The sequence below is a fragment of the Pinus tabuliformis genome, chromosome 3_1 (genome assembly GCF_031772625.1).
Source record: "Pinus tabuliformis cultivar Carrire ecotype Pingquan chromosome 3_1, CPIR1, whole genome shotgun sequence".
NCBI classification, from domain to species: Eukaryota; Viridiplantae; Streptophyta; class Pinopsida; order Pinales; family Pinaceae; genus Pinus; species Pinus tabuliformis.
The window spans coordinates 289,908,759-289,980,847 of NC_142301.1; the positions used below are offsets into that span (position 1 = coordinate 289,908,759).

A 72,089-nucleotide genomic window follows, 5' to 3' on the forward strand; every position below is an offset into this window, starting at 1 on the left:
GTTACAATTACAACAATTTTGAGATTATATGACACTTAGTTAATACATATGCAACCACATACCCACAAGAAAATTGTTTTAGTAGACATACATAAATAGACTTCATTATGCCTCTTTGCCTATGTGTGTATGTGTTGTAATCTTCAACATGAGAATCCTCTTGAGAATTGATAACAAATCTCATAACCAGAGATATATGACAACTTAACATATGTACCACACTATGTTCCATATGAGGAAAGACATAATTTTTTCATATACAATTTTAACAAAAAAATTCAAAGAGAAAATATACAATAACCCTATGATCCAGACTTACACATGAATGCAACAAAATATAGATACAAACATAAACACAAAGATGCAACATAAATAAAACCTCATTTCATTAATATCAAAGAACTGAAATATGCTTACATATAGAATGGAAATAAACTAGCTTGAGCGATGGTAGCTTGTCTCTGAGAAGAGATGTGGTGGCTACATGCCTTTAAACTGTGTTACAATGAGGCTCAAGGGCCTTTTTATTATTGAAAAACAAGGGGAAACCCTAAACAACCAAAACCCTAACCCCAAGAGATGGAACACCAAGCGTTTGTGGGCCCCAAGGTTAGTTAGGCAAACAACTTCTTGTAACTTGGTCATATGACCTTCGTTTGGTGCGTATGATACCATAATGGAAATATATCTCCAAGTACTACATGATTTGCAGTAGACCTATGTTTATGGCTATGGGTCCGTTGCGGACCTAAAGAAAACGTCATTTATGGGGTCAAAACAACTCTTGAAGTTCAGGACCTGAAAAACTGCTAAAAATAGTAAATGCTGCTATAATCAAGGAAACGGATGAAACCAAATGGAGGTCTAGGTGGAACAGGAAGGTGGCCACCAATATCCACCTGGATCATCCTAGGAATCAGAGGCAACACTTATCTGAAATTTCAAGCTAGCAACCAATTTGGGAAGGAGCCTTTTCCAACCAATTGTAGGCTAGGTTGTGCAAATACTCTCTACGGTTGAGCACTCCCTAGCTTAGCCATGATACCATAAAGGGGAAACTGTCCACATTAAAAAAAATGGGATAGATGAAGGAAACTCTCCTTCATAGGAATAAAAACATCAGAGAATTCCTTTACCCGTTGAGCGTAAGGTCTCAACAAATCTCATATGCATCTTAGCTAGCAAACACAACAATATGAAAATCTTTTCACTTCTCTATAGTCCCTCCATGATTTCCTTACCCATTGCTTATCATATTGACCCAACACACATCAACTCACAACCCCCATTGTGCAACTAAGTTCCAAAGCTCTTTGTGAGTAATGAACATGCAAAATTCATTTTTAGAGAACCTAAAACACATCAACAATGTTCACATCCACAATTGACACATATGGATATATTTGAGTAGCCAAAACTCTAAATAAACACTCTACATAGTCCTAAGAAATTCTCACTTGAAAACGGAAACTCTCTACTAACCAAATCACTGCTCCAGGAACCTGTGTGTCTCTGGCCTTTTTGGGTATGGTTTGTATGAACTCGAGGATGTCTAATCCACATATTTTTCCCCATTTGCTCACACCATTCATGGGTCAACTCTTAAATCCAAAGATGGTTACTTTCCCATGCTACTGAATGAATTCTATAAGTACTCCATAACTACCACTAAGCCCCCATAAATTTGGAAAGTGGTTGTTTCAGCTAACCATTGCTTCATGTAATGAATTATGGACTGTTGGGAAAAAAAGGACAAAATTAGAAGTCAAATTTTAGAATAGATCACGGCATAAGGTTTTTCAATAATAGAAACCATGGTTAATTTCCTATAACACCTTCAGTAGTTCCCACTCGTGGTATCCTAGTCTGTATTGATGCTTGTACTCTCAATTGACTGCTCGACAATTTTAATTATCAAAAAAATATTTGCATATACATTTTTCTTAAATCGTTTAGCTTGGTCTTCTGCCACAATAACATTTAAACATCACTATAAACAATAGTAACATAATTAATTACAATAATCATAGAGTTCAAAATAAGATTTTTACATAAAAGATCCACCCAACCCACACACATAAATAGTGCACCTAATCCCACACATAAATGATGGACATAAACAAATAAATCCATACCTATAAACAACATCGTGTAAACATAAATAACATGCATAAGAAGCTCAAATATCTGACATACATAAACCACGCACCTAATTCATAAATATAAATGGTACACTTACACCACACATAAATAGTACAACTAACCCACACCTATAAAATAACACATCTAAACCACACTTTAAGCAACAAAAGTAAATGGTGTATGTAACCCAACACAGAGCAACATAAGGTTGACCCAAGTAGATAAAAAAAAATTCTAGGAAATTCTAGAAGGTTAAATATATACGTAATGAGTCATCCTAGTAAGAAGCATGTGTATAAGTCGAATCTTATTAGTCCCTGCCAGGCAATGGCATAGGACTATAGTAATCAGTTTTTAGTCCTTTGACATTAGTTTGGTGGTGTGTTTTCGAATGTTTTTAATTTCATGTTACGTTATTTATTTTATTTACCTTCTCCTTCAATTGATGATCTTATTTGGCCTCTTCCCGAGGCGGAAGAGGTTGGACCATAGGTTGTTCTCGTTTTAGGCTTGTTCATTATTAGTTAATGTTTGGAGTACCGAACAAATGCTAACATTAGTTTGCCATTATTTTGAGTTGCTTGCAGGTTGGCATATTGGTTTATTTTCAGGTCAGGTTATTCAGGTTGTTACTTGTATGTGTGCATGTAGATACAAGTGTAGGTGTACATGCAGATGCAGGTGGATGGACTTCCTCTTCCTCGTATTTCTCCTACCCTTCCTGGATTCCAAGGATTCCTGGATGCTCTGGTCAGAAGGGTCCTCTGAAGGGTCTTCCTGAAGTGCTTGGCTCAGATCCTGAAACTTCCTTTGCAGCAGGTTGTGGGTGTAGCGTTCTGAACTGCACTATGGAAGAGATAGAAGCAGAGGGGACAGGGAAGAGCAAATGCCAACATCAAGCAGCAAGACCCATAGAACAAAGTTCATAAGTTGAAAATGATATAAGGCCGGTGTTCAGGTTGGAAGGCCGGGCAGAATCAACTTGGATTCTTTTTTAGCTATTGATTGGTCATTGCCAGCTATTTGTGGAAAGCGCTTTCGGACTCGTTCCTCCATTCACTTTAATGGCTTTAATCCTGAACTACACTCTGGAAGAGATAGAAGCGGAGGGGACAGGGAAGAGAAGATGCCAACATTGAGTAGCAAGACCCAAAGAACAGAGTCCATAAGCTAGCTCTCTTCTCCCAATCCAACGGACAATGCTTCTGCAGGCGAAGCCCGAGAACTTTTGTAGGTGAATGTTGTGCATGGATGTATTCGACCTTAACTGCTAGGGTCTTGCAGAGTCCTTCCAACTTTTTCTTTTACTTCTCCCCAAAGCTCGACTTCCCAATACCTAATATTGCATTGATGTGATTCTTTTTCTGGTTCTCTTGTCACCCCTTGAGTCTGTGAACTCTTTCAGCATAAGGGATGTAGAAGATTTACCCTCTATAGCTTCATTGTCGCCCCTTTACATGCATGTGAAGATCCTCCTTGGATGTGTTAGCCCTCTCTGTGTTGTTTGTTTGGTCCTTCCTTGTAACCTCACTAACCCCCTCCACCTCCCCTTTCGGGCGGCAGATTCTTGCGAACTCCTAGTGGTTTTTCTGGGAGTAGGCCACCTGTTGATGTGACAATGTATTAATGAGACATGTTGTGAGATGATGGGATGGCTCTTCCTCTTGGAAATAGAGGTCCTGGTACCCAATTCTTATCAATTCAATAAAAACTTGGATGAAATTTAATTGGAACAATATGCTCAAATATCTACTTAGTAAGTAACTTGCGAGGTGGTGATATGACTCATATCTTTTTGAAATAGATGTTCATAATTCTTTCCAACATAATTAAAACTTTTGGATGCACTTTAATTGAAATAGTATGCTCAAATATCTAATTAGAGAATTCAATACAACACGCAGAACCTTACCAGCCCTTGACATATGAACAAGTGTGCCTATCCTTAACGGGGTGGTGCGAAAATTCAAACAGGTGTTGCATGGTTGTCGTTAGGTCGTGTCATGAGATGTTTGGTTGAGTCCTATAACGAGCGAAACCCTCTGGTTTTAATTTTTGATTTGCCAATTGAAACTTGATTAGCATTAGTACACGATTCAATTGGATTGGACACTCTGAAAATAATGTTTAGAAGAAAAACATGTTTCAAATATTTCACAAGGTATTCGGTTTGATCAGACCATTTGTACACACACATTTTGATGGAATGTTCGTGTGTTTGAATTATGGAATGGCTCTTTTGTTACATTGTACATATGTCATATAAAGTGTTTGGTATGCTCACTGTGCATATTAATCTCGGTTGATTACACTACAAGAGGACTCGGTGTGCACTCAAAATATGTTCTCTGCTTGCCTTCAAAACAAGTTGAGTCTGTCAAAACTAAGCAAATTTTGCATGTTTAGAAAAAAACATGTTTCAAATATTTCACAATGTATTTGGTCTGATCAGACCATTTGTACACACACATTTGATGGAACGTTCATGTGTTTGAATTATGGAATGGCTGAACCATTCTCTAATTATATCTTTTGTTACATTGTACATATGTCATACAAAGTGTTTGGTATGCACACTATGCATATTAATCTCAGTTGATTACACTGCAAGAGGACTCGGTGTGCACTCAAAATATGCTCTCGTCTTGCCTTCAAAACAAGCTGAGTTTGTGAAAACTAAGCAAATTTTCCAAGATTTGGTGATTACTTGGTGGGCGTACTTAGTGAGTCCATATGAGAAGCTTGGAACATCTATTCAAAAAATAGCTCAATATTGATTACTTGGTGGGTGTACTTGGTGAGTCCATATGAGAAGCTTGGCACCTCTGTTTAAAAACGATTTAATATTTATGGAATTTTTAGAATTTTGAGTTTATTTTGTGAAGGTTTTTGAAGCTGAGCTGTAATTCCACTCCTTGGTTTTTCCATGTCATTATTCAGTCCAAGGTGTGTAACTTTGGTTTATTATCAAATAAGGTTAGTTGATCCTCCCATATAGCTAAATGCACCTGTCTTCAATCTATTTGGGTGAAGGAGTGCCTAGATGCCGGAACAAAATTTTTATTCAATGACCTGCAAATTAGGAGCGTTTCTGATCTAGGAAGTGTTTCTCATGCTTGATAGACCATTGAAATTTGGAGCCCTATATCAACATATGTAGCTTAAGGGGCATGGGTTGGGCATGAAATGCTACTGCTTAGGTTTTGCTTAAACAACTACCCCACTCAATGCAAAGACTTGCTGCCTCGCAACTTATCTTGTTACATATACATTTAATAAAAGACATCAAAGACATCCTATACATATGCTCTTTTTATTATGTTCACTCATTATATATACATTTAGCCATATACATGGTTCACTCATTATATATATATTTAACCATATACATCCTTCTTAAGGTCATGTCACTGCGTAGACATCATGTAATGAAAGACATCCTATACATATGTTTTTTATTAGGTTCCCTCATTATATATATATTTAACCCTATACATTGTTCACTCATTATTATTATATATATTTAACCCTATACATATGTTTTTTATTATGTTCACTCATTATATATATATAACCATATACATGCCTCTTAAGGTCATGTCACCGCGTAGACATCATGTTAGGTATAATTAAAATGATTATCCCTTGAACCTTCTACCATTATCCCTTATATTAAATATAATTTCTACTTGCAATTCAAATTAAATTCTAAATTTTATGATTATTTAAATTTTGAAATGCACATGTAGTATAGATGTTAAGATCACAAACGGAAAAATTAAATAATAAAATAAAATCTTAAAAAATAAGCGGGAGAGTGGAAAGATGATAGTAATTGAAAATAAACAAATCTGTCATAACTTTTCACTGCTCTTTACGTACAATTAATTAAAAACACGCATTTCAATGAAAAATTTAACAGTTTTACAGTTGTGTTATTTATGGGATGTTTTTTATTTTTATTTTGTTTTTTTATTATATATGGGTGTCAATTAACTTTTTATTGTTGTTACTTATAATAATTTTGTGAACTTTAGAAAGCGTTCATGGGAAATTAGTTTAGTTTTTATCAAAAATTTAATTAAGTAATTTGTAAAATCTACATTATAAAATAAAAATAATTTATTTTTTAAATATTTTAATTTATTTTTTATATTTTAATTTTATTTTTTATATTTTGATCTCTGTATTGTAGTTTTAATTCACAATTGTTAGATTGTGCATCTGCAATTACTATGAGCATTGAGAATTACACTTCCCTATCCCAAATCTTATGTTTTATGCTTGTGAGCTTTATGGGAAAATATGTCACGTTGTATTTTGCATATGGACTATTGCATCAAACTCTTTTCTTAAAATATTATAATCTTTCATTATGATTATATTTGAATAAAAAATATTCAAACAAATAAAATGAAATATATTATTTTTAAAACCTATTTTAAATATTACTTTTAAAACTTATTTTAAAATTTATTTTTTATTATTTGCAAAATTAATATTATAGAATAATATATATATATTCTATTTGTTTATATTTGTATTTATTTCTTTATACTCTGATTAGTTCATCGAGCTCGAGTCTTATTCACAATGATGGTTTTTGTTGTTGGATTGTGCATCTGCAATTAAAATGAGCACTGAGAAGTAGACTCCCCTATCCTTACGAAGCAAGTTTCTACTTGTGAACTTCATGGGAAAACATGTCAGGTCGCACTTTTCAGGTGGACTATTGCATAAAACTCCTTTCTTAAAATCCTATAATCTTTCATCATGATTACATTTAAATAAAAAATATCCAAACAAATAAAATAAAATAAAATTACTTTTAATACATATTTTAAATATTACTTTTAAATATTATTTTTTATTATTTGCAAAATGGACATTATAAAACAAAAATAATTTATTTTTTAAATATTTTAATTCTATTTCTTTACAGGGATAGAGTCTTATTATGGGAAAACATGTCACGTCACACTTTCCATGTGGACTATTGCATCGAACCCTTTTCTTAAAATCCTATAATCTTTCATCATTATTACATTTGAATAAAAAATATTCAAACAAATAAAATAAAATATATTACTTTTAAATATTTTTATTATTCTTTAAAAGTGTTACAACTTGAAAAGAAATCCTCTTTTATTTTATTGTCTTTATTTTTATTTTGTTTTTTTATTAACATTACATAGACAACTCCCAAAGGAGCCTTACAAACTTAACATACAAAGGAGCATCATACATCATGTGTGGACTATTGCATCAAACTCTTTTCTTAAAATCCTATAATCTTTCATCATGATTACATTTGAATAAAAAATAATTCAAACAAATAAAATAAAATATATCGTTTTAAATAATTTTATTATTCTTTAAAAGTGTTACAACTTGAAAAGAAATCCTCTTTTATTTTATTCTCTTTATTTTTATTTTGTTTTTTTATTAACATTACATAGGCAACTCCCAATGGAGCATTACAAACTTAACATACAAAGGAGCATCATACATCATGTCAATGAGACTTGAACCTTAGTGGACAGGGTATCATTAAACTCTCCGAACCACTTTGTTTATTCAAATAGGCATGTATGTTTTGTTATTAGCTAGTTTATTATTAGGTCAAATAATATTACCTCTAATTTTTTTTATACTCATATTGCCCTTGGAAAACCAGCATAGTTAACATGAACTTTATCTGTATATCTGTATATGTTGTTGTTATATTTGTTTTTGGACTCTCTTATTTTCTTTATAGTTTCTCCTATAGCACGAAAATATATATCTAATTACGTAATTAAAAAAAATATTACTATAAAAAAAAACAACAACAACAAAATTTAAACACAATCCTAATAAATAATTTAAAACATAATAATAATATAAAAAAATCATTCTTCTATATTTTATCTACAAATTTATCACTTAAAAATAAGTTTTTTTAAAACATACTCCATTATATTTCTAAAAATACACCATGGTACTCTCTTTTAACTATTTAACAAATCTTATAAGTGAACACAAAAATATTTACATATATGCCATTAACAATTTTTTCTTGGATCATTATAAAATCTTGTCCTTTAAACCAAGTTCATTCCAATATCTTATCCCTTTAAATCTAGCTAATTTATTGAAATGTATTTCTTTAATTTTCTTTTCTCTAATTAAATCTTTAAAGAATATATAAATAGTAATATTCTTATAAATTGCATTTACGTTTACATTCACAATGGAAAAGATTATTTTTATTATATTTAATGAAATGGTTGAAAACAAGAATAGTTATAATTTAGTTGACAACTAATTTGAATCAAATAAATAAATGATAACTCGTCGAAAACAAGAAAGTTCTATAGGTTTTTAAAACTTATTTGTAAACTGGAAAAATGATTTTCATCTTCATCAACTGGAGTTTTCATCATGTGAAGTCTTAAGGCATTTATCATCACAACTTTGGTGAGGAATGTTGTGGCTTCAACGAAAGCTATTCCTGAACATGCACATCGGACTTCATGGTCATTGGACGCAAAAAATAAGTAACCTTGACTTCTTTGGAAAGAAATTGCATGTGTTGTGCAAAGAATGATAGGTTATTTATTAATTGGAAATATTGTTCTAGACTCTTGAAAGTTGCAGGGATTTTTGTGTAAAGGAATTAATTATTTCATTGCAAGGTTTTGCTTGGTTTCTATGCAATAATTTTCTAAAAACATGCATGAGAACTTTACATATTAAAAACAAAGAAACCATGTTGTTTTATTTAAGAATTCATACTACTTTTCGTAAAGAATGCATGTGAAATTTCATTGCAATATAAAATATGTTTTTGCATGTAGATAGAGAGTTATTATGTAAATATTCTTGAAAAGAATAATCTCTTGAAAAGATTGTTGAATTGTGTTGATTTTTTTATTTAGGTGCATAAAAGGGTTTTATGCATAAAATATGGTTAGTTGTGGTAATTTATTAAAAGGGAAGCATGAGAAACTTGCATATAGAAAGATAGAGAAATGACGTTATATTAACTTCTTTTTGAAAAAGAAGTATGTATTTATTTACATGAAAATAATAGTTAATGATGGTAGAATTCTAGAAAAGGGAATATGTGTTGCATACATTAAAGAAGAGTTATTATGATAAGCTCTTGCATACACAAAGAATAGTCATTGTGTTATAGAGATATCTTCTTTGCATGGATAGAAGAACTATTGAGCTATATTTCTTTAGAAAAAAATTATATGTGATTACTTTTATGCTATCATAAATATTATGTTAGTTTCTTTTGGAATAAGATCATGTATATGCATGCAAGATTTGTATTAGCTTTTGTTAGAAAGAATATACATTTGTATGTGGGAAATGATAGCATGTTGTGTTAGCCTACATTGGAAAATATTCTTTGGGAAAGAAGATGAATTACATGCACAAAAACCATAGTACTGTGTTGGTTTCCTTGGAATATATATATGGGTAATGTTGGTATGCTTTATTGCATTAGTTTTATGGATAAGAAAACATGTTTTTAAATGCCATGTTGTGCTAGATTTCCTAAAAAAGAAACATGTGTTTGCATGCTCTATTGTGTTAAGCATTATTTTGGAAAGTGTATGCATTCGCATAGGAACAACATTCGTTGTGTTAGCTTTCTTTATGCATTTGCATGCACCAAAAGAAATAGTTGAAGGGCTAGTTCTCTTGATAAAATTTATGTAATTCGCATGCACGAAGATCATAACTGATGTGTTAGTTTCCTTTAAAGGAATTGTCTGGACAGTTGTAGTGATAACTAGTGCATATGTAGTGTTGTTAAACGAAGCATGTCACGATATTTTGTTTACATTTTATGAATGTAAATGAATAGATGGTGGGACATCATCTAGTATAGATTTATGAATTGGTTGATTAATACTTTATGGAATCATCATATCAACATATGCTGACGAAAAGAATAACAAGAAAGGTTATGCTTAACATGGTGGCAGGTAAATAATTAATGGTCCATGTAGATGAGTGCAAGTTGCAGGATGGTCCACTGAAAGAACAACCAGGCCACAAAGATATGAAGATTGGAGATTTGTGGGTAAATGATGTCATGATGATTGTAATTTCTTATAGCAAGTTATGTTGTTTTTGAGATGATATTCTTTGTAATATTTTATAACAATGGTAAAGGGATGGACTCCCTTATAACGATTGAGTGAGGGGTGAACAACCTCACGAGTTTTTAATAATAAAATTAAACGTTTGTTGGTTTTTCACCCTACTAGGTTTCTAGGGTATATCGGTGTCTAATGATGTGGTTGCATGTTGTGTCATTTTTATGACGTTGATTCTTTGCATGATGTGATGTTTATATTGTTATGAATATGATTAACTAATAGAGTTAAAATAATCATGGAATTGATGCAAGGCTACATCATAAAGTTTATGTTAATATGCTACAACAGTGGTTGTTAATGATTATGTAATTTATTATTCTCTTACTAAAGTTACTCTATGTAATGATGAAGATTCTATCTAATGGTTAATAAAGAATATGAAATAGTAATTTAGATAACTATATGTGGATAAATTATAACTCTCAATTTTGTCATGGATAGAGTTCCCACAGAAAATAATACTTACATCCAAAAGAACTTAATATTTGATAGAAATAAAAATGATCTCTTTCTAAACGAATTAAAAACTAATTTGCTTCCTTTATCTAGTATAGACAACATAGAAGACCTCTATCATAATTTTACTACAACCCTCTCATATTCTATTAACAAGTTCTCAATTGAAGTTTCAAATAATAAAAGAAATAGCAAAACCAATCCATGGTATGACAAAGATTTTAAAAGTGCGAGGAGAGCAATTAAGGAAGCTATTGATGAATATCTTAAAATGGACAAGATAAAAATATACAAAGTCCTAAATAAAAGAAAAAAGAGGCAATACATTTGTCAAAGACAGGAGAATCTCTTACACCTCTCTAAGGTAGCTCCTGAGAAATTTTGGAGGCAGATTCTAACTAGGAAGACTAAAGATAATAATAAAATTGCTCTTCACGATTGGAATTCCTATCTTAAAAAGCTTTATGAATCTCCAAATGTCATGGATAATTTGGAAACCCTGCTTACAACGAAAGAAGTTTTCTCTTTAGAAGACATTAAGTTTGGGGTTAATCGCCTCACTAATGGGAAAGCTAAGGACATTGAAGGTTACCAGGTGGAAATCTCAAAAATTGGAGGTCCTGTCCTCATCCCCCACATTCACAAGCTTTTCAATCAAGCAGTCAAGCAAGGGTTCCCTAAACCTTGGACTGAGAGCCTCATTATCCCTATTTTTAAAAGTGGGGATACAAATAACCCCTCTAATTATCGGACAATTATGATCAGCCCTCTCTTAGCCAAGTTATATGGTAGTATATTGGAAAAGAAGTTAAGCATATGGCTTGAAAGTGAAGGTAAGTGGGCTAAAGGCCCAACAGGTTTCAAAAGGCATCACTCAACAACAAACCACCTCGTTACGCTTAGGATCATTGCGGAGGAATGTCGTAATGATAAATCCAATTTATTTTGTTGCTTTGTGGACTTTAGAAAGGCTTTCGATACGGTTCCTAGATACAACCTTTGGAATAGATTAGAAGAGCTAAAGGTTCCTCTCGAGTTAAGAGTTGCTGCTATAAGGTTATACGAGAATGTAATTGCCAAGCTAAAGAGCAATGAGGGGTGGTCAAAAGATATTAAGTGTAATATCGGAGTTAAACAAGGTTGCCCCCTCTCCCCTACCCTATTTGGCATTTACATCGATAAGCTTGAAAGCTACTTAGAGGAAGCAAGATGTGATAGCACGATCTTAGCTGGGATAGTCGTCATCCTTCTTCTCTATGCTGATGATATTGTTCTTTTGGCAAGGTGCCCATCTGATCTTGATAAGCAACTCAGGCTTCTTAAGGATTTCTGCTCTACCATGGGTATGACTGTTAACATTGACAAAATAAAAGTTATGATTATCAAATCCAAGAAGGACACTTACGCTAATTTTATGTATGACAATAATAACTTGGAGGAAGTGTATTCTTACAAGTACCTAGGAATTGATATTCATCACAAGCTCAACTGGAACCATAGCATTGAGAAAAGGATTAATGGGGGGTGGAAAGATTATTTTGGTCTTGAAAATAATTGTAAAACAACAAACCTCGTAATGTGGGATAAAAAGAAGTTCCTCTTTGAAACTTTAGTCACTCCTATTATCTTATATGGCTGTGAGGTTTGGGGTTGCAGCATCTCCAGAGAATCATGGAGAAAGATTGAGCAAATCCAGAAGTGTTTTATAACTTATAACCTGAAAATTAAAAGTAATACACCCTATCCTATTCTCCTTATAGAAGCGGGTCTTTCCCCTATTGAGAGCCTAGCTATGATTAGGTTTCTGCTGTACAAGCACAAACTCAATAACATAGACGATCATAGACTTCTTAAGCTAGCTTTAAATTCCAGCCAAAACCACCTAAGGCTCAATCGGGGGTGGCATAAAGACACAAGGGCTTGGTTAAACTATTGGGAGATCAACGAGAATGATGCATTGCAAGACATAAATAACATTAAAGATATTGTTATTTCTTAGTTCAAAGAAAAAATGTGGTGTGAGAAAGATTTAGCGGCTAAAAGAAAATTAAGTTATTATAAGAAGGTCATCAACCCCACCCTAGAAGATCAAAAGTATCTCTCTATTTTAACTAACTCAAAGAAGAAAATTAATATAGCAAAGATTAGAACGAATTCTCATGAGCTCCATAGTGAAACAGGTCGTTGGGCAGTTCCTAAAACGCCATGGATGGAAAGGATCTGCCATATATGTGAGAATAGGAACATCGAGGATGAGAACCACTTCCTCTTAGAGTGCCCCGTGTACAACCACATTAGATCTCAGTTTCACAATCTTTGTTACGATACTAACCTTCCTAGCCTTTTACAATGTCAAAATTATAGTGAGCTCGGAAGGCTTCTCTCCAAGCCTTTTGAGCATAGGAATAAAATCTTAAATCAAATTAAATAATTTGTTTTTAGGTCCGATAGACCAATGTTTGATCTCAAGGGACGTTAACCATCATCATCATCATCATAAAAAATTCTAATTCCATACATTTTCATGCTATAATGTTACATAAACACATAGTGTAAAATATAAAATCGTCCATTATAATTAAATAATAATAATCTCATGCAAATTTTTAATTATATATATTTATAAGTACAATTTTACTAAATAAATTATTAACGCTATGTCCCTATTTCAAAAATTTAAACTTATTTATATATATTTATAAGTACAATTTTACTAAATAAATTATTAACGCTATGTCCCTATTTCAAAAATTTAAACTTATTGCTTTTATATATATATATGAATGATTCTCTTAGCTCATTGCACTTTACCCTACATTTTATTTCCCATTTCAAATTCTGCAAATATGAAACCCATTTAGCATGTCTATGAGATAATGTAGGTTAGGAATCATTCTAGTGAATAATGCCTTTATGCCTCTACGATTTATAAAAAATTAGATTTAAAATATAAAAGATATTTTAAAAAATAATTTGCTTATTGCAATGAGATTTGTTGTGGAAATTTTCCATGTTATGAAAGTATAAATATAAATTCATAATATTTAGTCATTTAGTAGTTTAGTAGTTAGTGGACTATTTTATCATTTAGTATTTGTATGACTATTTTAACCTTAATTTCTTAATAATTTTAGGGTGTAGATTATTTTTATATGTAAATATATATTTTTTTAGAAGTTATATATTTTTGTTACCGTCATAGGAATTTTGGTGAATTTTCATCATTTTAAAATATTTTATTGTAAATATGTGATAAATATATATATATATAATACTAATATATGTATAATTATGTATTTCAAATTTTCATAAATTTCATTGTTATTAATAGGAGGTAATTAGGGAAAGTCGTCAATGCGTTAATGAGCGATAACTAGGGTAAATTCTCGATGTAGATTATAGTAGTCTAATTGACAAAGATATCAAGTATTAACAAATCACATAGAGTCGACCAAGGGACTTTGACCTCAAGGTCCTTTATTTCAATTCATGACACTTAATGCATGGGCTAACCCACTAATTTCAAGGACATGGGAGTGGGGATTGATCCACTTATGTGTGTTTGAGTTATAAGATTTAGTATAATCCCTCTACGTGCAATGATATGTTCAACCATTACCTCAAGGTGATCACATGGCTCCAAAATAGCCATCCTGAGAATTGAACCTTGCCAATGATGTATTCCCACTCTCTCATTCTCTTGATAGTTTACATAGACCATTGGATGCACTTACTTACCTCTAATAACTTCAAAACAGGTGGTTAACTTTAGTAAGACTAAACTAGTTGTGATATTTAGTACTTCTGGGGATGCTTTGTCTAATTTTCATTTGTCCTATAAGGGAGTTCCAATTGAGATCATGACCTCCTATACTTAATTAGGGGGTACATTTACTACCCCATCCCTCAACCTAAAGCCTACCTTCAAGTCGTGCCTCTATAAGGGATATGCTTCCTTTCTATATTAGGGCACTAGTTTATTAATACATTTTCCATATATTCCTTCAAAGGAGAACCTTGACACTATCATTAAACATGTAATGCTTTATAAGTATAGGGTTTTGGGCCCCACTTTATGCTCTGTGGACTAGATACATAGTGAGAGGATTTAAAATATCATACTTCAACACATGATCTAGTGTAAATAAATGATTCTTCAACATATTGTCTCAAGTAAGTTTGATGCCTAGACTCCGAGCTCACATTATATTCATATTTTAAGGTCCCTAAGTGATTCAATTTCAGTTAATGATTGATACCCATCTATGGTATTGTGTTATTCAAAGAGGATTCTCTCTTTAGGTCTCACAAAGCATTGCTCATAATATTTCTTGATGTTGTTTGGCTTCTCTAATCCATTGACATCTCTATTGTTTGACTTTATCCATCCAAGGATTCATTGGACACTCCACCTCACCTTCTTCCCTTGTAGGTTGTTATTCATAAATCAACTCATAGCATCCCACCCATAACCTCTTTTCCTCAAAATATCTTTCAATGTTAATCATTTTCTACAAATGCTTGATGGAAGCATCATTAAACCTAACAACATATAATATGATTGGTCACAGAATGTGATGATTCCCTTGGCTAGTTGAGAGTTTTCTCCCACTAGTGGAAAATAGAGGTATACCACCATATTCTTTGTGGTGAGATTTCCTATCATCTTTGGTCTTTTAAATAGGTGGAGAATTAGGAGCAATTCATTTTTCATTGCCCCATATATTGCAATATTCAAAGGATATATCATTGTTTTTATAGAGTCTAGATGTTCTCTATATTCCTTCTTAGGTTAGAAACATCAAAGTGGTTACCCTCTTCCTTGGAGACATTCTTCTTTAGACAGAGGGATTTTAAAGAGAACACTAGGGTCAACTCAACACCTAGGAGTATGATCACCTAAGCCTTATTTCAACACATCTAAGATGGTATGGCTACTAATCACCCTGTAGATGTTGTCATTCCAAATACAAACATAAACAACTCAATGGGAGAATAATATTCAGCGCGTTAATACTAGAGTACCACAATATCCTCTCCTTCATTCAAAAGGTCATAGATTCGTCTTTATTAACATTGATGACCATTGAGTTCCATTTTCTCACATCCCAAGATAGGGATAGAGGAACATTACCAATTTCCTTTGTACTTTCAAACATTCATTGTCCTTGGACATTAGAGAATTTCCAAGGGAGGCACCCTACCTCCTTCAAGGACCATTCATCCTGGCCCTCAGCATTGAGAATTTTCCTATGCATATTATTAGATCATGTTTTGGTGTTATCAAAGTGGTAGATGATGACATGGTCAATGCCTCTACTTTTCCTTTGAGAATTAATACATAGATGTGACAACATTAATCCCATATCTTGATTTTGGGTCTAGGCTTCATCTTAACTTTAAGGAAATTTGTAAATGTACTTAGATATTATAGTTTTGGTTTAGCCATTATTCGATTTACCCCTCTCACCACACTTATAATGTTACTTTTTTCTACATTATTTTAACATATTTTTAGATTTTTTCTAGTTTTAGGGTAGAAGCTCTAGTCAATTTTTAGTACGATAGATGTAATTTCAAGTCCAATTGACTTGATTTGGAAATTTGCGGACACTAATATAATTTCTTTGTCTTCCTTTCTTTATGTTCAAACATGTTTCAAGTCGATACATATTTTTATATTAAATTAGGGATGGTCAAATCTCATTAGTGGATGTATTTTTTAATGATCATCATTCTAGTGCACAATTAGTAGGGATGGTCATTTCCTTTTCCTTTGGACTCAAGTTGGTTTGTGTGCATGTTAGCTTGCTTATAATTGATCATCAACTCATTTCGTGGGTTAACTTAGCTCAATTTTATCACCCAACTAGTTGGACTCACCAATCATCTATACTTGATATTGTTTTCACAGCAAACAAAAATATACAACCTTCAAAAATGTGTGTGAGAGAGAGAGAGTGATTGGGCCAAAATGAACTCCTTTGAACTCTTAGTTTCTCATTATGTTTGTATTAAAATCCTTTAATCAAGTTTTTGGAATCAAACAGATTAAGACCCATTTATTTAGTTGACATGCTATAGTCCAATTTTATCACCCAACTAGTTGGACACACCAATCATCTATGCTTGATATTGTTTTCATAATAAACAAAAATACACAACCTTCAAAAATGTGGGGGTGTGTGTGTATGTGAGAGAGAGAGAGAGAGAGAGCAATTGAGCCAAAATGAACTCCTTTGAACTCTTAGTTTCTCATTATGTTTGTATTAAAATTCTTCAATCAAGTTTTTCGAATCAAAAAAATTAAGACCCATTTATTTAGTTGTCATGCTATCCATACTTGACAACAACTATAATACTAAATGCTTTTACAAATAAAAGGCAACCAAACCAAAACTTGCATACAACTCATGCTTCAATGTGATATTTTATTATTTATTGTTATTAATAATTTTACCTAGAGTCATGCACCTTTATGGGGTTTCCTTGGGAGAATGTGTTTTTTTGAACATGTGCTTGCATGCTTTACACCAGTTCCTCCTAGTTTAGATATAAAGCATTCAAGTTTCTCAAATTTATGAATGGTGCTAAACCAAGTTGGAGTTTTAGGAAAAACTAAAATTCCATAATCCTGTAAAAGGCTACTAAGTGCTACATGCATCTCATTCCCCTTAGATAATACTTAATTTGTTCACCAATGGTTTTTTAAAATACATGTACTTGAATTGATATGCCCAATCCCAAAATAGGGTTGAATGTTTTAACCCATACCTTGTGATTTTTCTCGAATTCACATCGAAATGCATCGCAAATATTTTTTGAAGTAGAAGATCATTCTCTGTATTTTTCTTTCTTCACTTTTGAAAGCCTTAATACTTGAAAAATTGGGGGCCATATGCTACCCCACATTTATATTTTTCTAAACTTGACACCGTAGGAGATTGATATATGGAATGATTATAACAATAGTATTCTCTACTAGCATCCATGAAATTTGAAAATAGTCATCATCAACTAAAATACACCTTGATTATTTGAAGTTTAAATAGTACATGGTCTAGGTTATGAATAATATTTGGATCTTAAGCAAACTATTCAACATTGTGAAGGACAAAAACCCAAAATGCCATAGAATGCAACTTGAGCCAACATAAATGTAATCTTGGTAGTGTAATATTCCTATTAAAGGGTGAGTTGTACTAGCCAACAATATGAAGATCACACATAATAGTTTCCATGACTAGTATAGAAATTTTATTTGGTAGAAACAACATAAACTTCTTCCTAGATGTATGATCTAGAATTGCTAGTTGTACACCACATAACAATGTCCTTGAAAGTGTAGGTTTTAACCCTATACAAAATTACCTGCATACAAATTCTAAAACACAGAAAATAAACAATGCGAGAGCATAACACATAAAACACATATACGCAGATATTTTCCCCTGGATCCCAAAATTGGGACTACTAGCGTGATTTTTCATTATATTCCTTTCAATGTTACAATACATATTTATACATGCCGAAGCATCCAATACCATGGACCGAAAACCATCGCGTCCAAAGCCATGGACTGAAAACCATAGGTAGGTTAGCCCAACCTAATATAGGGTCCAAAAAAAATTTTCCCGAGGCACTACCCCGGACCCCGTAGAGGGGGGCTACCCGCTCCCCTCAAACCCCCTGTGACCCCCCCGCTGTGCAATCAGCGCAACGAAGGGGGGGGCTCCGCCCCCCCTCTAACCCCCCAGTTCCCTACGTAGGTTAGTCGTGGAAAGAATATAACACAACCCAACATTCTCCCACTTGTTGTTTGTTGAAAATGCAACAAGATGATGGAGCTTAGTGGAAAGGAGTCGCCTTCACTAAGTGGGCCCGCAGGCTATTTTTGGCGCAAAGTCTATTTTTAGACTATGTCTATTTTTAGACATATGGATCATGGTCTATGAGTTGCAGGATGTTGTTTATGGATGATTGGTCATGTTGGGAAAAATAGATGGACTTCTATTTTTGGTTCACAGCGGAGTGATCAAAGTCTATTTTTAGACTGCCAGGCTAAAAATAGAAACAGTCAAATATTATTAGCCCTTAGTAATATTTGGACTCTAAACATTATCTTATTCTCTTGGAGCACTTCAGTTCGAGCTACGGATGTGGCACATGCAGCTGACAGAAGGAATCACGTGGTTTCTTATGTGTTAGTTGAGCTATTGCATGGAGGACTTCAATTAGAACTCATGCATGTGAGTTCTGTGGACTTGGATGTGGAGTTGATGGAGTTGTGTTCAGTTTGACTTAGTTGAACTAGTTGTATTTTAGTCTAACTAAAGAATACACTAGTGATGAGTTGTGTGAATTAAATACTAATTAATTCACTAATTATTAACTCATAAATCAACTAAAGAATACATTAGTTAACTCAGTGCATGGACAGTTCAACAGAGACATGTGTTAGGGGTAAGTGAAAAGGTGAGTTGTGATTATCAGTTGTGCATGAGATTTGCACATGCATGGGATTGAGTTATGCCAATGAGGACTACGCAGTGTGGGACAATATCTAGGCAATTGTAGCTTGTGCTCACGTGATTCTCTTGCATCATTGTGCAGTGGAGGCAGGCAAAGCAGCGGAGGAGATTTGAACCTGTGACTTGTTCGGATCTGAGCTAGTTTTCTGTGTAACAGTTGGAGATAGTGTTGGATACTTGTGAGGAGTATTGTACTATGTATTGTTACATGTTCTCAATCATTATAATATACAAATAGTGTGGGGTTTTCAGCTGTATGCTTTCCCCGGGTTACATACTATGTTAATGTGTGCATGCGATTGATGTTTCATTGTTTTTGATGCTGCTAAATTGATGATCAACATAGAGGAGGTTATGTATTATGCATGTATTCCGCAATAGTGTATAATCGGGATAATCTCTGTGAATAAGTGTTTATTATTCAAAATTTCTACATTGTTTTCTTTCCACAGGGGGCCATAGGAGAGCTTAGTCATTTTTCTAGCCCTGAAACGCCCATTGTTTCTTTACACCAGGAGAACTTCTCAGAGCTCACAGATTTTGTCAATGCATCTATAGTATTCTTCAAAGTGTCCACCTTTACCATCAACACCTTTTTGTCTTCTATCATTCCCTCACAAAGTGATACTGAACATCAATGTGCTTTGTCTTTGAATGGTAAGCAGGGTTCTTTTCCAAGAAAATTGCACCTTGGCTGTCACAGTCTATCCTTATAGCTCCCTGTACTAACCCCATACTTGAATACAATCTCTGCAACCAAACTGCTTCCTTGCTTGCATGAGTGGCTGCCATGTATTCTGCCTCTGTAGTTGATAGTGCCACTACAGATTGTTTCTTACTCATCCAACTGACTGCACCTCCAAATAGGTTAAACACATACCCACTTGTAGATCTTTTCTGATCCAGATCTCCAGCCCAGTCTGCATCAACAAAGCCACGAATATCCAACATTCTGTCCAATCCTGGTCTTCCTTGGTAGCACAAACCATAATCACTAGTGCCATGCAAATACCTGAAAACTCGCTTCACTGCTGTCCAGTGCTCCTTCCCTGGTTTTGACATAAACCTACTCAATACTCCCACTGCATGTGAAATGTCTGGTCTAGTATAGACCATTGCATACATCAAGCTACCGACTGCACTTGCATATGGAACACGGGACATATCCTCTTCCTCTTCTTGTGTCTTGGGACATTGTTCAACAGATAACTTTACACCTACAGGAATAGGAACCTTCACCGGTTTAATATCTTTCATATTAAACCTCTGCAATATTATCTCGACATACTTCCTCTGGTTTAACCAAAGCTTCTTCTTTGCCTGATCTCTTTTAATTTCCATGCCCAAAATATAGTTTGCAGCACCAAGATCTTTCATGTCGAATTTGGAGGACAATTGGGTCTTCAAATCCTGGATAATTTCTTTGTCATTTCCAACCAGCAACATATCATCCACATACAAGACCAGATAAATAACATGGTCACCAATTAATTTAAAATACACACAGTGATCTGCTTTGCTTCTGGTGAAGCTAAGTCCCCGTATAACTGTATCGAATTTCTGATACCACATCCTTGGTGACTGTTTTAACCCATACAGAGACTTCTTTAACTTTCATACCAGTTCTTTCTCACCCTTCACCGAAAAGCCTTTAGGTTGCTTCATGTAGATCTCCTCTTCCAAATCACCGTGAAGAAATGTTGTCTTCATATCCATCTGTTCTACCTCAAAATCAAAAGCAGCAGCAACAGATAAAAGTAACATAATAGAAGTTACCTTAGCAACAGGAGAAAAAATATCACCAAAATCAATTCCCAGCACCTGGGAATAACCTTTTGCTACCAACCGAGCTTTGTATTTCTCCACATTTCCTTCTGCATTTGTCTTCTTCTTGAACACCCATTTGCTGCCAATGGGTTTCCTTCCAGCCGGCAACTCCACCAGATCCCAAGCCTCATTTTTGTGCAAAGATGCCATTTCATCAACCATGGCCTCTTTCCAGAGTTTTCCATCCTCTGAAGCTACTGCTTCCTTCACAGTTCTGGGATCATCATCAGTAATAGATAAAGCAAAATTTGAACAGAAATCAGATGGACTATACCTTTCTGGATGCCTTCTTTCTCAAACTGATCTTCTTACACCCGGAGTTTGTGGCTCTTCATCTTTTGATTCCTCCTCTGTTGTAGAGTCTGATTCTTCCTCCTTTAGCTCAAACTCTATCTTCTCATGTTCCTTTGGTTGGACTTCATGTTTAATAACATATTTCACCTCTCTGAACACCACATCTTGGTTGTACACAACCTTCCTTGTTGTTGGGTTCCAAAGCTTATAACCCTTTAAACCATCCTTATACCCAATAAAGATGCACTTTTCAGATTTACTATCCAACTTGGTTCGTTTCTCCTTTGGAACATGTACATATGCATCACATCCAAATACCCTCAGATGTGAAAGAGAGGGTTTCTTACCAGTCCATACCTCTTGTGGAGTCTTATCCTCCAACGCTGATGAAGGTGATCTGTTGACCATGTAACATGCTGTCTCCAACGCCTCTACCCAGAATTATTGTCCTAACCCGGCACCACTGAGCATACTTCTTGCCCTTTCCATCAACATCTTGTTCATTCTTTCTGCAACTCCATTTTGTTGAGGTGTATATGGAGTAGTCTTCTGCCGTGCTATACCACACTTCTTATAGAATTCTTCAAATTCCTTACTGCAAAACTCTCCATTGTTATCTATCCTCAACACCTTTATCTTCTTCTCTGCCTGGTTTTCCACCAGAGCCTTAAATTCTTTAATTCCGTCAAAGACTTTAGATTTCTTATTAAGGAAATATATCCATGTATTTCTTGAGAAGTCATCTATAAATGATACATAGTACACGGACTTACCCAGTGATGGAACCTTCACAGGTCCAAACACATCACTGTGCACAAGCTCTAATATCTGTTTCGCCCTCTTACCACCAGAGGGGAAACTCACCCGATTCTGCTTCCCATATACACAATTTTCACAGAAATCAAATTCCAGAGAGCTATTACTCATACCTTCTACCATACCTTTACCATGAAGTATTCGAAGGCTCTTATCTCCAATATGTCCAAGCCTTTGATGCCACAGCATGGTCTTCTCTCTAGAGACCACTAGATTTTCTTCTCCACTTTCAGGATCCACAGAACTGTTGCACCCATAAACAACAGTGCTACCTTGCAGCTTGTACAGAGTTCCAGTCTGAACTCCCCACATCAATACCAGTGCTCCCCGAACCATCTTGCAGGTATCCTTCTCGAACATTGTTTTTACACCTACATCATCCAACTTGCTTAAATAAATCAGATTTCTGGCCAATGCAGGAATATGCAGAACAACCGGAAGTGTTCTAACCCTTCCGCCTTGCAACTTCAACTTTACTTTTCTGTGACCAACGATGCTAGCCTTCCTATCATCCCCTAAGAAGACATCACCACCATCGTATTTCTCATACTCGGAGAACCACTCTCTATGGGGAGTGAAGTGAAAGGATGCGCCTGAGTCAATCAACCATGCCTCATGATCTACATGTGTACTTGAAGAAGCCAAGTACACATCCCCACCTTCATTTGAGGTGGTTTTCGCCTCTGCAGAAGAAGTGTCATCAGATCCCTTTCCTTTGTCAGGAGCTTTAGATTTACAGTCCCTTTTGTAGTGCCCTTCCTTTCCGCATTTCTAGCACACCACCTTTACAGGTTTTCCTGGAGATTTAGATCTCCCTCTAGATTTAGATCTCCCACTCGATGACTTATTTTTGTTTCTGTTCTGGGACCGTCCTCGTACAGATAAGGCATCACCATTCTGGCTCTCCATATTTTTCCGTCTCATCTCCTCCGTCAGCAAGGATGAGACTATTTCATCAAACTGCAAGGCAGTTGCATTGCTACCTATTGCAATAACCAGACTATCCCATGAATCTGGTAGAGAACACAACAAATTGATGCACTTATCTTCATTTGAAATTTTAATATCAACAGATAATAACTGACTTACCACAATATTAAATGCATTCAGATGCTCTGTCACCGAGTCTCCATCTTTCATCCTCAGGTTATACAGCTTTTTCCATAGGAACAGTTTATTCATCAGAGACTTAGATTGGTACAAAGTCCCTAATTTGTCCCACAAAGCCTTCGTCGTAGCTTCCCCTGATACATTCAGCAATATTGAATCTGAGACACACAATCATATTGTGCTCTTTGCCTTCCGATCCAACTTCTTCCATTCTTCATCGGTCACTCCCGTTGGTTTAGTACCCGGATCTATCGCGATCCATTGACCTTTATCCACCAACAGATCCTCCATCTTGAGTTTCCACAACTCAAAAATCTGACCATTAAATTTCTTGATCTCTATCTTTCCACTGCTCGCCATATTCTTTTACCACTAGAATCGATCTCACAGATCTCCCATTGAACAGGGTCTACCACAGACCTGAGCGAAACCCCTTAGCAACAAAGGCGTCCCCTTGAAGCCAAAACAACTTTGCTACCAAATGTAGGTTTTAACCCTGTACATAAATTACCTGCATACGAATTCTAAAACACAGAAAATAAACAATGCGAGAGCATAACACATAAAACACATATACACAGATATTTTCCCTTGGATCCCAAAACTAGGACTACCAGCTTGATTTTTCATTATATTCCTTTCAATGTTACAATACATATTTATACATGCCGAAGCATCCAACACCATGGAACGAAAACCATAGGTAGGTTCGCCCAACCTAATATAGGGTCCAAAAAAAATTTCTCGGGGCACTCCCCCGGACCCCGTAGAGGGGGGCTACTCGCCCCCCTCAAACCCCCCAGACAGGGGGGGCTGCCACCCCCCCCGTGACCCCCTCGCTGTGCAACCCTTGCTGTGCAATCGGCGTAATGAAGGGGGGGCTCCGCCCCCCCTCTAACCCCCCAGTTCACTACATAGGTTAGTTGTGGAAAGAATATAACACAACCCAACAGAAAGGAGTAGCAAAAACTATAACAACACAACCCCAACATTGTTTAAAAAATGTGACTGAATGGACATCCTCAAAACATATGATTGTAATGTGCTAGTGAATGGTTAAAGCACCATGTATCACATTAATTAGAGAAATGGGATAGAGTAACAACACCTAATGAGCTCAAGTAGTAATGAGAACATGTAGTACACACCTCTCTAAGATTTTTGGATGGCTAGTAGAAAGAAATGGCTTGTGGTAGGAAAAAAATATGGAAACATATTATATCCAAGTGCTTTTGCAAAAAATAATTTCCAATTAGCATTCACTAATATTGAGTATCATATTGACTAGGTCTAAGCTTCACCCAAACATCATACCACCCATCATGAAGAGGAGGAGAACCATCCAACTTATCATCTTAATTCCCACTTCCTCTAAAAATGAAATTTGGTAGATTCTTCAACATATTCAAATATTTAGCGACCTAATAGACATGTTCCACATGATACATTTGAGCCCATTTTCGAGGAGCAAGACAATGATGTTCTAAGTGAGTGGTAGCAACCAATAGTTGTCTACCCATGCCTATGTTGGAATATACAATATATAGTTCTCTTCCCATAATGGAAGTCCCGTAAGGTTTGCAACAATAGTTTTCAATAGTGAATCCATTTAACAACATGCATAAGTATGCTCACATCATAGTAGATTCTAGAGAAATTGAACACTTATAACGAGGACACCAATTCAAATGTCGAAAAATATCATATATATTGGGTGTGACTTGAAACAAAATAAAATGGTGTTAATGTTTTTCAATGAGATCTTGTAATGCTTTCATCCTCATAGGTGCCTCCAAGTCTTCTCCAAGCCAAACACCATATGTCAAAGTGTTATCCCTTCACTATTATGTTCAAACTTGTCAACTAATTTCACATATTTGTGACAATGCAATGATTTTTCGACCTTAAAATACATAGGAAGGGAATAACTCATTAATTGTGCCCAACCCACAAAAATTGATTTATTTGTTTCTCCAATTCTTCACTTTCATTGTGTGATAACTTATAAGTATGTTCATTGGGAAATGACCCTCCATGAATTAGATCAATATAATGTTCAATATTACATTTCAAGGGAAAACTTTGAGGTTCCTCAAACACATCCTGATAATTATCTAATAGAGAATGAAGGGATGTGAGGACCTATTGTACTATAATATCTACTTTGATCAGATGCAAAATGATTAAATGGAGGCATTGCTTATGTTGTACCTACTTGACCACTCACAAATAGTAAGGAGTTGTAGGACTATGCTAGCAACAAATTTAAACTTGAAGCCAAAATTTTCACCATGGAATAAAGTATACTAATTCAATCCTACATCATAGATGGCTTTTTTATTTCACTATTGAGGATGAGCCACTAAGAGGTTAGCATAATCCAATGGGATAATATCATATTCCATCATATCTTGAAAGGGAGACATACCAAATATGACCAAGTAATGAAAATAACCAATTTGAATGATTTCCATTATTAGTGACCCACCCAAACGGTATGGGTTAGGATAGGTGTGGTGAAGAACTTTAGTTTTGAGACTATAAATGTTACAATCAAATTCTTTTGACTATCATTATGGAGGATAAGATAGTAAATGTTGTCCTTAATCTAGCAATATTTGGTGAATAAGATTACTCTGTCAATTGGGGCACAATGGTTGGTCATAAGGACCATGCTAGCATTAGGTGTGATAGGGTTTGAGACTTGATGATCTACAAGAGATGCATAGGGGCTTAGCATGCAATAGATGTGTAATGTTGTTCAAAAAATAGGGCCTTGGGAGGATATTGATATTGTAGCACATTGGTAAATAAACTTTATATAGTGAACATGTTCTAGATTTGTGATATTCAAAACTTAGTGAATTGAGCAATATAAGATTTAATTTATTGACTTGAGAACTAGTGAAGATGAAACTAATGTGTGTTGGGTATCTGTTATATCATTTGCATGAATAGCCCCATATACATTTCCTATGCATTAGGCACAACAAGAAAGTAGAAACCCGCGTATCTAGGGGAGTTATAGTGGGGGAAAGTGTCGCTTCCCTGCCTAGCACACACACACACACAAAAGGGTGGTTTTTGCATATATTTTTGGTGTTTTTCACACGATTTTTACTTTTGACAATTTTTTTGTGCATGACATTTTAGCTCATAGTTTTCTAATTCCAATTTTGGAATTAAGGTTGTAATGAAATCCGTGTCAATGGATTAGGGTGTTATATGTATTGTAAACACCGAAATTGATTGGTGATTAAAAAAAATTAGAGGTGCAACTCTAAACGTTTACTAGTTTTCTCAGTTAAGTGTTTCCAGGGTAGATCTCTACGTATTATGTGTGATTTCCATTGTTTACTTTTTTTGTTTTATAAAAGATATGTGTATGCATTGCTCACTGTAAATGTTTAAAACTTACAATGTGCCCATAAATAATTATAATTCCTTGGTGGGTAAAACTATTGCTATAATACATCACCAAACCACATCTAGGAGATCATATAGTTTTGATTTGGAGGTGTATTCCCTTACTCTTTGTAGAGGGTGGAATGATCATAGAGAATTTGTAACCACTCCAGTGCTATCCTAAATAAATGCAATGCTACCTAGTCTAGTTTCTTGGCCTCTCTTATCTTATGACACGTGTCTAGATACATGGATAGACTTTAAATCTAAGCATCAATACATTCACCATCCATGTCATAAAAATAATTGTGCAAGGTAATATTGGGATCTAAGCACAAAGATTTTACAACTTTTTATGAGGGGCCTTTTAGCTCAATTAAAGTCAACATTACTATCTAAAATGTGTTGGTGGAAATTCAGAGGAATTGGGGCGAAAAAAACTTTGAGATGGAGTTAGAGGTTAATTTATCCTTTCTTAGTGCCATTTGGTAGATTCGTTGAGAATTAGGTTGTTGAAGTACATTGTATATTTGAGTACCCAATATTATAAATGCTTTGGCTAGTAGAGGAACTATCTTCCTAGTATACAAAACTAGAGTTTGAAAAAATTATTTGAATCATCCCGTACAAACTAATTTGAAATTCTAGAATTAGAGGAGTAGGCCTCCAACAACCCAATGTTTGCAAGAGTAGCAATCTACCAAGGACCAAGCATTGTGATAGGTGTAAATCAAGCTTCATGAATTTTAGATGTTTGAGCAACTAAGGAGTGGGTCGCATGATTGGTGTTTGTCAATCTTTAAGAACTTTATGCTCTAATAGCAATCGATATGGCTTTCATAGTAAACAAAAACACAGAATTGGGCCAAAATGAACTCCTTTGCGCTTTTAGTTTCTCATTACAATATATTATAACAACTTCAATTATAGTTGATCGAGTCAAACACATTAAGATCCCTTTATTTAATTGTTAACCTCTCCACTACTTGTTAGTCGCTGCAATATTAAATTCTTTTACAAGTAAAAAATAACCACACCAAAACTTGTACAAAGCTCATGCTTCAACATGCCTTTTATTTATTATCATTATTAGATAATCTACCAAGAGTTGTGTGCCTTAGGAGAATGTGTTCATTGGAGATGTGCCCACATGCCCCACAGTAATACTGCGAAGTGTTATTGACATGAATTTATAAGTTTTCATTGAGGTAGAAAATTAAATCCTTTGTTGATATGTTTGATGAGTTTGTGCCAAGTAGATTGAGTGTTGATGTTGGAATACTTTCACGTTAGAGAGTATGCATAGGTTCTATGTGAGTGTTAGAGGTGTTATCACCTAGAAATACCTTTGTAGTGAGAACCTTAAGGTGTTTAGGACATGCCAACTCAAGTGGGTATCTGTAAATTATTTGATGCTTCAATTATGAACTCTTGGTGATATAAAATGCCTCAAATCCACTATGAAGTTCACCAATCTACATTAAAATTCTTTAAAATATGTACTTTCTCCTTCAAATCATCAATGTTGAGTTTCAAAATTGAGATTGAATAAGTCAAAGAAACTCAAAAATCTCATAAAAATACAATAATGTTCCCTTATTTTTGTAATAAAAGTTGCATAACTTTGAATTAAATTGATAAAAAACATAAGGAAAACACCCTACATCAATGTTTTAACCCTGATATAAGGCACACCCCTCACATATTTGTAACTAAGTTAAAGAACAACAAAGATATTCTAGTACTTTTTCCTTCAAAAAGTTATAAGTCAATTGTTTTTAAAAGAAGCCTAGTGCCTTGTACTTAAAATTATGGAGTGAAGTGAAAAGAAAACCAACGAGCAAAACATACTACTTGAAATCACATGAGTTCACATGTAATTGATAGATGAACTTTAAACATATAAGAGCTATGCTTGATAGAGTGTCTTACACACATGTACTCTCATATTGGTTGCCAAAAGATGTTGATTTTATCCTCATTATTAAGAGTTGCAGAAAGAACAAAGTCCCAAGCAAATTGGTTACAAGTCAACATGCTCAAGGAACTCAAAGGATATAAAGAATCATGTTGAGACTTTTTCAATATCCTCATGATACTTAAAGTTCAACCATGGTAGTGAACATGAGAAATTCAATCAATACAATAGTAGCGAATGTGTTCCTAAAAACATAAGTATGAGCTGAAAAGAACAAAAGCAAGAACATGAAAGGATGCTGCCATTTTTCATTATCTCCATCAGTTGCAATTTCCTATAGCGAAGAGAAACTTTAAAACCAAAGAATGACAAGGAATAGAGTTGAGGCTAATATGGAAGGGTCTTGAAACTAGAATAGAACACTAACCTTAGGGCTTCATGCATTTGAAAAGCCACCCAAAAAGTACTGTGATTTTTCCAGAATGTCACAAGTAGGAACACCGTCCAGCTCAAGATAATTAAGAAAACTTGAAATTAAGAGGTAAAGCTTCCTCAACCCATTCACCCAACCTATGGAAGATAACACAAGAGATAGCCATTTACTAGTACAAGAAAAAAACTCCCTTTGCGTTATGTGAATAGATCCTTCTATAAGAAAATAATCAAGAGTAAGTTTAGCCAAAGTGCACTCTTTACATTGGAAAGTGCTCATCTATGCACTCTCCAAGTGATTTTTCTCCTTCTCTAAATAGATAGATCCTATTTGAAGTTTAAGTTACCAAAGGAAGCTTCCTAGAATAGAAGCTTACATGGAGTACAAATAATCCTGAAATAGAGTTGACTTAATTTGCAAGTCAACCTATAAAACACTTAGAGTGGAAGTGAACTTGGCAATTTCTTAGAGTGCAAGTCAACTTGGGAAAAGCTTGGAGTGTAAGTAAAGTTAAAGATGAAGCCATCAAGTGGGGTGCACTAGCTGACAGTAAATGACACTGACAATTACTTGAAAATTTGTAGTTACTTGAAAATCAAGTAACCTGATTCTTCTAGGGACTTCCTAAGTGGGGAGCACTTTGTTAGCTCAAAATATTGTGTCATTGAAACTTAGGTAGGGCAGACTTCATTTAGGTCAAAAGATAAGATAAGATCATGAAAAAACACATGTAAAAAAAAACTAGAGCACTTCTTTTCATTGTTAAAAACATATTACATTGAAAAAGTTTGAAGTGTTTGGAATCGTCTAAAAACAATATCCATTTGTAAAAAGGTAATTATGAGGTATCTATGATTTTTAGAATTCTTTGCGATCCTAATTTGACTTAATTTTTCACTTAACCAAAATCACTTGAATTTTCTATGTTTTCTCATTTATAACCATACAAGCATGTCCATTGATAAGGTTTTCTAAGAATATAAAACAGACCTTGAACTAATTTTTCATTCTCTTGGAGCATCACCAAAATTGGCATACACACTCTCTGCATAAAGAGTATCCAAAAATTTAATCTATTTCCCAAAAATATAAACCCTAATTTTGGCCTAATTTTCTATGTTCTCCTATCATTATTAAAATTGATGCATATGAATTTTCCATTTCAAAAAAAAAAAATATGAACTTTTTAAAACTAGAAAATCTATAAGCTTTGAAATGACTCTTTTAAAGCATTTTATGTCCCATGCATGTGTTAAGCATTGCATGTTACATTTAAGCATGGGAACCTTGGTGAACTCAATAAAATGTCAAACATTGCACGGATGTGACTGTGCACTTATCCATTTAAAAAATTGTCACAAAGGTTTTACGGAGACACCTTGTTCAATCTTCAACTCTAAGAATAAAGTTCTGTGAATATTTACTAAGTTTAATTAAACCATTCATGAACCTTTGATGAAGAACAAACCCATAAACCATTGATATCAAACTTAGTCACTATGCATCTACAAATCATCAATGATTAATCCATCATTAATGTTTACTAACCATTGATGATTAATGTTTATGAACCATTGATGCTAAATGAATTAAAATGAAACTATAGACTTAAGATTTTGTGAAAAAAGTTGATAGATTATAAATTTTTTAAAGAATTTATTTTTGAACGCTTTAAAAATTTCTCCAAAAAAATTATTATTTAAAATAAAATTTTTGTTGTTTGAGGTAGTTCAATTGGTAATCGCTGTGGAAATGAAGTCTCACTGAATCAGAAATCTTCGGTTCAAATCTTATGCTATCCCTGATTAAAGTGACATGATAAAGATATAATTCTACCAAACTTACATAGAGAAATAACCAAAAATAACAAAGAATAGCATTAAGGTTATTAATGCAATGAACTTTGAAGCTTCGAAGCATTGGTGCATTATTGCTTTGGCACCTTCAAAACTGAAAAGGGCTTGGGACAATGTAGAGGTTTGTCTATACATAGAGAGTATGCCGATTCATATGGTTGTGAGGTTTTGTTTGAAAGTGGGGAAGATCATTCTTGTCGTTATTAAATGGCCTTCCCCACTCCTCTTGTTTTCATTCCGCTCTTTTAAAAATTTCCCACTTCATTATGAAAAAATGTTCAGTGATATGTGAGAGTGATTACATACACGATCATGTTTACATTCATTGTACTGCAAAACAAAATTAATCTATTTTTAGAAAGTTCATAGAATCACTATAAGAACGGGTAATTAAAGGGCACTACCCAATTATTCAATGGGCAACACTGAAGCATTAAGGAAAGCTAGTTCCTCCATTAAGGAAAGTTCATGGAATCCTTGAAGCGGAAGGGTGGGAAAGGGAATCATGACATGTAATTTAAGATTTTGTGAAGAAAGATTACACGATGTTAGGGATTTTCATTTTTTTGAATTTTTTTTACAAGTTAGATTGGGAATTGAAAATATAATTATTGAGGAATTGTAATTTTCTATTATCTAAATTATATTTTTGAATGCGTAAATAGATCTAAAATTCTAAAAAAATTCAACAATTTTAATTTATAATTTTAATAATTTTTGCTAGAGTTAAAGAAAATTGATTGAAAAATATGTTAAAAAAAATAGAGTTTAATGAAGTGATTTTTTGTCAAGAGATGCTTTACAACCCACCATAGGACACATGTAGATGTAATGTAAGAAAGTTTGTAAACATTTGTAATGTAAGCTCAATTATAGTCAAGATATTTGTAATAATAAATAAATGTTCTCTCTCTAATAATTAAAAGAAAAATTTAATATATGTGTATACATATGAACAGATGGAAATATCTAAGACATTATATTCTATCTATGGTATGGTTTGTGTGGCAATATAATTTCATTACTACCCAATATCTAAGACATTATATTCTATCTATGGTATGATTTGTGAGGCAATATAATTTCATTACTACCTTTTTTGCTGGAATTTCTATCTAAAGTTTTGAACAATATGTTCTAAATTTTATTCAGCATTTATTATAAAAATATTTATCGCATTTATGTTGGGTCTTTTTTAAAAATCAATCTAATTATTATTATGTTGTCTTTTTTAAAAATCAATCTAATTATTATTATGTATAAACACAATATAAATTTAAAATATAAAGAGGTTTAAGAACACTCAAAAAAGAGGTATGGTAAATAAATAAACGAGAGGTATGGTAAATAAATAAAACCTAATTTTATACTTACTCGAGAGGTATGGTAAATAAATAAAACCTAATTTTATACTTACTCCAAAGGTATGGTAAACTAATTTTATATTTACTCCATAAACCTTTTTGTATTTACGAACACTAAAAAAGAGATTTTATTTAGGTGAAGCCTATGAGCCAGATACTGGTAAATAAATAAAAATATAAATAAAATAGAGGTATGGTAAATAAATAAAACCTATTTTTATACTTACTCTAGAAGTATGGTAAATAAATAAAAATATAAATAAACTAGAGGTATGGTAAATAAATAAAAACTATTTTTATAGTTACTCCATAAACCTCTTTATATTTACGAACACTAAAAAAGAGATTTTATTTAGGTGAAGCCTGTGAGCCAAATACCATGGGCCAAATTATTATTAATACCATGCAAAAAAATATTATTAACCCTAACATTAATATTAAAAATTAATATCAATATTATTATTAAATTTAATATTTATATTATAATATTGATATTATTAAATTTAATAACTTCGGATTGAATACAATATTAAATATGTCATATTATAATATATATTAATATATCATGATATATATCAATTTTAGATATATATGGGAGGGAAGAACAGAGACATACAGTGATAGAGCTGGAGAGATAGGGTGAGTGACTAGAGCGAGATGGAGATCCATTGGGAGAGGAGGAATGAAGAGAGAGAGAGGCAGAGGAGTGAGAGAGGTAGAGAAGGGTAAGAGAGGGAGAGGGAGACATAAAGACAGAGGGGGGAAAGAGAGGAGGGAGCGAAATAGTGAGAGGATTGGAGCATAGAGAGAGAGAGAGAGAGAGAGAGAGAGAGAGGGGAAGGACGAGAGAGGAAGGATGAGAGAGAGGAGGAGAGAGAGATTGAGTTGAAGGGAGAGAGAGGGAGGGAAGAAGAAAGACATAGAGAGTGAGAAGTGGAGAGACAGAGAGAGTGATAAGGGAGAGATGAAGAGAGTGTGTATGTTTAGGGATGAGATAAAGAGACAAAGAAGGAGAGATGGAGAGAAGGGGGGAGAGAAGGATAGAGAAGGAGAAAGGGAGGGATATAGTAACATAGTTGAAGAGAGAGAGAGAGAGAGAGTTATGGGGGAAAAGAGAGGATTGGAGGGCAAAGAGCAAGAGAGAGAGAGATGTTGTTTTCTAATCTTATTTGATTGCTTGAATCAGATGCATTGATATTAGTGTAGATGTTGATTTCTAATTTGATGTAATTGGATGTATGATGGTACATTAATTTTAAAGTGATTGGATTAACAATGTGCATTGATTCCAATGTAAGCACAAAAAATTATTGACAATGTACATTGATTTTGGTGTTAGTGTAGATGCTGATTTCTAATTTGATGTAATTGGATGTATGATGGTACATTAATTTTAAAGTGAGTGGATTAACAATGTGCACTGATTCCAGTGTAAGCACAAAAAATTATTGACAATGTACATTGATTTTGGTGTTAGTGTAGACGTTGATTTCTAATTTGATGTAATTGGATGTATGATGGTACATTAATTTTAAAGTGATTGGATTAACAATGTGCATTGATTCCGGTGTAAGCAAAAAATTATTGACAATGTATATTGATTTTGGTGTTAGTGTAGATGTTGATTTCTAATTTGATGTAATTGGATGTATGATGGTACATTAATTTTAAAGTGATTGGATTAACAATGTGCATTGATTCCAGTGTAAGCACAAAAAATTATTGACAATGTACATTAATTTTGATGTTAGTGTAGATGTTGATTTCTAATTTGATGTAATTGGATGTATGATGGTACATTAATTTTAAAGTGATGTGATTAACAATGTGCATTGATTCCGGTGTAAGCACAAAAAATTATTGACAATGTACATTGATTCTGGTGTAATTCAACCTATTAATATTGGAGAGCAAGAGAGACAAGGTATAATGTTTACTACAACTGCTCGAGCTAAAGATTTAGAAGGTTTATTATTTCAACTGTCCTTTTCATATAATTGATACGAAAATATGACAAAACTAACAAGGGTGACAATAAGAATAGTAGAAGAAAATAGTTTGAGATTGATCACAATGAAGACTATTTGTAATTAACTACATTCTTATTATTCACATTTTCTATTATTCAACACTATTACATTGTCACTTTGCATTCAAAATTTTTATTTCATCATTTTTTATCATTAAAGTTATTAACAATATTTATCATCTCAACAAACTGAGGTAACTAAGCAAATTTAAAATTAAAATGACTAGATAAATCTCTGACATATTTAGCATATTTAAAATGATTTACATATTATTGATAAAATTAATCATATGTTCAATAGATTTTCCTTGGCCACACACGACTGAAACCAACCTAGATCCATCTTAACTCTGGATCTATCAAGCACCGAGAGGGATCAAATCTCTCGAGGTGCAAACCTTTCCTTAAGTTTTGCACTCAAAAAAGATGTTTGCACCTCAAGAGATTTGATCCCTTTCGACACTTGATAGATCCAGAGTTAAGATGGATCTAGGTTGGTTATATTTTTTCTCTATAATCCAATAACACTATTTTTGGTGAAATCACGAGCTTAAAAAACTCATTTTTCACCATAATCCAACCATACAATTCTTGGTAAGATCATGAGCCTACAAAACCCTAGAACGCCCAAATAGTATAAATTCATCAACTCAAATTTACAATTTAAACATTTCCGGCTAGATTTCAAGTAAAATTGGAAGAAAAATATACCAAAAAAGGCATAGTCTAATGAGATGTTTATTTATTTATTTTTATTATCTTTTTTTACTAAAATTTGACAACACAATTCTTAGTGAGATCACGAACCCTAAAAAACCGTAAGAACACCCAAATAATACAAACTCAACAACTTAAATTTAAAATTTAACATTTTTTGTCGGATTTTAGGGAAAATTGGTTGAAAAGTATGCCCAAAAAGACAGTCTAATGAGGTGGTTTTTCCTCTATTTTCATTTAAATTTGATGACACAATTCTTGGTGAGATCATGAGCCCTAAAAAACTCCTAGAACTTCCAAATAGTACAAACTCAACAACTTAAATTTATAATTTTAACATTTTTTTTTGTTGGATTTTAGGTAAAATTGGTCAAAAAAAATATGCCCAAAACATTAATTTCTAATGAGGTGATTTTTTTTTTATTCCTTTTCTGACAAAAATATGACAACACAGGGTGAAATCATGAGCCCTAAAAGACTCGTAGAACTCCTAAATAGTACAAACTCAACAACCTAATTTACAATTTTAATAATTTTTGTCGGATTTTAGGTGAAATTGGTTGAAAATATTTTCAAGAATACATAGCTAATGAGATGATTTTTCCTCTTTTTTCATCGTACTGACGACACAATTCTTTGTGAGATCATGAGCACTAAAAAATCCCTAGAACACCCAAATAATACAAACTCAACAACTTAAATTTACAATGTTAACAATTTCCCCCAAAAGATTTCAAGGAAAATTGGTTTAAAATTATGCCCAAAAAGACATTGTCTAATGAGACGATTTTTTATCTTTTTTTCTTTGACACAATTCTTGATGAGATCGTAATGTTACATCGTTTAAATTATATTTTTGAATGCCAAAATAGATTCAGTGCCCTATAAACCATTGAGATACATGAATTATGTAAACTCAACAACTTCAAACTAAAATTTCACCAATTTGTGATGGTGATGTCTACCGAGGTGTCAATTTCCCCTGGACGACCAAAAAGTCGCTGGAATTCGGCCATTTTTTTTTCAAAAAATCTGAAATTATGAGTCATTGAATCATGTTTTTATGGTAGAAATGGATTCACCATAAAGAAACAAAAAAAAAAAATATATATATATATATATATATATATAATAAAAATAAACTACTCTCGGGGCACTCAAAATCTTGAATCTTGACAACTGTAACTAAGATTTCCAAAATTTTTTGCTAGATTTTATCAAAATCGCGCAAGAATTTTTTTTATTTTCATGATAAAAATGATAGCTCGTTAGACTATGACATTTGTGACAATCGACCAAAAATCATATCTAGAAAGATTAAAAATATGACTTCATTAAATTGTAACTTTTTTTTTTTTTTTTTTTCAATGTGGTTCACGGGCACTCAATGAGTGGCCGCTACGTCCACGTAGAGAAGCGGGGCAGTTCCACCCGAAGGGATCTGCCAGTTGGCCATATCAGGCCTAACCCCGAGGGCGTCGAGGAGATTTGACCCCGTGACCTCCCAACTGGGAAAGTGCTTAGCAACGGGAACTCGACCATTTGAGCTATCCCTTGGGGCTCATTAAATTGTAACTTAAAACTAGACATTTTCTAATTTATGACCACTGATAAAAAAATCTATCCCATGAACTAAAACTCTCTCTTCATTAAACTACTACCCAATTATATGTTTTGGAGTTTTGTTCGGGATCTGAAAAACAATTTTTGGTTGAATAGTGCTTCTCGTAGTTTAAATCTTGTTTTTGAATATGAATAAATAAATTCAACATTATGAACACTCTATAAAACATTCAAATTGTATTAAATTTGTGATTCCAACAAATTCATCCAAATTGTATCAATCTTGTTTTTGAATGGATAAATAAATTCAACATTATGAACAATCAAATTGACGAGATTCCATATAGCTCGAGTGGGCCTAATAGTTAAAAGCATGTGTTTCCTACTAAGAGATCATACATTCAAAACCAAAAGGAGTAGAGTATGTATGCCTTTGTGTCAAACTTGTGATACCAACAAATTCACGCCATTCTAAACCAATTTCATTAAAAAAACAAATTTAATAAAAAAAATACATAGCTCCCAACAAAGTTCCAAACGTATACCACCAGATAGACTTTGGCCAACAAAGTTCCAAAACGTATAAACTGTGGTCCAAATAATTGAAAACGTATAAACTCCTGCACCAATAATTTAAAAATGTATAAAGCCCGGCCCCAATAATTTCAAAATGTATACCGTTTAGACAATACATTTTTCATTCAATAGACCGCCAAACCCAAACATTTTCTTTCGTTGGGCGTTTCCAGGTCGGCGAGCAATTTCCCAGAAATTTCAATGACCGAGAAGCTGTTACTATAAACATTTAAATAATCCAGGTGTCTGGAAATAATTGAGTAACATTTAATGCAATAAGATCGAATCCGCTTCGGGGAATACGGGGACATATTAGTTAATGTACCGAGGAGTAGTTGCTCTTTTCGAGAAGATTACGAAGGATTCGTACAGCGATTTTGGAGGCGCCTCCAACTTTGGTTGGTAGTTAAAGAGTTAGAGGAGGAATTGGAGGTGTGTTGCCACCGCCACCCCCGATACCATACCCATACCACCTTTGTTTTCATACGCTACTGCTCCTGTTGTTGGATATTCCATAACGAATATATTTCATTCAGGTAGGTAGGTACAATGGCTGCCTGGGTTTCACCTGTTTCCTGTTGTCTGCTCCTATCATTTAATTTACGTGTTGTCTGCTTATATCATTTAATATTGGGTTTGGACAGATGTGATATACTTAAAAACCGCTCAATTGGTTTTGTATTTCATTTGGGGTCTGCTCAGGGCGGGAGGTCCGTATTCAGGACTTGATCTGTAGGTTTTCGGATTGAATTTTGGGGAATTTTACATCTGGCTTTCCTAAATAATTCTGCATTTGATTTTGTCCCTCTGCTGTGCTTCATGGGTTTTGATGACTGGTTTTAAATTATGGTATTTTTTTGGGTTTTTATATGAGGGTTCCTGCGGAATAGTTCGAATTATCAGGCTTGTTTGTTCCTGGAGTTCAAACCCTCTTGGATGTAATTTCATACTTGGTAGTAAGATTTGTCGCTGCATTTTTTAGGCCTGACATCCAAAATTGAAGAACAGAGAACATTTGATTTGATTATCTGGAAACATTTGTTATTATATTTTTGTGCTATTGTCTGCATTTTGGATGTTTAGATGAATTTACCTGTGTTATAAGGACCCTTTCTTAACATTTTTTTCGTGTCGCTGTTGCAGAGATTTTGAGGGGAAAGAAGGATGAATACGGCTGATAAGAATGGCTTATGCCCTTTAAGCAGTAGTACCCCCTTCACAATATCCGGACGTGGAGGATCTATCATGGATGTGCAGCCTATTTGTGCGGTTACTCCAGTTTTGGCCGCTTCTCATCTGCAACCTGCGTTCGTCCATCCCAATCATCGGCACCCACCTGCCTATACTCCTTATATATATTCGGTATTTGATACAGTTGAGGTGGGGGGGAAGACTGCGCAGGATGGTATCCTGAGAGGACAAAATCAGCAGAAATCTATACAAGTCCCAGATATTCGAAGCTCTGCCCAAGGTGCTGAAATGGGTGTTGATAAAAATCCCCAAATGGAAGCCATCAAAGATGGTTTCACTGAGAGAAATCAACTGGACAGTGGGAATAGTAATCAGGTGAGTAGTAAGAATGACCATGTTCCTGTTCTCTCTCAAATGCATAGGAAATTCAATTCTACAAGTGTTTCTGATTTTGATTGCAATAAAGGGCAAGGGGGTTGTAATCAAATTCCAAGGGAAGTAAGAACAGAAAGAACCCAAGTTGAGAGAATGGGTAAAAGTCAAAACCATTGTTCAATACATAGTCCTTCATATCTGCAAATAGACATGAATTTCACTGCTAACACTAATTGGAAAGCTGCAATGAATAATGAAGAATCCAACGTAGGCAGTGGGCAGAACGCCTGTCCATTACATTCGTCTATGTTGAGGCAAATGCCCATGAATATGAATTCAAATTCGGCACCTGTTAATCAGAACCATTGTGAAAGGAGAGGGGACGCTGAGAGTTTTCAAATGGGTGGGAGCCAAAGCCAAAATCACCCTCAGTTGCGTTATTCTACTATTGGACAATTGCCTGTGAAAACTAACAACATAAGCAAACAACCACCTGTAGAGCCTGTAACTTTGAGAGCGAATAACAGTTCACTGACTACGGTGAAGACAGGGTATGGAGGTGAAATCAGTGCTGGAGCCAGAGAAGGAAGAGGGAATCCAGCAGGATTGGTTACAGTGAAGACAGAGTGTGGAAGTGAAAGCACGGACGGGGCCAACGAAAGAAAAGGGAATTCTGTAGGACTCGTTAGAGTGAAGAAAGAGCATGGAAGTGAAATTACTGCTGGGGACGAAGAAGAAAAAGGGAATTCTGTGGGACTGGTCACAGTGAAGCAAGAATATGGAAGTGAATTCACTACATGGTTTAACGAAGGAAGAGGGAATTACGTAGGACTGGCAGAGGCTGCTAGCTTGAACATGAATGCCACAACAAACGTAGAGAATAGGGGTGGAATGGCTGCATTGGCCACTGTAGGAGGGAATACTGTAAGAGTGACCGAGTATGGAAATGAAAGCGTTGCGGTGGCCAAAAAAGGAAAATGGAATTCTGCAGGACTGGTTACAGTGAAGAAAGAGAACGGAAGTGAAATTACTGCTGGGACCAACGAAGGAAAAGGGAATTCTGTAGGACTGGTTAGAGTGAAGCAAGAGTATGTAAGTGAGTTCGCTGTAGGGGCGAAAGGAGGAGAGAATTCTGTAGGGCTGGCAGAACCTGCTAGGTTGAACGTGAATACTGCAATAAACGCAGAGAATAGGGGTGGAATGGGTGCACTGGCAATTGTAGAAGCGAATATTGCAAGAGTGGCAGAGTCCACACTAAACAGAAGTGATATTTCTGCAGGGGTCACAGTAGGGCAAAGTAATGCGGCAGAGGTTCTGGAGTCTGAGAGGTTAAAATTAAAAAGGCTGTTTGACTTAACAGTACTGAAGGCAGATTATGAGAATCAATTGCAAGTTACTCCAGAAGCCAACATGCAGAGGGGAATTGTACCGGGACAGAAGCTTTCTAGTATCAATTCTCAAGTACCCAATGTCGATCAATTGAGATCTGCTCTTGCTATGAATTTGAGTCGTTTCAAGGACCTGACTGTGCTTGGAACAGGTTCCATGCTACAGACTCCTGGTAATTTGCTTGCAGAGACAGAAACATATAGAAGAAAACGCAAGTATGCTGTCAAAGAGACATCTGTTGTTCGTACCACTGAAGAGAATGCGTCGTCAAATGGTGATGATAGGGAACGGGTCAGGAAGGCTATGATGACATTTGATGCATTGCGGCGCAACCTGATGAATGAAGATGAATTCTGCAAGGAATTAGGTGGAACAGCAAGGCGTCCTGACTTAAAGGCAGGGACCATAATGATGGACAAAGGGCAGTGGATAAACCGAGGTAGAAGATTTATAGGTCCAGTCCCAGGTGTTCATGTGGGCGATCATTTTTATTTCCGAATGGAGCTCTGTGTAATTGGTTTACATGGCCCGAGTCAGGCTGGTATTGATTTCATTACTGCTAAAAACAATCAATGGAATGAGCCTGTGGCAATCAGTATAATTTCTTCAGGTGGTTATGAAGATGATGATGATGGGGGTGATGTGTTGATATATACTGGGCAAGGAGGAAATAATTACTTAGCGGATAAGAAGCAGAGCTTTGATCAAAAGCTTGAGAGAGGCAATCTTGCTTTGGAACGAAGCATGCACTATGGAGTTGAGATCAGAGTGATTCGCGGTGTCAAAGACAACATGAGTCCTTCTGGTAAAATTTATATTTATGATGGTCTCTATAAAGTTGAACAGTCTTGGTTAGATAAAGGGCGTTCAGGATGTGGCGTTTTTAAGTACAAGCTTCATAGGATACCAGGTCAACCAGAGCTTGGTTCAGCAATTCTAAAAAGCACTAGGGTCTGGAAGGCTCAACCCCTAACAAGAGCAGGTCTTCTTTATCCAGACATATCTTTAGGGATTGAGAAGTTACCAGTCCCTCTTTCTAACAATATAGACAATGAAAAAGGGCCACCCCATTTTGAGTATACCAGTAAACCACTTCGGTACCAGAATCCTCTAGTGCAGCTGGACTCTTCCGAGGGGTGCATATGTGTAGGTGGGTGTGGTCTAATTTATTGCTTGTGTGCGCAGAGAAATGGCAAGCAAATACCATACAATTCAAATGGTATTCTTATAAAGGGGAAATCATTAATCTATGAATGCAATGAGCAGTGTAGGTGTCCTCCGAGCTGCCGGAATAGAGTAACTCAAAGAGGTTTGAATGTCCATTTAGAGGTCTTCCGAACCAGTGATAAGAAATGGGGTGTAAGGTCTTGGGATCCACTTGCAGCTGGCACCTTTATTTCAGAATATACAGGGCAGGTGTTCCCCATTGAAGAACAGGCAGCTATTTGTAACAGTGACAGTGAATATGTCCTTAATCTGAAGCACGCACAAAAAGGTACAGAATGGGGGAGTGTTTCTGATATCTTGTGCGAGCAGCAGCAGCGGGAAGAGGGTTCCAATCCAGCTTTCCCACCATTAAACTTTCTAATAGATGCTAACAAATTTGGGAACGTTTCACGCTTCATAAAGCACAGTTCCTGTCCTAATCTTCTCATGCAATTTGTTCTACATGATCACCTTGACATCAGGTTCCCTCATGTTATGCTCTTTGCAAGGGATAATATCCCACCTTTAACAGAGCTTACATTTGATTATGGATCTGTTCCTGCTTCATACAGTGAGGAAAGTGGAGAGAACAGGGTGCTGGCAAAGGTGGAACCAGTGCTTGAATATAACCAAAGTGCCATAGATTACAAACATGTTGACTGAATGGGGAATTAGGGGGTTCGGTCCTAACTTTCAGTATATTTTGTGATATAATACCGTTTTCTATGTACGTATAGCCTGATTCTTCTAGGCGGTTTTTGAGCAACACAAATGGTTTTTTTGAGCCTTTGATACGGTTTTGCAGTTGTATAATTACACAACTTGAGAATCTGGAAGGCAACCAAATTATACATACAGTTTCAGCAGAGGTATAGGAGAAAGGAGAGTTGCAGTCTAGCCCTTGCAAGTATAAATCAACGAGGGAATTTTATTGCCCCTGTTGCCCAGGGCAACCTTATGTCTCCATTTTGCTTTTTGTAAAATTCGGCTTCTGCAAGAAGCTATTACGTTTTCTCTATTTTGAGGTCTGTATATCTTGCATTTCTGCATATTATAAAGATACAGAAGCTTTTCTTTGTTGCGAGGTGCTTAAATCTTGAACAATTTTGAGGAGTTGAGTTATATATAATTGGTCAGGAGGTTTTTTCACCCTTCCAATGCTTGCGAATTACAGTTAACATTGTTCAAGAGGAAGAGAAAATCAACACTCAAGAGGAAGCTCAGACTGAAGGGCAACTTCTAAATCTTTTTTAATGGATTATTATTTATTTATTAAGGTCTGTTTTCTCCCTTATACATCGCTTAATTGTTCGATGTTAAGGTTTCCATTACATTGTTTAATTGTTGAAGCTTTGTTTTTAAGGTTTCTATTGAATTTTATTTTTGTAGACATCAATATTTACGCCCATTTCATGTGTTCATTATTTATTGTGTTGGTCTCCACTGGACTCTTGTGGACTGTTGTGGGTTGGGGGTCGATTTAATGAATTGATTTATCATTACTTTTAAGATCAATTTAGTGTTTGACTATTGGACAGAAAATGATATTTATAATTTCTCTGATACTGGTGATTAGTGCAGTGGTTAATATTCCCATTATTGATTTATTGGTCAGTTCACATTGGTGGTTAGTGTAGTGGTTGATCCTGATTTAATGGATTTTGAGGGGTTATTACTATATTTTTTTCAGATTATTAATGGATCACTAATCAGAGTTCTCGGTATTTGATACAGTTAGGAGTTAAGATTAGGTATTCAGTGGTATTAACATCAATGAATTTTGATTATTAATGGATTACTAATCAGAGTTCTCAGTAGTTGATACAGTTAGGAGTTAAGATTAGCTATTCAGTGGTATCAACATTAATGAATTTTGAATAGTCAGTGATATTTTCTTTTAAATCATTAATGCATCATCATTTAAAGTGTACACAGATGGGTAGATTTGTAGTGAGATTTTCTTTTAAATCATTAATGGATCATTATTTAAAGTTCACACAGATGGGTAGATTTGGAGTTGAGATTAGATAAGTGAGCTTCTAAACATATTTGGTAATAGATTTGGAGTTGAGATTAGATAAGTGAGCTTCCAAACATATTTGGTAATACATACAAGTGAATATGAAATAATACAAGTGAATATGAAATAATGTAATACATACAAATGAATATGAAATAAATTGTAATCCTTAAAAGGAAAATTATACCAATCAAACAATTTTTGAGTGGGTTATATATATATATATATATATATATATATAAAATAACTATGTCATAATGAAATAGTGATGATTATAATAACTACATATATAAAATAAATAACGATTACATAATTAAATAATTATTTCAAATCAAATATGTAATACTTTATAATAATCCCTATGAATCTCTTTAAGGGATCTTCACCTTTAGTTCTTAGACTTTTATGTTCGGTTCAAATCATAAACATTTTTAAGGATGAAATTTCAATGATTCCTTGGGTGTTTTTTTAATATAATTTTATCCATTAAATTTTTAATATATAAAACAATATTAGCTCGTAAGTCCAGCCTATTCAAAGCTTGCCTCATCATCTGAAAACGTTGGATGGAGGAGGTTGAGTTGAACCATTATATCAAAACCTGGATTGTAACGGTTTAGAAAATATGAGGCATAGGCCATGCAACATTTTGGTACTCTCACCATAGAGGCTTCTAGTGTATATTGGGGAGATGTTATTTTATATATATATATAACCAAATGTTATGATTTTTTATCAGTTTTTTCCTAAATTAATTTTTTTTTTTTAACAATTTAATTTTATATTATTGGGGAGATGTTATTATATATATATATATATATATATATAGATATATATATATATATTTATTGCAAAATGTTTATGATTTTTTAGAATTTAATTTTTTTAATAATTTAATTTTATATTAATAGGTTGTTGACTTTTAATTTGTTTGTTCTTGGATTTTGGATATTAAGTTAATAGATTGTTCACTTTCAATTGTTTCAATAATTTAATTTTATATTAATAGATTGTTGACTTTCAATTGATTTGTTTTTGGATTTTGGATATTAAGTCACAATTTATTTATATGTAAAACAAGTGGTTTATGGAAAGCTTTTTCAATCTCAATAGATTATTGACTTTCAATTGGTTTGTTTTTGGAATTTAGATATTAAATCACAATTTATTTATGTAAAACAAGTGAAGCTTATGGAAAACTCTTCCAATCTCACAACTGAAGACTCATCAAACCATCACCATCTATTAGATTATATAATTTTCGTCATGATAAAATAAAAATGTGTATACTTATTGGTTTTTATCCAAACAATTTTGAGTTATATATCAATAATGGATATCTATTGGTTTTCACTCAAAACAATTTAGAGTCATATATCAATTTTCTTTACACATAAATATAATTTCATATAATTTTACTAATAATTAAAATGTCAAAGAATTATATTTAATCTTTTACTTTCTTGAAGTCTGCTAAATCAATTTTAAGTGAATCTTAAACAAAAATATATAAAATACATATTATTATTTTTAATTGTTATACAATTTTAAATAAATGAATTTGGACCATACAAAATTTAAATTTTAGTGGACATTAATCATCATCCTTTTAAATTTGAAGAAAGAAAATATATAAAATACATACTTCAAAATTTTTAAATTATCACCTATTTTTAAATAATCAAATTTTAAATATAAAATTGAATTAAAAATTTATTAATGTATATATATTACAGCAAAATCATATTTTATAATTTTGTGATAAAATTCATAGTATGGAAATAAAAATTTGAAACTTGAAAACTTCAAATTTTTATATTTTAAAATAATATTTTTTTGCACATTGATTGGGCTCATAAATGCACAAACTTTCTCTATATATACATACAAATAGGAGAAGTTGTAATACATAATTTGGTTAAGAAATATATTTTATGGATTTTTAAAAATTTTGATATATTATTTATTGGCATTTTAAATAGTTGATCCTAATAAATATTATTTATAATTAATGGGTAATTCTTTGAATATATTTGGTTAAAAGTCTTTTTTTATTGATCAAAAAGATTTTCATTAGATAGTCAAAATTTTATAGGAGTTCTTTTCCAACCTCATTTCTACTGGTTTTGTTGGCTAGAAGAGAGATCTTTGCAATCATTCATATGCCATAAACAAAAAATGTTTACAAAAAAACTGTGGCGGAGGCTCCAAAATACATTCATAATGTAAACAAAACCCACAGTCATCAGAAATTTTCAGGGGGGTCTTTACCCATTAGAGGTGAGCTAGGAGGTTGTCCATGCACATGAAATTCCAGGTTCTTGATTTTGGCCTCGAGCCTTTCCAATCAAGCATGGAGATGACGATGGTTCCTTCTGAGAGACATGAGGCGATCCAGCTAGTCCCACTGAGCCTAACAAATATCCTCCATGAAGAAGCCAAAACTTCTTGTTCCTGCATTTGTCTGCCCATGTCCACAAGTAGAGCTATAATTATGTTAACTTGTCTCACAATGAAATCAAGGGTTGGAGGAGCTATTGTTGACAAGGACGTTGGAAAAACCTCTTGCGCCAACTCTCCCTCTTGCACCTCATCAACAAGGTCGTGTGGAATGGCACCACGAGGTCGAGCGTCACGTCCAACCATACTGGCTAAGGGAGCCCCTGCGCGTTGAACTCATTGACATTGCATAGATAACCAAACAACCAAAGCAGACCCACAAGACGTCACAAACCACCAACACCATTAAATACTAGGAGTAACCCCCTCCACCAACCCGAAATAACACGAAATGTCTCCTTCCCACACAAGCTTCGCACTAGACCACAACCAGGTCCTCAATTCTGCCAGAACCCACCTCTAATTTCTAGGTCCGCTTGCACTAGAATTATGCACAAGCAACGACTTGTAGCCTACCCAACCCAGTGACATGAAACACCATCACCACTAGTGTGTAGAGATAGGCCTCCAGACCACACAATCAAAATAATACAGATAATCGCAATTTGGTTAAAAGTTAATTATATCCTATTAAATTATATTTTTTAAATTAAAAATTAAAATAATAAGTAATAACAATAACTTCACAATAAACATCACTCATAATATAATTTATTACATATTTTACTTAACATTATTCTAAATTAATAATTATAATTAATAATAATAAAAATTTAAAATAAATACCACTCTCATAGTCAATATTATCCATCACATATTTTATTACATATTTCATTTTATTTAACATTATCTTAAATTAATAATAATAATTTCACTTAATAACATAGATAAATACATATTTTCCCATATATATATTTTAATACTATTGTAAAATAATAATTATATATATTTTTAATATTATTATAAATTAATAATTATAGTTAAAAATAAAAAGTAAATTAATAATTATAGTTAATAATAAAAAATTTACGCTAAACACCCTCTATAGCATATATATAATATTTTAAAAATTGTCCAGCTATAAAATATATTTTTGTTAGAAAGTTATAATTATTTTTCTTGGTAGGTAAGCACCCACAGGGGATTTGAACTAGTGACCTATCACAAGGAGTGCCTTAATAGTGCACCCATTCACCATCAATCCAAAGGTCCATGGGCTTAGAAAGTTATAATTATATATTATTACATAAAAGCAAAAAAAATAATCCAAAAATTATTATTTTTAAATAAAATTATAAATTTAAAAAAACCTTGTGTTCAATTTTATTTTGAATATATATATATGTATAGTTAAAAATTAAAAAAAATAACATTTCCTTGATTTAGGTGACTAACAACGTGATATTGGAGGTTGGGGAGGGCGCATGCGACTTTGCTTCTTCTCACTACATTTAAGAGATAGGTGGTGTTGTCCCCTATCATACCATTTTATATGTGTCAAATGGTCATATTTTTCATCCCTCGTGTAGAGAATGACAAGTGCATCCTTGGTTGACTAAAGGGAAAGGCAAAAAGGAGAGTCGAAAATCGGAGGCCAAAATCAGAGGGAGAACTGAAATTTCCGGAGCAAAAATTTAGAAGGGAGCCAGAAATTGGACGCTGAAACCAATAGAGAGAACTAAAATTCGGAGGTCGAAGCCAAAAGGGAGAGTTGAAGTTTGGAGGCCGAGATTTAATTGGGAGCCAAAAAAGGAGAGCCGAAATATCGAGAGGCGATTTTCGGAACGATGGATATCGAAGATAGACTTAGAATATTGGGGGGCGATATTGGAACGACCGACAGAAAGTCATATCCGGACTTCGGGGTTTTGGAGGTTGAAACATAAGAGACTTGAGTGAACTATTTAAAAGTGGACCCGAAATGGAATATCGGAACAAGAAGTCAAAATGATGGATTTCGGAGATGGCTAATAATATCAAAAGGTTGGATCTCAGAGCAAAGTGATATCGAAACCTCAGAGTTTCATAACTCCTTAACAATTGAAAGTCTTTAAGAAGTGTTGAGGTTGTTGAGAAGGGGAAATACAAATGAAATCATCACAAAATCAAGGACCTCAGGGACCCTTTCTCTCTCCTCAAGATAGGACACATGGTAGCTGGTGATTGGCTCAAAAAAGCAGACATGGTTGATGATGTTAGTGTGACGTGGCTATACAGTAGACACGTGGCATTCACTTTTGGCATTTTTAAGGGCCTAATGGGGTAATTATGGGTGACACGTGTCGCCACTAGGGATGCGTCAGTTTGAGGTGATGACGTCAACGTGGCATCATTTCAGAGGTTGGCTTTTCAAAGGAAAGAGATTTCATAACCCCTATTTAAATTGTTTTATAGTTTTGATCCAATGGAGGGGATCCGATGTTAAGTAGTATTTGGTCATGAGGACTTAGAGGACCAAGGGAATAGAGAGGGCGGAGCACCTAGGTGCTATGGAGAATATCAGAGGTCAGAGTTTTCAGAACCCCTTTGAAATTTCATTTTAGAAAAGGTTCCGATGCGGACTGGCACATGGTCGTGAGAGATCCAAAGAACCCAGAGTGAAGAGAAGATTTAGCACCTAAGTGCTATGAACCATATCAAGATGTGAATATCAGAACTCCTGTGTAATTTATTTTTGAAAAAATTCCAATGAGAGGGGCTTCTGATGTGTTGTTGGTGTTTGGTTATGAGGACTCAGAGAATCAAGGGCGTAGAGTGGGTGGAGCACGTAAGTGCTATAGAGAATATCAGAGGAAAGAGGCATCAAAACTCTGTTTTTAATTCCAAATTGAAGAACTTCCGATGAGAGGAGCTCCGATGGGGAGAGGAACTTGGTCGCAAGCATTCAAAAGAACCAAGTGCAGAGCACGATTACAAAGGGAAATAGGCCCCCGACAGGAGCTCGAAGGCTTTACCACCCAAGTGCCAAGTTTTTGGTCACAACACTTGGTTTTATGGCGGAATTGCGATAAGAGGGCTAAGATAAAAGGGACTAAGAGCATCGAAAGGCTACAATTTTGTAACGTTATTTATTTAGAATTACGATGGACGAAGGCTCTGATACTGCAGCCCCTAAGCGCTAAACCCAGTTATAGCTTACGTACTATGGTAGATAAACAAAAGGGGGCTAATAAAAAAGGAGTTGAAGGCATCAAAATTTGAGGATTTCGTAACATTTCTTTTAAAAGAGTTACGATGTATTGAGCTCTGATATTGTAATACAAAGAATATGAAGGATGAATGGGTCAAAAACTAAGTACATAGCACCTCCACTCTACCACAGGAAATCACGTCCCGCTCTAGAAAGAGGAAATTCAAGCAGTTAAAGGGAGAAACCGAGAGGCATATTGGCAGGTGATTATGGAGGAATATTATTGCAGAGGTGTGGCCAGATCAGAGACAGTCAAAGGAATCAACACGGGAGATATTTTGCTATGTCAATCGTGACACCTCTTGTTTCTCATGTTTTGGTTAATATTGTATTTTCAAGAAAATAACCCAATTTTTTATGTAATCATTAGTACAACTAGGTCATTCGCATGCTCAAATAGTTGGGCAATTCAAACAACTAGCACTTTGAAGATATTGTGTAACTATTATTTGGACTCTCTCCCTATAAAGAGGGAGGAAAAACTAATTAGAAAGGTTCTAGATTTTGTGGTTCTGAAGGTCCTGGATTTTTTGGTTCCAAAGGTTCTGGATTTTTTGGTTCCAAAGGTTCAATTTCTTGTCCTTGAAGCTGTAACTATTTTTTCAATATTTCGCAAGTTTGGGCCATGTGACATGTATTTCATTCTCAAATATCAATGAAGTTCTGGTGATTCCAAGCATTTGGGATATGTAGTATGTGTTCTTTCTCTATACTTCACTTCATGTGTGTTTTTCTTCTTCATAAATTATATAATTGTAGTTGTCAAATTCTCTTAAATCCCATGTTTACTTATGTTGTAGCAGACATTCCCTGTGGAATTACATGTTTACCCATGTTATGTGATAGCATATAGTACCTGTGAAATCACAAATTTACTAATGTTATGTGATAAAATATGGTACTTGTGAGATTGCATATTTACCTATGTTGTGTGATAACAGATAGTACCTGTGAGACATTGAGATGAAATCCTTAAAATGCGCTCCATAATTTCAGCACTTCAATCCTTTTATCCTTTCATGATTCCACTGGGATTTGTTGCATAGGATTTTGTGTTTATCTGGCCCTCTACACCAAGTTCCTTCCTTTTTTTTCTCCTTCCCATATTACTGCAACGACAAAATTTAAGCTGCATTCTTTGTGTGTCGACCAACAGACCTGAAAACTTTATTCTTGTGAATGATACCTTGTTCAAGTGTATTGTGAATCTTCCTTTGAGAAAGGAAATTAAACCAACATCTAAATCATTTTACATTCATCGCTTGAGCTGCACCAAATTATTTTCAGGAGAGACTAAGATGTCCTAGGCACTGACCTCTCCTCAACTCGGGGGTTGTCTCTAGGAGCCACAACATATTCTAGCGCCGTTGCTAGGGAATGAATACGAATATTTTTCCCTAGGTACAACATTAATACATTCCTTTTGTTAGGTGAACAAAGGAAGTGTGGGTTGAAGATCTCTCACCTTGGTGACTCCACTTTTTAAATCTTTATTTGATCATCCTGGCTTTCAAAAGGCCTCATACTCGCTCTAACACTTCTTGACAAAAAACTCCCCTGAATTCGACCCTGAGATCTCTCACCTAAAGGGGTTTTCAAAATGGCTCTTCCTGCATTCTTGGCCAACAAATTTTCTGATCCAAATTTAAACAGGAACACAACGAATTACAGAGATAACCATAAACACAGAGATGCAACGAAAATAATACTTCATTTCATTAATGTAAAATACTGAAATATGCTTACAAACAAAAATAGAAATAAACCAGCGAGGGCGATGGGAGCTTATCTCTGAGAAGAAATGTGGCAGCTACATGCCTCTGAACTGTGTTACACTGAGGCTTGAAGGCCTATTTATTGTTGAGAAACAATGGAAAACCCTAAACATCCAAAAACCTAACCCTAGAAGATGAAACACCAAACTTTGGGCCCCATTTCGAGTAAATTCGTACATCAATTTCTCAGGGTCGTAACTTTGGCATCCAATCTCCGTTTGACGCGTACAATAGCCCGTTAGAAAATCTATCCGTTAGATTTCCCAAAAAACGTCGTTTAGGGCCTCAAAACGGCTCCGGAAGTTCAGGACCCGAAAAAACTGCTAAAAATAGTAAATTGTGCTACAATTACAGAAATTGAAAATATGAAAGAGACAGTTGTGGGGATCCAAGTGGGATAGGTGGGTGGCCACCAACATTCACCTGGATCATTCCTACCCCCTTAGGAAGCAATGGTCCCCATTGCGTTGAGTTCCTCCATCTGCTGAACTTGGTCCTTGGTGAGTTGTTTTGCAATCTCTGATGTGTCAAGTAATGGTGGAAAGTATGGCCGAAGGCGGTCCACATTGAACACTTGTTGTAGGTGAAGGAATGAGGGAATGTTGTGCTCCAAAGCATTGTTTCCCACAGCCTTGGTAATGGTGTAAGGACCATGTCGGAGTGGTCTGAGCTTTTGATGGGTTCTGGTAAGGCATTCTTTCGACCGATGCAACCAAACTTTGTCGCCCCCCTGAAACTTGTGTGGTACCCCTGTGGGTGAGGAGAAGTTGTTCCTGTGTTCTTTCATGACCATATCCCTTTGTTGCTGCTATTGCATGGAGGAACCCTTTGCGTGGGTCATGGATGTGGAGACGATCTTCCCCTTACTTTGGGAGCGAACCAGACAGAAAATGAATTTCCTAGTCTGGGAGATGAGCTTGCTGCATTTCTTAGCAGTGATCAAAGAAATGGCAGCAGGTGGAGCTACCTCTGGTATCATGTATAATGAATTATTCAAAGAAATAATGACAGCGTGAGGCCTTGACTCATACACAGCATGTCGCCTCCACAAGTATGGCTGGCCTAACAAGACATCACAAACATCAAGCGGTGCAACATCACACAATACTTCGTCTGTGAAAGGCTTGATGTTGTAGGGAAGACGAAATTGTTGACAGACGCGGAGATCTCGTCCTTCATGAGGCCACTCGATATTGTATGGCTGCAGGTGTGGTGTATTCGGTAGGCCCAACCGCTTCATGACCTCTGCTGAAATGAGGTTCTTTTGGCTTCCACCGTCACCAATGAATTGCAACGGCGAACCCTTCACCCACATTTGTGAGTGGAAAAGACATTCCCCCTCCTCTGGATCTTCGAGCTCATTCTTCTGGATCTTGGTGGTGGCAACAGTGACGCTAGGCTCCACATCAATGATCTGCTTCCCTTTGCTATTCCCCTTGTCGGGTTCTGACTCAGGGTCAAAACATGCATCTGATTCTGAAGCCTTCAATTCAGCCACCAGCGACTGCTTGGTCCGACACTCACTTGTGTTGTGAGTGGGGCTCTTATGGAACTCACATCACTTTCCTGTGTCCTTCTTTGACTTCGTGGTGTTGTTCTTTTCTTGCGGCTTCGACGGGTTGTCTTAGGTCACCCCGCCTTGGCTTTGTCCTTTGGTCTTCAGATTCGCAGATCCAAAGTCTCGCTTCTTTTGTTTGAACTTCTGCTCGATTTTGACAGCGTATCGGTATGCCATGCCGAGCGAGGAGATGTTCAAGAACTCCATCTCTTCCTAGATGTACCTGTGTAGGCAGTTGCGGTATTTGAGTACCAAATGTAGCTCAGAATCTTTGATACCCAACTATGTGCGAAGGGTATGAAAAATGTTTGTGAACTCTGACACATCTTGGTCCCTTCCTTGCTGTAGTGTGGTCCATTTTATGTATTTGTCCTCATAGCTCTTGACAGGGTAGTACTACTCCTTGATGGCATCCCAAAGTGAATTCAAAGTGGGTGTGGCTGAAAATAGTGAGCCTTTACTTTCATCCTTCTGCTTGCAGTAGGTTTCCCACCAGTCCTTGACGTGGGGGGCTGCTTTGAGAAGAGCGAAAATAATCTTTTCCCGACTCGAAAAATCATGAACAGAAAAATACCCTTCTTGCAGATTTAACCATTTATCTATGACATATGCGTCTATCTAACCCTCGAATATGGGGATTTCAAAGTGATCTGAAAATGGAATGTACTTGTTTAATGGTGCAAGGTATCCATTTCCCATAATTGCAAATGTGAGCTATACACTCCAAGTGACCTCTGAAAATGTGAAAAATTATTATTTCTTATACAGAGATAGACTGTAGGGGCATTCACCGGACATGTCACCTCTAAAGAGAGGATGAGTTCCAGAGGCTACCTGGCCCTCTACAGCCTCTGCCTAAAGAAATAACAAAGTAAACACTTAGAAGTCTTTGACATACACATACTTGAAGTTTGATGTCTTGCGGAATAATACCAAATAACTTTCTGCAGCTGAATAGGTGATTATGTGTGTATGCAAGTTATGTATATTTGCTTTTTAACACTTTATATCAGTTTTGTTTAGCATATCATCTTCAGCAAATAAAGACATCAAAATGATAAAGCAGTTCACCCTTTCTGGGCTACATCTGCTGGACCAAGCCTCTCAAACTAGGCTTGTCCTCTTGTATTAAAACGCTACAAAGGCTAATACAAGAATATGAGTGTCTCGAAAGACAGATCTGACTATAAATATAGAATCAGAAGATAGGAATTAGCTAAATATGCTCTTTCCCAAACACTAAATAGTGAAATTGTACCTTATACAGTACTTTCCCCAATTGGCCTTGGTGGCCCTTTAAACTTGCATGGAGAATTTCGAGGTGAAGATGACCTCAATTGGTTCTGAAACCTCTGCCATTAGACTCAAAAGGTCAAAAATAGCAGACATAGGCTTTTGAATCACCAAAAATGGATGAACATAGCCCCCAAACAAGTCAAGCACTGAAATGGCCCTAATGGCCCTGAAAGCTTCCCTGAAGCTAAACAGTGAGAAGAATGCCTCAACAGGCAAAACAAGCTGTAGAAATGGATTCATAACATTTAAATCCTTCAGGAATGACCTTCGTTTCACATTCACTGGCTGCACACTTCCCAATGCAGCTCCCAAATTGATTTGGCTCTAGTGGCTCCTGGAACTTCCACGAAGCAAAATCACCTGCAAACGACCTCAGATGGCTGTGAAACCTATGCCAATGGCTTTAGAAGGTCAAAGAGACCAAAAAAAAAAAAAAATCGTCCAAAAAGGACTTTCCTAGCCAAAGTTATGGCTCATTGAAGATTTCCTCCAGTTTGGGCTAGAATCACTCCAGCTAACTGTAGTGGAAGTTCAGTTAGCTCCGCCAATTATGGCGGGACCGCCCAAATTTGGCGCTCTGCCAAAATTCCGCCAACTTGACTGTTAGTTAACTCCGCATTCAGCGCGCATGTGACCGGGATAAGTGGCTGGAGGTTTGTATCGGATTCCGTGCCGGCGGTTAAGGGTTTAGAGCCCATGGTTCAATGGCATGTAGTCATATGTATGGGGGCTGGCCCTTAGGGGCTGGCCCCGTTCATTTCCCGCCCTACACAAAATCAAACATTAAGAAATGTTTATGCTGCCCACATAACAAGACTCAAGTGTTTGGGCAACGGTAAGTCGTGGCGCTTGTAGATTGTAGGTCGCGGGTTCAATACTCAGAACTGCCAAAAATTTTAAACATGCGCCCAACATAATGCTGATGTCACCCTGGGCCACGTGGCGGCCTCCGAGCCTACCACGTGGCAACCTGTGATTGGCTGCCCAAATGGAATATTCCAAAGAATATTTTGCGGAATATTCTTTTTTTAAATAATTTTTTTTTGAAAAATATTCAAAAATTAAGGGTTATTGGGCGATTTTTCTTTTTGGCATAACTTTTGCATACATAGACCATTTTTCGAACCGTTTGCGGGGACGGAATCAGGAAGACGAGCTCTATCCGGTCGTTTAGGTTCAAATTAGTTCTAAGCACTTTCATTTTTGACCATTTTACGACACTTGGTCCTGAGCTCTTGATCACAAAGTTAAATTGTACCTTAAGAGGTGTGGCGTTTCCAGAGTAGTTGTTGGAAGCCGATGCGTCGCCTCTAGGTAGCCGCTGAAAGATCTGCGCAAAGTTGTCCATCATCGCGTTCCTTTGTCACTCGAGGCCTTCTTCGAACAAGATTTTGATAGGATCTCCTACCCCCTCATCTTTCTTTTTATCTGCCATGGGAGGCCATCGGGATTTGCGAGGCTGGTCTTGCAAAGGTTCGACCAGTTCAAGCCCTAACTCCTTATATCCCGACTTCGTTGAGGACATGCAAAGAAAAATAGAGAAAAAACAGACCGCTCTGATACCACTGATCTGGATTTAAACAAGAATGCAACAAATTACAAAGATAACCATAAACACAGAGATGCAACGGAAATAATACTTCATTTCATTAATCTAAAATACTGAAATATGCTTACAAACAAAAATGGAAATAAACCAGCTAGGGCGATGGTAGCTTATCTATGAGAAGAGATGTGGCAGCTACATGCCTCTGAACTGTGTTACAATGAGGCTTGAAGGCCTATTTATTGTTGAAAAACAATGAAAAACCATAAACATCCAAAAACCTAACCCTCGAAGATGAAACACCAAACTGTGGGCCCCGTTTTGGGTAAATTGGTACATCAACTTCCTGGGGTCGTAACTTTGGCACCCGATCTTCATTTGATACGTACAATAGCCTGTTAGAAAGATATATCCCAGAACTATAACTTTGGGAAGAGAAACATCGGTCCATAGACCTATGTTGCTCCCAAATATCCCAAAAAACGTCGATTAGGGCCTCAAAATGGCTTCGGAAGTTCAGGACCCGAAAAACTGATAAAAATAGTAAACTGTGCTACAATTATGGAAACTGAAAAATTGAAAGAGACAGTTGTGGGGGTCCAAGTGGGATAGGTGGGTGGCCACAAAAATCCACCTAGATCATTTTCCCCATTATATTTTTCTTCCGTCGTTGGTTACCCCCATCATGTTCCTCCATTTCAAGAATGGTCTGCCTATTTGCCTAGATTCAATGGAAGCACAGATGGAAGCTCGAACCAACACCTTAAGGACTTTCATGAATGCATGGAGCAACAAGGTATTTTTCATGAAGATGTGAAAATGAAATTGTTCATGTATTCTTTGGATATGGATGCTAGGGTTTGGTACAAAACACTACCTCATGGCAACATATCTTCTTTGAAGAGATTTCACATAGCATATAATGATTTTTACAAAAGATTATATCCACCAGCTTCTTTGTTTAAAGATTGTTGTGAATATTTTAATGTTGAAAATCTTTCCAAGACTAATGATGTTGTTGAAGATATTTGTGGAGCTCAACTCCAAGAAAACATATACTTGCATCAAGAAGCACTGCCCAACAACCGAGAGAAGGAAGGAGTCATTGTTAAGTTGCAAATAAACCCTCAGAGATTGTATTATGTTGAACTTGATGATTCTCCTTTATATGATGTGTATGACTCATATGGGGAGTTGGGTGCCATAGAATCACAATAGTCCCATTCATGGGAAGCTTCTCAAAAAGAGGAAGCTGACAATGAGGTTAACAAAGAGGTTCCAGTTTATGATTTACTTCCTTCAGATGGAGATGAAGGTATTAGCATATGTCGAAGATAACCACAAGAAGAAAATGATTCCCAACAGATGAAGACAACCTCTTCTTCTAAGTACATATCAATGGTTGCCGATCAGTTTCATTGGCCCATGATTATACCTACCTCTGTTTTTGAAGTTCAAGAAGCTAGTAATAAAGTTGATGAATATTATTTGATTTATGATTCATATGATTCGGAGGATGACATTGTTGCAGATTTTCAAAGGGATTTCCTTACCCGCAAGTGGGGAGAAGATTACCAACAACAACTGCTTCAAGAAGAGCCCAAAGTTGAAGATCCAAGTAGTGTCTATGGCTGCCTTTTGCAGAAAGATTCATGCCTGGATACTGTTCAAGAAAGGGAGGTGGCTATAAATTTTTCTCATCAGTTCTATGATCCAGTAGCTGACTATATGGCATCTTTCTTTGGTCAACAACAAGTCTCAATTATGGGGTATGTATTAAATGTTTTACCTGAAAATTTGCAATGGTGCATGTATGTTTTAATTTCTAACTTTCTAGAGAACAATGGCATAAGGTCCAGTACTCAGATTTTGAGCTGGTATCATTGGAAGGTTGAATTCACTTGGGTGAATTGAGCTTTGAACATAAGTAGGAGTTGTACATAAATAAGCTCACTATGTGAGTGTTTAATTTCCAGTTTTTACAAGTTGTAGTTCTGCATTTCAAGCATTTTGAGGAGAGGAATCCCAACAAATAAAGTTCCAGGGAGATTTTCTGGTTTGATAGGTTCAATGCACTTTTGAGTCCATGCCTAATGGTTAAGACTTCTAGTCTATAGGCTCTCACAAACTTGCTAGAAAGGCGCTATCCCCAATTAGAGTCGATGTTGTCACCTATGACACCATCTTATATTTGTTTCAATTGGTCCTATGTTCATCCCTTGTGCAGAGAAGCACAGGTGCATTCTTGGTTGACTAAAGGGAAAACCAGAAAGGACATCCAAAAATTAGACGCTGAAATTTTGGGAGCTGAAATTTAGAAGGGCGCTAAAAAGGGAAAGCCCAAAATCGGAGGTTGAAACTAATAGAGAGAGCTGAAATTTGGAGGTTGAAGCCAAAGGGGAGAGTCGAAGTTCGAAGGCTGAGATCTATAAGGGAGCCGCAAAAGGAGAGCCAAATATCAGGATCTAGTTTTTGGAACAATGGATATCGGAGATAGACTCAGAATATCGAGGGTAGATATCGGAAGAACCGATAGAAAGGCATATCGGGACTTTGGGATTTCAGAGGTCTATACATAAGAGACCTTTATGGACTATTTATAAGCAAACCCAAAATGGAATATTGGAACAGGTAGTCAAAACGATGGATTTCAGAGACGGCTAGGAATAGCGGAACTCGGTATCGGAAGGCTAGACCTCGGAGAAAAGTAATATCGAAACCTCAGAGTTTTGTAACTCCTTAACAATTGAAATTATTTGAAAAGTTTCAAGGTTTTCGAGAAGGGGAAATACAAAGGAAATCATTGCAAAACCAAGGACCCCAGGGACCCTTTCTCTCTCCTCAAGACATGACACATGGCAGCTAGTGAATGGCCTCGAGAAGCAAACATGGCTAATGACTTCAGTATGACATGGTCGTATAGTAGACATGTGGCATTCAGTTTTGGAATTTTTGAGGGCCTAATGGGGTAATTATGGGTGACACGTGTCACCACTAGGGAGGCACCACGTGGAGGTGATGATGTCAGTGTGGCATCATTTCAGAGGTAGAATTTCAGGGGAAAGAGATTTCATAACCCTTATTTAAATTTCTTTATAAAAAGTTCCAATATGATGGAGTGGCTCCGATGTTAAGTGGCATTAGTCATGAGGACTCAGAGGACCAAGGGCATAACGAGGGCAAAGAACCTAGGTACTATGGAGAATATTGAAGGTCAGAGTTTTCAAAACCCCTTTGAAATTTCATTTTATAAAAGCTTCCGATGAGAAGGGCTTCTAATGCAGATAGACACATGGTCGTGAGAGATCCAAAGAACCCAAAGCATAGAGAAGATTTAGTAGCTAAGTGTTATGAACCATATCGGGATGTGAATATCATAACTCCTATGTAATTTCTTTTTGAAAAAGTTATGATGAGAGGGGCTTTCGATGTGTTGTTGGCGTTTGGTTATGAGGACTCAGAGAACCAAGGGTGTAGAGTGCGTTGAGCACCTAATTTCTATAGAGAATATTAGAGGAAAGAAGCATCGAAACTCTGTTTTTAATTCCAAATTGAATAAATTCTGACCAGGAGAGGCACTTGGTCACAAGCATTAAAAAGAGCTAAGGGTAGAGCACGATTACAAAGGGAAACATGCCCTTGACAGGATCCCGAAGGCTTTAGCACCCAAGCACCAAGTTGCTGGTCATGACACTTGGTTCTATGGTGGAATTTCGATAAGAGTGCTAAGAGAATTGGAAGGTTACAATTTCGTAACATTATTTTAAATAGAGTTATAAGGGACGAAGGACCCGATAGCGCAACCCCTAAGCACTAAACCCAGTCATAGCTCATGGTACTATGGTAGATAAACAAAAGGGGGTTAAGAAAAAAGGAGTTGAAGGCATCAAAATTTGAGGACTTCGTAACGTTTCTTTTAAAAGAGTTACGGTGTATTGAGATTTTATGTTGTAATACAAAGAATACGAAGGATGAATGGGTTGGCAGCTAAGTACAAAGAACCTCCACTCCACCACACCAAATCACGGCTCGCTTTAGAAAGAAGAAATTCAAGTAGTTAAAGGGATAAAATGACAACGTATTGGCAGGTAACCGTGGAGGAATATTATGGTAGAGGCGGGGCCAGATCAGAGACAATCAAACGAATCAGTAGGGGAGATATTTTATTGTGTCAATCGTGACACTTCCTATTTATCATGTTTTAGTTAATATTTTATTTTGAAGAAAAGAATCCAATCCGTTATGTAATCATTAGTACAATTAGGCCATTTGCATGCTCAAACCATTGAGCAGTTTAGACAACTATCACTTTGAATATATTTTGTAACTATTATTTGGACTCTCTCCCTATAACGAGGGAGGAAAAAATCATTAGAAAGGTTCTGGAGGTTCCGTATTTTCCAGTCCTAGTGGTTCTATTTTCTTGTCCCTCAGGTTGTAACTATTTTTTTCATATTTCGCAAGTTTGGGCCATGTGACATGTATTTCATTCTCCAAGAGAAATGAAAAAGTTCTAGTGATTCCAAGCATTTGGCATATGCAATATGTGTTCTTTCTATGTGCTTCACTTCATGTGTGTTTTTCTTCTTCATAAATTATGTAATTGTAGCTACCAGATTCACTCTTAAATCCCATATTTACTTATGTTATGTTGTAGCATACAGTACCTATGAAATTACATATTTACCTATGTTATGCGATAGCAAACAATACCTATATAATCACAAATTTACTAATGCTATGTGATAGCAGAGGGTACCTATGAGATTGCAGATTTACCTATGTTGTGTGATAGTAGATAATACCTGTGAGACATTGAGATGAAAGCCTTAAAATGTGCTCCATAATTTATGCACTTCATTCCTTTTATCCTTTCATGAGTTCCTTCCTTATTTTTCTCCTTCCCATCTTACTGCAATGACAAAATTTAAGTTGCATTATCTGTGTGTCATCTAATAGACCTGAAACATTTATTCTTGTGAATAATAACTTGTTGATGTGTATACTAAATCTACCTCTAAGAAAGGAAATTAAACCAACATCTAAATCATTTTACATTCATCACTTGAGCTACACCAAATTATCATCAAGAGAGACTAAGATGTCCTAGGCACTGACCTCTCCTCAACCTGGGGGTTGTCTCTAGGAGCCACAATAGGTGGCATGGCTAACTTTCCCTATGCACAGTGCATGCGATTTCATTATTCATTCACTATGATGTTAAGCCTCCCGCAGTTCTATCTTATGAAGAGTATTGTCATTGCCTAGAATATATGTAGTGTTAGGTCCCCTCCCTTGCCATGGGTGGGAGTATTCCCTTGTTGGCCTTGGTGTCGGGCTTGCACTTAGTGGAATGCTTGTAGAGCTATCGCAGTATTATTGGTCGTTATCTGAAAAAGGGTCAATTTTCTTTGGGGATGCAGGGGTGGTGTTCTGGCACTACATGCATTTCATTCCAATTTTGGAGTTTTGTAGCTACAATTGCTTGCTTGAGTTTTTGGTTTGCAAACTAGAGTTTGAAGTTGGGTTTCCAGAGAGTTCGGGCTGCGCAATTCTGCGAACTTGGCTAGTGCTAGAGGGTGAGGCAATCGGTGTTGCTACCTTGCATGCAATGTCTTGTTACACAATATTTTGTGTATATGTGCCCTTGATTTGCAGGTCTCCTGATAGTGCGTGTCCTCATCCTTGCAAGAGCTCGTAAAGCATCTCAGCCATCACTCCTCATTCTACCTTCATGCTTTAGGGGGCATCTATTACACAATATTTTGTCACGCCTCCTGCACTTCCCTATGACATACCTCAAAGTGCCTGAAACATGACCATTATATAGTATACTCATCCATGTATACAACTCAGATCCCTCCTAAGACTTTGTTTGGAAAATGCCTTGAGCTTTCCCTGAAGAAATAGCTCTTAAAACCCTAAAATGAGAGTCATCGCTCTTATGAGGCTTAAAAAAGCGATGGTCGCCTGTTGCACTGTGTTTGACCCGCGATGGCATCACTCTGTTCCCTTGCATACCCGTGATGATCCCAAAAAGGTAATTTTCCCAAAGGAGATGAGAAGCTTCGTGATCTAGAAGCTTCCAAAGTGGCGAGCTAGAGGTGGTTTCGCATAGATGAGGTTGAATCCTCCTAACTTGACCTCTTTGTCTTATCCCTATGAGCTACCTCCTTGAGATGTGGGCCTAATCCTATCTTTGGAGAAGTCCTAACTCCCTCTCCCAGCCTATAAATTCCTCTTCTCCCATTCCCAAATGGTTGGTCTATGTCTATTTGCACCCTTCTACTGAGATTGTGCCTAAGGCTATTCATTTAACTTAGAGAAGGAGTGCTTGGAGAGTTTCTTGCCTTGGACTTGGATTACCACTCAAGGAGATCCTTTCAACATCAAGGCTTTAGTTGTAAGCTTCCCTTTATTTCCTAACAATATACCATTGTTCGTTCATCTTCCCAAAATATATATGTTCATGTATTTATTTAGCTTGACATTCCTTGATCAGTTAAGTAGGTTGTTATTGGGTTTGCTATTGGTTTTGGAATGCTTTGTTGTTTATTTATCACTTGTATAGGTACATAAACGCTGAGAGAAGCAGGAACAAGTCTGTGACACAAGCAGTTCAAGGCCCTCAACAAAGGAAATCAGAATAGCATCAGAATGAGGTAGGCCATCTCTTCCATTATACTTTTCAATTATAACCTAGGAAGATGTCTAGTTGATTTTCACTTTAGTTGCTAGACCCACTCATTGGGCTAGAGGGATTGTCTCTGTCCGCAGAGAGGATTAACCTTGTCAACATGTCTCTAACCTTGTTTTCTCTAGAAACTTGATATAACATCTTCTGGGTATTGGATTTTTTATTGAAACCTGCTACATGTTTCCTCTTCTCTCTGTTTGTGTGGTTCTTGTCTAGTGTTTTTATTTTAATTTCATGAGGGGTTCTCTGTGTCTTGCACCTTATGGTCTTCTATTAAGTCGATGATTCTACTTGGTGTGTGACTTATGGGTATGTGGTTTATTGGCATTTTTTTGTGTTGGCCTAGGATATCCCGAACTCTCTGCCTTTTATGGCATTTCCTTTGTCCTGGTCTGTCTAGCCTTTTCTCCTATCTAAATTTGGTGAGTGTATTTTATATCTTATGACCTTGTCCTTCTTGGTTTATAATTCCCAAGGACTGCATGTGTATCGACAAAGGTGGAATTAGTAGGGGTGGCGATGGTCGAGGTATCCAAGGCCGACTATGTGCCCAAGCCCAAACCTAATCTACTACTGTTATATTCCACTTTGCAATACCTGAAGACATCCGTGAATAAATATAAAATATTGAAACTTGGACCACCAATGATCACTATGCTTATTCTAATTATGATATTCTAGAAGAGCCTTCAAATTGGGTTCTTGACCCTAGTCACACTCCATTGGTAGATGTAAACACTTTTGGGTTGAGTCTTGAAAGATAAGAATGGATATTGTAATGACATCATTTATTCCCTAAACGAGATTAAATGGGTGCAATGATATAAGCATTCATGTAACTTCGATGCTTGTCTGGATCATCTGGAAATCCACCTTCAATGTGAGCTCAATCCCTTTGCTCCAGTCGGTACTAGCACGTAGGATCTTTGCTCCAGTGACATATTTTGATTCATGACCTGATTTCATGTATTTATGAAGTTTTCTTGTTTTTCTATGTAGCTCAATACCATTTAGCTCTTGTAATTTTCAAAACTAGAGAATTTATCTTGGTATACTTATTTTTAAATTATCATTCAATAGATCTGGTTTCCCTTGTAGTAGTTTGAGGCCAATAATATTTTTAACTTTGATGATGGAAAGATGCAATATGATTTTTTGAGGAAGTACAAACTTAACTTACATGAAAAATAAAATAATAAATAAAATAAATTCATCAGGTATAACTCTAGTGGTTAGGACTCACATTGATAACTAGCCTTACTATCATATTAGGTTAGGGTGGTTTTGCTTGGCAACAACTCTATGTTGCTGGAACTATAATGCCTTTACTGCTAATTTTGGCTAGCCTTACTATCATATTGGCTAAGGGGTATTTTTGGTAGCAAACCTATGTTATCTTTGGTGGGATCAATGATTGTATATTCTATCATTGATTTCACTCCTAATTTAAAATAAGGAAAGAAAAGGGAATAACTAAATAATGGAAAGAATGGTAAAAATATTTCCATTTTTGAATTTCATTTTTTTAATATAAATATTTTTAAATTTGGTGAGCTAGTTGTAAGGATTAGTATTTTAAACTTAATTTAACATGTTTCTAAATAAATTTTATAATTATATGAAATGTTATTATAAGAAATTTCCCTAATTAACTAGCTTGTTTTTTACTAGGTTCAACACAAATCACAATGTAAATGATAGAATATTTAATGAACTTGATATGGAGCATAATGTTTAGTACATTTATAATGATAATTCTTAAAATGTAAAAATTGAGGACCAAGATGAGAATTATAAAATGGATGAACCCCAAATTCTATCTAATCCAATATTGTCACAACCCTAGGGCCTCCAACAGTTACAAGATGCCTTGTGGGTGCATCATGATCCCTTGAGTGTGTGGCATTGATGTGTTTCACACCTGCCTACTTGATCCGGATTTAAACAGGAAAACAAAAAATTACAGAGATAACCATAAACACAGAGATGCAACAGAAATAATACTTCATTTCATTAATGTAAAATACTAAAATATGCTTACAAACAGAAATGGAAATAACCCAGCTAGGGCGATGGTAGCTTATCTCTGAGAATATATGTGGCAGTTACATGCATCTGAACTGTGTTACAATGAGGCTCGAAGGCCTATTTATTGTTGAGAAACAATGGAAAACCCTAAACATCCAAAAACCTAACCCTAGAAGATGAAACGCCAAACTGTGGGCCCCGTTTTGGGTAAATTGGTACATCAACTTCTCGGGGTCGTAACTTTGGCACCCGATCTCTGTTTGACATGTACAATAGCTCGTTAGAAAGATATATTCGAGAAATATAACTTTGGGAAGAGAAACATCAGTCCATGGACCCATGTTGCTCCCAGATTTCCCAAAAAACGTCGTTTAGGGCCTCAAAACGGCTCTAGAAGTTCAGGACCCGAAAAACTACTAAAAATAGTAAATTGTGCTACAAATAAGGAAACTGAAAAGCTGAAAGAGACAATTGTGGGGGTCCAAGTGGGATAGGTGGGTGGCCACCAACATCCACCTGGATCACTATTGTAGCACAATGTTAATCCACCTATACTACACCTAAAAGTATATTACCTTTGTCAATCTTTATATTATATCAAGTGCATAATTTCATCGATATAGAGAAGTGGTAATATTGTCTCTTCTACTTTAGTTAATTTCATTCATTAACAAAACATGAGCATCATATGAAAACCATCAAACTAGTAACATCATCATACACATGCACATGATTTATAAAGGAATGACCCTCCATCTTTCTACTTTATTAATATATCACAAGTACAATAATCCACTGAGGAAATGATTTAGTTAGTAGGTAAACATAGCCAAAATCCAAAAATATACAACACAAAATATTTACCTCACTTGTTGCACCGTACTTTAGTTGCTCGACACCCCACTTTAGTTGTTGTCAATTGATCCAACTTGATTGTGGTTTTTTCCAAGGTCCGCATGGATCTGCGTGACCACAGATTCCAAGCTACTCCATTCAAAATTCTTCATATTCCTTCACTCACCCTCACTTATGTTATGATACCCAATCAATTGTGCTTTCTCCCCACCTCAATTTGGTTATATATATGATCCCTCGATGGCTACAAGTGCTTCCCCAGAATGCAACTTCGGTTCATTAGGGTTGGATCATGTTTTGTACATTGGGTCAGGTCGACCCTCATTGTCTCACCTGCGCCGATCGTTCCACTATTTGGTTGCTTACATTTGGTCGTTCCACCTACCGGTTCGACCCAAAACATGGCCTCAAGTTCTGATCTCACAGTGACCCACTCAGCCTCCTCTCATGTATCTCCTACTCAAGCTACTAACATCGTGTGATTTTCCCATTGTTTGGTCTGCTACACCCTTTCGCACACCACTCATACCCATGGTTACTTGGACCAACATAGGCTCTCGGTGTTTTGACACCTCCAAAATGTCACACTTCTTGCGATACTTTCATCACATTTTTTACTATGGCAGTGTCACCCATGGTGCTTCATCTCACCAAGGCTTCTATATCATGTTGGGTGCGTGGATAAGATGGGGGAATGCCTTGGTGCCGTAGGGTCTAACATCCTCTCCCACCCTAATTCATTGTCGTCCCCGACAACCTTGGGATCGCTTCCAACTAATGCTTTCTCTTAAAATCCCTCATCTCCTTCTCCCATCTCCACAAGGACTCATTGGCCTCCCATCCATTATCTTCAAGAGCATCCTTCTATTTAATAGAGTACTCTCTATTCTTATTATTTCTAGTTCCCAAAGTTCAGTATTCTCTGATCCCATCAATCTTAAACTCTAGATGGACAATAATCATTGTTTGAGCACATGGAGGCTTTGCTATGCTAGAATCCTCTATATCTACTCTGCCTTTCTTCAACTAACTGATATGGAATACTGGATGATGAACTCTCAAGTGGAAATATAACTTTAGCTTATAGGTGAAATCATTAACCCATTCCAAAAATCAGAATGGCCCCTCAAACCTTGTCACTAGTGATCTAGACATTTCAACATGTGGTTGGAAACCTCTCCTTGGTCATCTTGATGAATACCATATCACCCACACTGCACTCTACATCTCTCTTATTTCTATCTTCTCACTTCTTCATCCTCTCTTCTACATTTGTTAAGTGTACTTGATCCATCTCCAACATCTCTTGCCAGCATTTCATGAAATTTAGAGCTAAATGACTCCTCCCATAGTATCCATGTAGGAACATATGTGGGGTAATAGGCATCTTCCCATTAACCAACTTGAATGTAATATATCCTTTAGAAGAACTCTTCTGTAGATTGTAACTTAAATGAGTTGTAAGTAATAGGCTTGGCCAATTCTCCTTATCAACCCTCACATAATGTGAAAGGTAATCCTCTAGTAGGGAGTTTATATTCTCCATTTGTCCATATGTTTGTGGATGAAAGATGAAATTGTGTAGCAACTGCATCCCCATGAGTTTGAACAGTGAGGTTCAAAACTTCCCCATGAATCTCATATCTCTATCTAACATAATGCTTAGTGGAAGACCCCAATATTTCACCACATTCTAAAAGAACTTCTCTGCTACCTCCTCTGGACTGCATGGTACCTTCATAGGTACAAAGATGCAATACTTAGAGAATCAATCCACAATTACCAACAACCCATTATACCCTTGCACCATAAAAAATTGTGAGATGAATTCCGTTGAGACACTTAGCCATGGCCTCTTTGGAATCAGTAAAGGGTGAAGAAATCATGCCCATCCTATAGTGTTACAATTATCTTGCACATACTCTTAATATAAGTATGTACATACTCCTAATGTAAGTATGCACATACTCCTCCACATCTTGCCTCATGCTTCCCCAAAAGTAACCTCTCTCCAATAATTCCAATTTATCTGTTGTCCTGGGTGGCTAGCCCAAGGTGAGTTGTGACACTCCTTCAAGAGGCCCCACCTTAATCCACCTACTTTTGGAACATAGATTTGGGATCCATAGAATAAGATATCATCCTGCAATAGGAACTTGTCTTAGGCTTCCTTCACCCGCTTCATTTGGTTCTTCACTATAGTGTCATTCTGCAACCCACCACAGATTCTTCTTTGCGGCTCTTCAACAAACTAAATCCAACTCTCACCTAGAGTAGATAGGTTCTCCACTTCTCCTTAATTGTTGGCCAGTATGCCTTCCTGCTCAAGGAATTCACAACTGCATTGAGTTTCCTCGACCTAGAATCAATAGTCATGTAAAACTCAGCCAAAAAGTTTCATTATCGAGCATGCTTCGGTAACAAATTTTGATAGGTAGAAAATTAACTCATTAAAATGTTATCTATATTCACTACAAATGAATTCCCTAACAGATAGTGTATCCACACCTGAAGGCAGTGCACCAATTTTGTTCTCTTTCTCATGAATGAGATACCTCCTCTCCCGATCTTGTAACTTCTTACTCTTGGAAGCTATAGAGTGACTATCCTACATCAAAACCCCTCCTATGGTGAAATCAGATGAATTTATCTACAACTAAAGTAATCTCTCATAATTTGGTAGTTCCAATATGGGAGTTATCACAATCTCGCGCTTTAGTTCTTCAAATGAAATTATACTCTTCTCTTTTCACTTCCATGGTTTGTACTTCTTTAGTAAGTATTTCAACGGGGATGCTATCTTCGAATAACCCTCCATGAAATTATAATAGTAAATGGTCATCCTAGTTAATACCCCCACATCATGCACATTGCAAGGCTCCTTCCATTCTACTATCACCTTTATCTTCTTAGGGTACATATGAATACATCCTTGGCCAACCCAATGACCCTGAAATGGTATCTCCTTTTGTGTGAACATACACTTGGTCTTATTTAAGTACAACTATTGTTGCCTCAATGCCTCAAAGACTTGTGCAAAATGTCCCTTATTTTCTTTCAAATAATTTTTGAACACCATGATACCATTGAAGTATACCATGACAAACATGTCCAAGAATGGATTCCATACCTCATTCATCAAGGTCAAAAATGTAGCAAGAGCATTACATAAACCAAAAGGAATAACTGGGAATTCATAACTTCCATACCTTGTAATCATGCCTTTCTTCGCTTCATCACCCTCTATTATTCAAACTTGATAGTATCCTTCTCTCAAATCCATCTTTGCAAACACTTTGGCCCTGGCCAACTTTCAAAGCAATTTGTTGCTAGTGGAAGGGGGTACTAGTTCTTGATGATATACTTGTTCACATCTTGGTAGTCAATACACATCCTTAGTTCATTTGTATCCTTCTTCATCTCAAAGAGTATAGGAACACCACAAAGTGATTGAGAATGATGAATGAACCCTACATCAACTAGCTCAATCGATTGATGCCTCAACTAATCCAACTCCAGTCATAGAAACCTGTAAGGAGGTTGTGTTATTGGTGGAGAACTAGGATCAATATCAATTCAATGGTCCACTAGTATTCTTGGTTTGAGAACTCATCTAACATCCTATCTACATATGTCTTCAGCAACTCAGGAAAGTTTCAGTGGGATAGGCGTCTCCAATCCAACATATCCTACTTCCTTGATCACTATTGTGTATATTTGAGCATCCAACATCCATGCTACTTTTTTCATGCTCAATGCAAACACAAGTTACACACTTTCCTTTTTTTGTTCTCATGCAGTTGTGTGAAAAACCCTTGTCTTGTTGTCATCCAAGATAATGTGTCAATTCATCCATGGTATTGGAACTACCTAACTTTCTCTTAGGAAATCCTATTCCAATATCACCTCAAAATCATTCATCGAAATAACTATGAAATCCAAAAGTCCCTTTCAACCATCGATTTGAACCGACACATTTGCTACCAATCCTATCAATACTTTAGCCTTGGAGTTGATTGCTTTAACCATTGTCTTGCTCACATTTACATGCAACCAAATTTGTTTTTCCAAACTTTCCTTCAAGAAATTGTGAGAGGAACCTTCGCTTATCTTGTTTCTTCCCCAAGGCACCTATCATCTTAACAAAATCTTCAAATGAGCATGCCACAAAAACCAGACATACCTCTTAGCTTTCACATCTCCATCTTACCTACATCGTTGAACTACTCAAATTTCACTTGCATGTTGTGTGGTAGCTATGATACCACCTGTCACTACCCTAGGGTCTCCTATAATTACAAGGAATCTTGTGGGAACACCGCAATCCCTTGAGTGTATGACATTGATGTGTTTCAAAATTTCCTGGTGTATCACAATGTTAATCCACCCAAACTACACCTCACAATATATTACTCGTGTCAATCTCTATATTATACTAAGTCTGAAATTTCATCAATATAGAGCAGTAATAATATTGCCACTTCTACTTCAGTTACCTTCATCTATTAACAATACATGAGCATCATATGTAAGACATTAAACCATTAACATCATGATACACATGCACAATATTTATAAAGGAATCTCCCTCCATAATTTTTCTTTATTAATAGATCACAAGTATAATAATCCATTGAGGAAATGGCTCAGTTAGCAAGTATACATAGAAAAAAATCCCAAAATATACGACACATAACCTTTACCCCACCCATCTAACCCTACTCGATTTTCTTGGCACCCCACTAGGGTTGTTATCACTTGATCCAACCCAGTTGACGTTTTTTCCAAGGTTTGCTCAAGTCTAAATTATCATAGACCTCAAGTTACTCCATTCACCCTTATTTGTATTCCTTCGCTTATATTCACTTATGATCTTTTTCTTGATCGATTGTGCTTTATCCCCACTTATATTCGTTTATATATATGGTTCCTCGGTTGCTCCAAATGGTTCCCCACAATGCCCCTTTGGTTCATTCACGTCATCTCATGTTATTCACATTGGGTTGGCCTGACCCTCATCATCTTTCCCACGCCCATCATTCCACCATTCGATCACTTACATTTGGTTGTCCCACCTTCCAGTTGGACCCACAAGACAACCTCAGGTTAGGTTGACCTCTTTTCGACCTTCTTGGCATCCTCTTGTGCGTCCTTCATTTGGGCTACTAGCACCATATGATTTTCCCATTGTTGTTTTCACTACACCTTCTTGTACACCACTCAGGCCCATGGTGACTCGAGCCAAAAGAGTCTCTCACCTTCTTCTCCATAATGTCACACTTCTTGCAATATTTTCATTGCATTTCTTGGTAAAATGGTGTCACCTATGGTTCTTCATCTAAATAAGGATTTTGGAGTGCATGTGTGGACGAGATGGGGGTAGACTTGGTGCCTTGAGTTATGACAACTATACATTAAGATACTTTTATTTTGGAAGCTGCAAAAACCCTATATTTTGCATGTGTGAGAGAGATAGAGCCAAAAAACATACTTTCTTTCCTTTTCTTGGATTCTCCTTGCCTTCTAGACCTTCACTCTTCATTTCTTACCTCTTATAGGTTCAGATCGAACTTCTTCATTAGAGATTTAATTTTTGAATGAGTGAGTGCCAAATGAGGTCAAATCTACTTCTATTTATAGCCTTTCCAACTCCTTTAGGCCAACTTGTACTTTGGAGGTTTCTAGGACCTTCTAGACTCAAAATAAATTCTTTTACAAGGTACATATTTCCCGAAAGGGTCTTGTAATCATGATGTTGAATCTCTTAACTCATTAAAATATATCCTATGACCAAAAAAACCCTATAAGCATGAAGAACATGCTTTTATCTAGAACACCATCAATAAAGAGCATGACACCCATGCTTTAAAATAATAACTTTTTTTTTTTTTTTTACATAAGATACATGTTGAAATGAGTACAATAACAATTATGAAGACCGAAACTAGTTAAATTTTCAATAGTTGCCCCATGGGTTTTTCCTAGAATCCATCATACATGTGTGTGATCAAATAGGTGATAATCAATTAGATGCAATTCAAACATATGCATAGAGTTCTAAATGGAAATCCAAGAGATGTGTAGTTGAAACCCTTGGAGGTTGGTGAAGGCTATTGGATCTAAAATAAATGTCAGAGAACCTAAGCCTACATGAATATCACACTCCTAGCCATCATGATCCAAATTCTTTCACACAAGCATTGGCAAAGAAACAAAATATTGTCTTCAAGAGAGGGAAAATTAGTACATATAACACACAATTGCATCAACCATAATCGTATAAATACAAGAAATAAAATAAATACACATTATACCTTCAACATGAGGTCTCCTCTTCATCTTACAATCCTAGTCTCCCACTAGAAGTATTTGCTAAGCACCCAAATAGTATGGCAAGGTTGTCTCGCAAATTATCACTATTTTGAACTATATCCATATCTAATTATATCTAGCCTCTTTCCTCTTGATAGGGTTAGATCATATAGGTTCATTCTATCCTCTAGAAAATTATATCTAGATACCTAGGGGCTTGAGAAGTTAGGAAACTTCTACAATAATAAACCTCTACCCAACTCCTACACAAGTAGTTCAAGTTGATTTCCTTGGGAATGACAAACTCTAGAACCCTTTTCTCAATTATATCAATTATCAATTATCAAATAGTTAATATTTCATAATTATGAAATTATGACAAAATAATTATGAGAAATTACTCAATTATGTAATTTCACCCCTTTGACATGTAATAACTCCCTTGTAATAGCCATATAAGTAAAAGAAAGAGTTAAAGAGGATGCATTTTGGCCATCAACTGAGGTATGTTGAACTTGAGTCTCTCTCACTATAATGGAGTGGAAAATATGGTTATAACAATGATAGGTGCTTCCTTCAGTCAACTTTTAGGATTTTGTGCTTACAATACTAAGATATTTTTATTACGGTCTTAAGCTTAACATACATATCACGTGTAACATTTTATTATGACCAAGAACCTGTTATTATATTGGGATATCAAGTAGTTGAGAGATGGAAATAGCCCTTCTATGTAATATACCAATAGACAATACTTCACTTGTTGCCAAATACTATGTCAAATATCATGACAGAAGGCGTTGGGAGTCTTGAACACCAAATTTTACTTTACCTTAGAATATCGCAAAATTGCATGAAAACTATGACACTAAAAATGCTTGCAAAATAAGGAATTTCGGGGACCAAATGATGGTAAATGTTTTTATCTTTTGTTGCCAAAATTTTTGTCTGCATATGGGACAAAGACAACAGGATATTGATATATCGAAATATTAAATACTCACTACACCTATATACTATTGTTAGCCAATATATTGAGGCTTGAAGCCTTA

At 35.7% G+C, this 72,089-nt stretch overlaps 1 protein-coding gene, 1 long non-coding RNA gene and 1 pseudogene across 2 annotated transcripts; 2 read left to right on the plus strand and 1 right to left on the minus strand.

Annotated features, from left to right (window-relative positions):
* Positions 1-24,600: 24,600 nt before the first annotated feature.
* LOC149186921 (uncharacterized) lies at positions 24,601-36,076 on the minus strand (annotated as a pseudogene).
* Positions 36,077-37,745: 1,669 nt separating this feature from the next.
* LOC149186922 (uncharacterized) lies at positions 37,746-38,569 on the plus strand. The gene is made up of 2 exons (XR_016256168.1): positions 37,746-37,931; positions 38,343-38,569. It is a non-coding gene; the product is annotated as an uncharacterized LOC149186922 (long non-coding RNA).
* A 206-nt stretch (positions 38,570-38,775) lies between these two features.
* Positions 38,776-42,464, plus strand: LOC149186923 (uncharacterized). The gene has a single exon (XM_089411229.1). The coding sequence runs from the start codon at positions 38,805-38,807 to the stop codon at positions 42,021-42,023; it is 3,219 nt and encodes a 1,072-aa protein (XP_089267355.1). The 5' UTR covers positions 38,776-38,804; the 3' UTR covers positions 42,024-42,464.
* Positions 42,465-72,089: the final 29,625 nt, after the last annotated feature.

Bases quoted from the DNA above. Each gene is read 5' to 3' on its own strand.
- LOC149186923 (XM_089411229.1), top strand. From the start codon at position 38,805: ATGCATAGGAAATTCAATTCTACAAGTGTTTCTGATTTTGATTGCAAT.